General features: G+C 36.6%; 5 protein-coding genes across 5 annotated transcripts in view; 1 reads left to right on the top strand and 4 right to left on the bottom strand.

Annotated features, from left to right (window-relative positions):
- The window catches only part of LOC114542541, a 2745-nt gene extending 1002 nt beyond the window's left edge, over positions 1-1743 (bottom strand). The window contains exon 1 of the mRNA XM_028562062.1: positions 1-1743. This exon is cut by the window's left edge and continues 1002 nt beyond it. Coding sequence (XP_028417863.1) covers positions 1-1743 — 1743 coding nt within the window.
- Positions 1744-13268: 11525 nt separating this feature from the next.
- On the bottom strand, positions 13269-14462 carry LOC114542542 (ATP-dependent DNA helicase PIF1-like). Its single transcript, XM_028562063.1, has one exon. It carries the CDS (start codon positions 14460-14462, stop codon positions 13269-13271), a length of 1194 nt encoding a protein of 397 aa, XP_028417864.1.
- Positions 14463-14734: 272 nt separating this feature from the next.
- LOC114542543 lies at positions 14735-16900 on the bottom strand. The gene has a single exon (XM_028562064.1). The coding sequence runs from the start codon at positions 16898-16900 to the stop codon at positions 14735-14737; it is 2166 nt and encodes a 721-aa protein (XP_028417865.1).
- A 20711-nt stretch (positions 16901-37611) lies between these two features.
- On the bottom strand, positions 37612-39414 carry LOC114542544. Its single transcript, XM_028562065.1, has one exon. It carries the CDS (start codon positions 39412-39414, stop codon positions 37612-37614), a length of 1803 nt encoding a protein of 600 aa, XP_028417866.1.
- A 3863-nt stretch (positions 39415-43277) lies between these two features.
- On the top strand, positions 43278-50299 carry LOC114542545. Its single transcript, XM_028562066.1, has 16 exons — positions 43278-43805; positions 44109-44217; positions 44396-44610; positions 45553-45599; positions 45876-45957; positions 46041-46208; positions 46789-46925; positions 47540-47651; positions 47979-48062; positions 48279-48459; positions 48557-48646; positions 48942-49013; positions 49153-49234; positions 49314-49382; positions 49563-49750; positions 50076-50299. The coding sequence occupies exons 1-16, from the start codon at positions 43278-43280 to the stop codon at positions 50297-50299; spliced, it is 2388 nt and encodes a 795-aa protein (XP_028417867.1).
- The last annotated feature ends 17052 nt before the right edge of the window (positions 50300-67351 follow it).

The following is a 67351-nucleotide window of genomic DNA, read 5'->3' on the forward strand; positions in this document are numbered from 1 at the left end:
TAGGCATTCATTTAACAATTTATTGATAGTTTGTAGCTGATCATCAGGATTATCAAAAGATTCAGCCACGGAAAAAGGGATGGTGTGAAAGTCATTAATGAAAGCAGATCTGTCAAAGGATCTTGTGTTCCTGATGTATTTATATCTTGGTTTAAATTGTGGAACTCTAGTATTAATACAGGCATAGACCCCATCATGGTCACTAACAATAGAACAAGGGATTACACCAGATGCCGTAACACTTGATGGTGAGTTTACGACAATATGGTCAATAATTGTTTGTGACATACGGGTAGTTCTGGTTGGTTCTTTAATCATCTGGTGAAGATCAAACATGTCGAGGAGTGATTGATATTCTTTCGTAACAGCATTAGTTGGAGTTAGCATGTCTATGTTCATATCTCCGGTAATTAATAATAGGCCATTCCAAGTTGTATTTATGTAACCAAGCAGAGTTTCCATGCGGTCGAGCCATTCTCGGGTATTAAGCATACGAGTTGAACGGTAAAAAATACCAACAAGAGTTTTGCTGTGTCTGTTTCTTCCTGGAAACTCAAGCCAAAGATGTTCAAAATCAGGTTGCAACTTTTCAATGTCCTCTCTACGCTTAAAATGTAGTGACTCACGAATGTAGGCCCCTACACCGCCACCCTTTATAGCATCACGATTTCGAAAAACAGCCGAGTAACCGGGTATTGAAACATATTCCAATAGGTAGGGATTGTTTTTCAACCAGGTTTCACTTAAAGTAAATACATCAAATGAATACTGAGATACTGCAAGTAAAAATTCATTAAAAGTTGATACCATACTCTGAGTGTTTAAGTGCATAATTTTCAAGTGTTTAGGATGTCGATTTAAAATAGAACAGATATCAGAAGTGTTGAGGGTAGTAGAGGAATATTGTTCACCAGCTTCAGTTTCTGTATCGTTCAGATCATATGAGGAAAAAGGTAATGCATTAAATGTACACTTGAGGCAAGTCCAATCAACAGGTGCTATAGAAGAGACTGCTTTTGGATCTAAGAATCTTGTGCATTTTGCATGTCTTATATCAAAACATTCAGCACAGAGAGTTCGCTTATGGTTCTTGGCAACTGGTTTCTCACACTCGACGCAGCGGGGAGCCTTTTGTTTAGTGTTGCTTTGAGGGCCAGGATTCTCCTCTACATCACCGCTTCTTAATAATAGATGGAAAGTAGCTATCGAATTATTATAATAGGTAACTCTCGAATGAGACCATTTTCTGTTGCTACGAACTCCCACCATTATAGGGATGTTTTGTCGATAATAGTAATTGTAGATTTGCTTAGGTAGCTCAAGATAATTTGCAATGCAGATATCGCATATCCCTGAAGGATAAAACTTTTTAAATGCCGTTGAACCAAAACCACGAAGTCGATCCAAATACTTTTCTTTAGTTGACTGTATAGCATAAGAGAGAGCAAAACCAAATCTATAATTTCTGGTATACCTAGTATCAACTTCCCCAAGCGGCCAAACATAGCACCAAGCAAACACTTTTTGCAAAGAACAGTAATAATTTGCTTCGCTGATCACAGTTCTATCAGCGATATAGTCATTTTGCACATACAACGGCAAGTTCACTCTTCTTTCAAGTTCGCCAAAGTTATTTCTGTTTACTTCTTGGATCGCCTGGCAATAACACCAGGCCAAGGTGCTTACCTCCAAGCCGAAAATAAAGAGAAACACGAAGAGACTTAACACTCGATTAGTCGCCATTGTAACTATTTTTTAATTGAAAACATCGCCATTTCTGCATTTGACTTGAGCGATTCAGCCGATTTCAAGCTATGATATTTAAATAAAACCAACTTTTCAGATTGTTGAAAATCAAAGAATCTATGACTATAATTATGATCATTATATCCTTCCAATATAAATTGTTTTTTCCTAAATCATTCTAACAAAATTTTAAATAGTGTACTGACAAAAGTAACTATTAGTACCTCCACTGTGCCTTTAACAGTGAACATTTTAACAAAATTTAAACCAAATGTATTTCGTATCTACTCTATTTTCTACTACAGTCTGCAGTTCGCTTAATATTGAAATATTCAATTGAATTACAATCATTTCTTTGAATTATCGGCCAAAAAAGGACAGTGACCGACAAACGAATCTACACGATCCACCACTTTGGAAACGTTGTACTCTTTTGCACAAGCGGAAGTGAAAATGTTACTTCGGTGCCTCCCAACGACATCATCTCCCTCGATATACAACTTAACACTTTCGCGAATAATTTCATCACAAAATCGTAATGATGGCAAACACCACACGAGTTTCGTTCGTCTTGTTAACATTTCATTCAATTGACCTCCAGCTTGTTGTTGCGATCTCATCGTAGCATAAAAGCTTTCCACAATAGCTTCGGGGCCCCCCTTTGCCAATATAATATCAAGTAACGCGCAAGCAGGTGGTTTGGCAATTGAATATATCTCTGTGTCGGCATAAAAAGATCGATAAACTTTCTGTTCATGCAAACGGACGACATATTCTCGGCCATCTTCGAACTTTATGTTGAAATAAGCTTATTATAATATGCAATTCATAAAACGATGTGCTAGACGTGGGTCGAAGTTTATTCCTGATTGCTGAATGTGATGCATCTTTGAGGCGATCGCTAGAACACGCCGACACTGATCCACACCGAAACTTTCATAATAACCATCTTCAATTAAAAATTGGATGCCCTCGTCATCTCTTGACCCACATTGAGGATTAACTAGCGTGGCAGCATCAAATACCTCTAAGATGGAGTAAACCTCATCTGCCATTACAGTGTTGACTCTATTCTCAAGGGAATTCTTCAGATCCGATGCTAATTTTTCACAATCTCGTTTAACATCGTCGTTTACCCTAGCTCTCCAGGTAAATCGATTTTCTCCCATTTCGCCGCTATCATGCGTAACTAGCCAGCCTGGCAGGAGTTTAACGCCATTAAACTCTTCACCAGGGTTTAGATCTCCACCCACCTTCTGCAACGAGGATATGCATTTAGATCTCCACTTGCAGCTTTTGATAGCTTATTCCTGACCTTGGCCACCAAAGCTTCAATTTGCACACAGGAGCGACTGGGCACGCAGCATGAGATCAACAATAGGCTTCATCACACCCAGGAAAGCTAAGAGATCAGCAACGAAATCGCAACCACCAATCATATATTGCCATTGCTCTTCTTGCGAACGATTAGGGTGCAAAAGTTCAAATGCTTCCCAAAATGATTTGTAACCTTTCTTTATTTTGGTCCACTGTTCATTGGAAGAGCTGGCGAAGCGTTGTGCTGCATAGGACACTGGTCTCATTACAGACTTATCGAGCATTTGCAAGAACGCAAACCCCTTTCCGTTAGCAAGTAGGCTGTTAAAAATATTGCAACGTTTAAAAAATCTTCGGAAGTGAATTCCACTTGATCCTTCAGAGTCTTTAACATCAGTTAAGATGGGCATCATCGTCTTCGATATCTAACATTTCCAAAAGTTTTTCTCTGAAATTAGCAGCCTGATATGGACCGTCCGCTGCAACACCACAAATTCTTGAGAATAAGTCACGCGAAAGATTTTCTTCAACCGTTTTAAGTATCATCTCTGCAAGATTATCATATGACGCAGCAACAAAATCTGTGTACACTTTTGGCGCATCAATGGGGATTGGGCATGGAATACCGGCGTCATTGCGAGCAACAATTAGAGTTGCTTGGTTTGTAGTGCGAGACGGCGTAGCTTTGTCAACAGTAGCCCAAACGTGAGGGGGTAATTGCGTCGATGGAAGAGGTTTGCTGAGCCATGTTCTTGTTCTACCATTTATAGTTTTCTCCAAACAATAGAGAATGTCACTGAACAGATTTTCCGAGTTTCGCGTAAACTCATCTTCAAAAGCTAGGTAGGTCAGTGAGTGGTGTTGGTTGCCAATGCTGTCAACTCTCAATGTCAGATTGGTGATGGCATCCATTACATCTTTGAGGCTAGTTTCGTTAGGATGATTTGGCTTTTCGTGTTGTTTGAAAGAAAGCAATGTGCTCTGCCTTTTAATGCATTCCGAAACGCTTTTGTTGCGAGATTCGTGACTAGACTGAGAAACTGGCCCTGCTGAGGAAACGTTTTCTTTACAAATCAAATCCTTATTACTGGTGTCTAGAGACGCAATTGTTTGCTCAAGCTCCTTTTCTTCAGGGATGTCCTTAGGTGGCGAAGATAACACAAGCTGTGAAGTCGGAACTGTTGGCGATTTAGACTCATCTTTTGAGCTAGGAACTAGCTGACATTGATTACGAAATTTCTTTCGCAAAGTGTAGACTTCTGGGGCTGTTGATGGAACAATGGTAGATTTTTTACAGCTGGTGTTCTGATGCCTTCTTTCTTTGTGTCGCTTAACACTATAATCATCGCTCCTGCATATGCAGGAGAATCTCTCTGGCATTTTCCCCTGTAAAGCTAATTCCAAGCATTCCAAACAGTAAAACCTTTCTGATACTTTCTTTGCCTCTTCATCCATACTACCTTTTCGTTTCTTGTTTTGGCCCCCACTTTTCCAATCCCACATCATTTGGCGTTTTTGACCCTGGTTTTTTGCCTTCGTGTTTAAGTTGTTTCCTGAAACTGTGAAATAACAAGTGTGAATTTAACGGCTAAAGTGATATAATTAATCAATCTCATATCCCGACCCCACAATGATTTTAATACATGATTTTTATATAGTTCTTATCTTACCAGATCTCTTTTCTTCTTTTTGTTGCTGGGAACGTTTACAGATCGCTTGTTGCCCATAACCCTCTTCACCGACGACGGTGGCACAAAAAATATGCATATACTTACAGCATGATTTGCATTTGTGCGCCTTGCCAACAGGGCCCAAACATACATGGCAAACTATACTCGCAGGTGCTGTATAATAGCATAATGTCAATTATGTCATTAATGTGGCAAAGAGAACTTAGAGAAGTATGAATTTAACTTACCATTATTTTCCAAATTTATATCTTCATGATTCATCATGTTTCATGCATGATTGCACAAGCACGCTTCGCTGATGTCACTGCGCGATTTGTAATTTGTAAATAAACATTTAAATATCCTTGAACGCCTGATCGAATACAGGATGAAGCCCGCAGCGCGGGTCGATTAAACAAGTTTATTAAAATCCATACGCCAAAATAATGTGCATCGAAAATCGGAAATCTACGCCTAGCATAATTACCAGATCTTACGCCAAAACAAAACCTGCCATTTTCTGCGCCAATACGCCAAAAGATTTTAAAATGCACGCCGGATATATCCGGCATGGAGTGCATGGAATGCACCCTGGGGAAAACCAAAGCCCTGTAAAGATATCAAAGTATGAATACAACGAAAAATTGCGGAACATTGTTATAAAAAACAACACTTCTGTCACTGAGCCAGGTCATCCATTAAGTTTTGCCCGAGCAGAATCAACAATATCAGTGTACACTATATCTGATATTAAAACAACCTCAGCTAATGAGCTTGTTTCAGTGAAAGCGATGGTGAAACACCTTTCATGTATCAAAACCCAACCAATGGATCACGGGGCACTCAAAAAGCGTACTTGCACACTTCAAGATACAACTGGCACAATAGAGGCTGTTTTTTGGGAGGAGTGGGTGAACAGTGTGGAAGATGAGACAACGTACATGTTCACTAATTTTCGGGTAAAGAAAAATCATTACACAAATGAGGTATATGTCAACAGTGCTAAAGAGGGGTTTCAGCTCAGCATCTCTGCTCCCTTCGACAAAGCTCTACCTGAAGTTCAACCAAGCATCACTGATCTTGCAACAAAACAAGCAACTGTAGCTATGATTGGTGTGAAGAATGTCAGCAAATTCTACACTTGCAATGCTTGTGGCCGAAAGATGGAAGGCTGTGGCAAAACAGTCAAGTGCGAGTCCTGCAAACTAAAGCAAAGAGTGTCGGAAGAAAGCACAAATTGGTATGCTCGACTTTTTTTGCAAAATCGAGACACCAAAGAAAAGTTCTACCTTACTGCTTTTAACAAGGAATTGATCAAATTATTGGAGAAGAAAGACAAGGATCTTAAACTTGACCATGATGAAGAAAAACTGGCTGATATCCTCCTCAACATCAGCAATGTTGAAATTAAATATAGCATTGCAGATGGGAAACTTTTTGATGTACTGTAAGGATCAAGCTACTATTGAATGATTTATTATTGAAGACTTAAACTTGTTATTGTTGAAGTTGTTGTTTTGTTACCTCCTCAACATCAGCAATGTTGAAATTAAATATAGCATTGCAGATGGAGCCCTGTTTACAGTACACTCAATTTATCAACACGGCATGGCTAAAATGGGTACCTGTGCCTGGACACTAATAAAATTGGCTATGCGTACCCATTTTAGCTGTGCCGTGCCAATAAATTGACTGTAGTGTAAACAGGGCTTGGGAAACTTTTTGATGTACTGTAAGGATCAAGCTACTGTTAAATGATTTATTATTGAAGACCTAAACTTGTTATTGTTGAAGTTGTTGTTTTGTTACTACTTTAGTAAAAAATTACAATATTTTTTGTTATGTGTGTGATATTTTTAAGTGACAGGATGGACAAAGGTTCTCATAGCATTCACAATTTTGAGTGTCAAGGTTTATTTTATTTATTCCTTGGTTACAGTACATAAAGTCCATGCCCAAATTTATGAAGTACACTTTCCACATGTGTATTTGGGATTAGGGTGAGTAGTTCGCTGGGCTAGTTTAATTTTAGGAGTAGGCTTAGGGTCAGAAGAATTTGGGTTATGGATTGGAAATCAATATTAGCGAAATTTAAGGATTATCCTTAATTTTAGGGGTTTTGGCAAATAGTGATTATACTGAATTTAAGGTGCGAAAAATGGCACAGAAATCACAGTAAGAACTTTTTATCAGTACAAATGTGTAAGATAGTCGTAGACAAAGACATTTTAATATTACATATATACATCACAACACAATAAAGAATTCTATTCACATCAATTTATTCAACAAATAACACTGTATGTATGTATTTTGTTCAAAGTTCAAATTATGAATGTTTGACAATCATTTTCATTTTCCATTTATTTTCTTTAGAAAAGTAGCAATCAAGACTGAAAAATTGGGCGGTTTTCGACGAGATCTTGGGGGCGCAAAATCCATTGAATCCAAGGGCTGGGGCGCAAAACCTAGCCCAGGGGCGGACTCAATGGCGGCCTGAAGGGCGACCACGCCGGCCAGGGTTTCAAAATGTCCTTTAAAATATATTTTCCATGTGCTCGAGTTAAGACCTCACTCACCTCAGTAGAATAGTAAAAAGATATTGTAAAAACAATTTCTCGTCGATCCCTGATCGGTACTTCGCTCAGTTATTTCGATCTGGCCTAAGGCGGCAGAACCAGAAGGCCTGCGAACAGGCTTATGGTCACGTGCAAGGCAAAATTTTGAAATGGAGGCCTCAGATGACGAAGAAGGTAAATATTTAAATTATCTAATGATAAATAATGCATTATTTAAATTTTTGGACAACTCCATTTCTAAGTTAGCATTTATTTTATGCATAAACGTTGAGCATTCGAAATCCTTTCTTAATTTCTTATAAAAGCTCAAGAGTATGTTGTTTGTTGGGCATGCAAAGATCCAGATGGGAAAGTCGGTAAGGTGCATCAATGCTTGACGTGTTCACATTACGTACATGCTTTTTGTGGCATTCCAGCCCCAGGATTTGATGAAGGATATGGACAGAAGGTTACGTGTTTTCGTTGTTTGAATAAAGGTTAGTTTTAATCTCCATGAGACTTGAGAGTGATGAGACCATGAGAATAAGTATTATAGTGTGGGCATGGGTAAGACAGAGGGTGAGAGGGGGGAGGGTGAACATAAATTACATAATAAAGGCATGCAATTTTTAAATAACCAGTATAATCCGCAAGTCAGTGTAGGCGCGATTATTCAAAGATAAACTAATAAAGACAATTAAGTTGCATATTGGCCATTGAACCTTAATGATAACTGTTCTTGATTATCAAATATAGATAAAGAATGTTCATCAGCCTCATATTCAAGTACAACAAAAGTTGCAAAGCCAATCCATGGCTCCAAAGAAAAGACACCTGCACTTACACAAGCTACAAAATCAACCCCTTGGTCTGGTTTTAAAAGATTGTCTAAAAGTGAGCAAGGAATAAAAGTAAAAAAGCGGAAGGGAACAAACAATGAACCACATATATGCCTTAAATGTGGTGCAGAGTTGACACGTGGCCGAGAGTATTACAAGAAGCGACATTGGGAACAGGCACATAAAAATGAAAAGGAAGACATGTACTCCAAAATGATTGTGAGAAGAGACCATGAAAAAGCAAGAAATTTCCTATCACAGAAAAAGGAACAAAACAAAATGAAAGATGCCCCACGAAGTTTGATTGCTGGCAGAGAGAAAGGACATGTGCCTTACGAATTGTCAAAAAATATCAAACAGACAAGTACCACTTGTGACACAAATGATCAAACCTGTGACACATCAAGTCATGAAAAAAGGGGGCTTCAGGGCATTCATACTGCATCTTCTGAAATTTCGGTACAACAATCGTTGGAAAGTTTTTTTACAGTCGAAGAAAAAGAACAGCCAGATGCTTTGGAAAAGATTCAATCTGATATTAATCAAATTTTGGTTAAGCTTGGCTCATTAACAGTGAACGAGTCAAACAAAATATCATATGGGGTAAATTGCGATGTGACTACCCTGAAAACTGCATGTAACCTGATGGAAGTTAAGCATCCTGACATTTGCGTAGAAACGTTGGAAGACGGCTGCAAGATAACTTGTATGGCATGCAAAAATTACATGATATCCCAACCAAAAAACAGAGTGTATGTATTATTTTCTCATCACTTTATTTATTATTTAGTAGTAGTTGCAGGTGGTAGTGATTAGGAAATTGCTTAAAGATACCTTATATACCTACATAATACACTGTACATGAGTACATCTTATGTAGGTATATATCATTTTTGTTGCATTTAGCCGAAGTAATCAGTCCTGGGGGAATGGATTAGTGTATGAGAGGGAGAAAGCAGAGTGCCTGATGGCTGGAGCAAACCAACAATGGTACCATTTTAAGAATGTATTAATAGAGCACATTGGGTGCAGTTCTTCTCGAAGTAGTGGCCAGGAACACTTTAAGGCACAACAATATGCAATAAAAGAGAAGGAAACTAAAGCTCGCTGTCTTAATGTCAACACTAATTTAGTTAGTGCAGGCATTCACGTTTGCAAAATGAAGGCTGCAGCATTAGCGTATGAAACAATGGTAGGATTTCTATCATCTTGTGGAGCAGACGTTGGAAACATTGGACATGGACGGTAATATACTAGATAACTAAATATTGTAGTGCTGCAGATAAATTTTATTTTAAACAATCATGCATTCATGCAGACTACAAACTATCATCACCATAAAGTCTGAAGTTAATGCGCATAAAGTAAAAGGTTTTCTTTTCATCTACTGTAGCAAACAATTCACAGAGATCATTAAAGTGGCCTATGAATACATCATTCTACAAACCAAAAAATTCCTGCAGGAACCTCTTATCTCACATGTTTCATTGGCTGCTGACAAATCAACACCTCACCGAGAAACAAATCATGCTATAATGGTCATCCTGCCTGTTGACGGAAAGCGTGTTGCTCTGCCAATAGATGCTCCGATTGTTTATAATTATAGCAATACTGAAGAAGACTTTCATCTTCAAGGTGGGAGTGGCGAAGACCTTGCACAGCAAGTGGTGACGGTGATAAAGGACAAGCTAGGCTTTAATGATGATGATATGGAATATGTAAGAGGTATGTCAAAAATATTTGTCGTAATAGGAAGTGCAGGAGCGAATGAGTTTTGTGAAACATATTAACGTCGTATGGGATATTTTAAAGCGATATTGTAAAATCAAGAATGCTCAACATTTTAACATTTTTAGCGTTTCATGCAGACGGCCAGTACCAGGCTAACACCTTTCTGGATGCGCTGTATGAAAAAATGGGAAAGAATGATCATCCAGCTGATCCATTTTTTCTTACAACTTGGGATGTTTCTCACTGGGTAGATCTTGTTATGGGAAAACTAAGAGAAGAAGATGCGTCAGCTGTATTCTTAAAGAGGCTAATTAAAAGATCCAACAAACTTCACGTAATGTTTGGACGTGGACGTGGTCATGCGGAATACAAAGGTTTGGCTGCATCGCTAAATTTGAAGGCTTTACAAACCGTAAAATTCGCGACAACACAATTTTTTAGCTTGTCCTACGAGCAGTGGGACAAAATCTACTGTAGCTATAAAGCATTAATTGAAGCCTTTAGAAGATGTCGGGAAAATGAAGATGATGCGGAAGAAGAAACCAAATACCAGGTGAGCGCTATGTTAACGAGTTGTAAAGCTTATGCCATGATCCAATTTACATAACATGCGCCACGCGGTAAAATGACGGCAAAATTGAATCTCATTTCACTTTGCTGTGATTTAGGTTCGTGGACAGGACTACGCTATTGATCTTTGCGGAACATTGGATATTCTAGAGCCTGTGATATCACTGATGCTAAGAACTCAAGCTGTAAACCTTCCACCTTGGAAGATTGTCACGTGGTTTTCGAGACTGATCAAGATCCTGAAGGAGATGGAAACAAACCTTGAAGCGGTGGATGCAGGAGCAAAACCGTCTGAAGAGAAGTTGCCGAAGCTTTCTAAGCACTGGGAGGAATTGACTCCACCCACCGGTTTTGATGATGATGATGGAGATGGAGTGGATTATGGTACCTTTCAGGTAATTATACTATGAAAAAATATGAAAAACTAATTTACCGAAATTGGGAAATTTCATTTGCAATGGTTTTTTTTCATATGTGTAATGTATCATGCCTATATCATGCCTACTTCAGCTACAGTACAATTGCAGTTTTGATCATTCGCTTTAGGGTACCCCAGTTTTAGCTGGCTGGTTAGTCGTTAGCCAAACCACTGAGATGATAGACGGCAAGAAGCAGACCACTTATACCTGGAATGCTCGGTCTCCGCAAGACTGCATTAAAGATCTAATCACGCTTTGTAAAGATCTTCAGGTTGGTCTTCAAGATCGGTTCACAAACATTGTACCCACTTCAGTCAAGAAGCTGTGTAAGGTCTTTGATTTCGAGGAGATCGCAAAACAGATGTGCAATTACAAAGTTGAGGACGGAAAGCTAGTTATCGAGCGTGACGACCGAATCCAATGGGAAACAAGCGGTAACAGTGAGTTCCACGAGTTCTTCAAACGTGTCTGCGCTTTGCCACATGTCCAAGCTCTTGCCGACGCAAATCACGATTTGGATCTTTTGCCAACAGATAGCAATGCGGTACTGAAGAGATTCAAGACAACTTTACAGAAGATTTTTTGGACAGGGTTGGGCAACTGCATTGAAGAACTATTCGTTGGTCGTAACGGTAATCTTGTTAGCGAATTCCAAAATAGCAGAATGACAACGTTGTCTGAGTTGGATACTAACTGCTCATTGGATTTGTGGTTTAAAATTGACTTCGAATCTGGTGTTTTTGTTGAGGCACGGTTGTGTGAAGATAATTTGGTTGCATCATTTTACAGAAATGCATGCATTTACGAATCGCTTGGGCCTGAAGCGTGCATTGTGTTGGATGTTGCTTTGGCAGCTGGAGGTTGCGAAGCTGTAGTAGAGGGGTTTTACAGCTTGGTAAAGGCACATAAGAAGGCTGGCGGGCAAAGCAATGAGATGCTGGTGAAGAGGGCTGTCGTTGATTGGAGTTTGCCGGACCCTCTTACTTGTCCGAAGACTATGGAAGAAATAGGTCAGCTCTACACAGAGGGAAGCAAGAAACTTGGTCTTGCAAAACATCAGATGCCACTTTTTTCAGATGAGAGGAGAAGAGCAGCAAGGCGATACAATGTCAGTCAAGTGGTCGACAGGTTGAGGATGGAACCACCAAAATGCCCCCACATTGTTAAAGCGGACTGGTAATTGTTCATTTGTTCGTGATGAACTGATGATCAATTCAATAGAACTGTAGAGCAACAGAACTATATAACTATTAAAGTCCACCAGCAAGAAAGAACATTTGTTTCAATAACTACTGCAATTTTCAATGTTATGTTGTTAAAAATGTTTATACATTTATTGTTTAATTAAAAATCACAGCATTAAGCATTTGGGCTTTGTCCACACCGGCCCTTGCCCCTTGGGCCTTGGTGAGTTGGTGTTATACTGTTATTTATCCATTAATATTCTACATGCCACGGGCGCAAAAAAAACAATTTAGAAGACATCCAGGGGCGCAAAAAGTTGTCCCAAAAAAAAGATCGGGGGCGGGATTGCCCAATTTTCCAGTCTGGGTAGCAATAATATTGCATACGGCAACTCTCTTGCTGAATACATTTCTGTTAGAACACTGTCAATAACAAATTAAATGTTCTTTGAAACTACCATGATGCTGAGTGAATTTAGGATATCGAACATGTCTGCGATACGTCTCTTCCTGTACGATTAATATATACTTCTTTGCGGGAAATATTGTTTCTTCACTTTTCTGCACAAACAATTTTCGAAGGTCCAATGCACATCATACTTGTTTTGAAGATTCACATTGTTTAATTGTGTACTGTACATTAGCCTCTTTGAATGATATATTCTAATATTTTGGGGGGAAACCATTGTTGAGTAATGCCACAGCTGTGCCTTGTAATCCAGTTGCTTTTTCATATTTTTACTGACAAGAAGGAATCTATGTTTTTGGGAAAGTCAGAGTCCACTAATGCCGGTACAGCTGTGTTTCGTAATTCAGTAGGTTTCTTATATTTTTAGCCAGAAGTGTAGGAATCTACGAAAAAAAGAATATATTTCTTACGAATACATTACCATACCCCAAGCCCAATCATGAATAGTAAAGAGAGAGTTGAAGTAGAGAAGTTTCAAGTAGAGAAAAATAAAATAAGCTTACCATATAACGTTTTCATGTTCACATGCTCATACATACAGTGACAATAAATGTGATATTGTTTAAATAATACGTTAATAATGTAAGATACAAAATTATTAAGGTTAAATTAAAAATAAAGTGTAAGGGTTCTATATCAAAACCCCATGTGTAACTCTCTGGTTTGTCAATTTAAATTGCACGTGGTAGTCTGTGCTAAACGATGTAGGCGATTTTCTTCCTGAAGCCTGTATTGTAAATTGGCTGATGATTTTAAGCTTGTTAATCATTCATACGTCATGGGTTCAATGACGCAAGATGAAAGCGACTTAACTCTGCTTATGGCAACGTAGGAAACTCCAGCAGTTCTTTCTGATTTACCAATATCTATCCAAGCTTTTGGAAGAGTCAGTCCTTGGCTCTTGTGTATTGTTAGAGCCCAGGCGAGTCTTAGAGGCAACTGTTGCCGCTCATGAAAACCTGTTTCTGACTGTGATGAGACCGTGATTGGATATATTGGAATGCAAGATGGTTTGTCCACATTAAAAGCGGGACCTCTATAGTTCTCAAACTCAATGATGACGGCAATAGGCAAGTCAGGTGGTTGATGGTTATTCTGATAGACAATATCAACAACAATTCCAGTAGCGCGATTACAAAGGCCAACATTTGACCACAAATTCATGGTTAATATGACTCTGGCACCTTTTGCTAGAAATACAACAGGCTCTAACCCAGACATATCATCTGAGGATATCTTTTTGGCCAATGGAGAGGAATGGAGAGCATTAATATGAGCAATTGGATATTTGAGTTTTGTTATCTGTTCATTATTGTAATTTGCAACTTGTTCATTACTATAGAAGAGTCTAGTGGCATCTGCAAATTCGCATAAATTAATGACACTCGATGGTTGGCGTGTCAGAAGTAATTTCCAGTCATCGACTGTTGACTCGCCTTTGCGAAGTCGTAACAACAAATCTCTGAACTGTATTTGTTCTGATGTCATGCCTTGTACACGTTGATTTACAGTGAGCTTAACAACTTTGTCAAACATATGGTATGCTTGATAACCTTGTTCCCCAACAGCATTTGATGGTTTGGCATGATAAAGAGGTTTATCTGCTACTGGTGGCAATTGACCTGGATCACCAGTTAAAATCAAACACTTTGTCATTATAACCAGTTGCTTGTTTGCAACGCTTATCCAACCAAAAGTAACTTGGCCAAGCATGGAGTATTCATCAATAATCATATATTCAATGTTATTAACGCTCTCCTTTAATCTAGACAAGCTTTGTCCGGTTAGGTCTTTATTACCTCTTGACCCTATAGGTAACTTTAACAGGGAGTGCACAGTTACACCTTTAATGTTATAAGCTGCTTTACCAGTAGTAGCAGTTATAGAACACCTACTTTGCAAAAGATTCTTAAGAGCATTAATAAGGTAACACCTGCTACACCATTTATAATTAGACATAATGGCTCTTTTTCAGATGATGTATCATCAAAATGAGACTTAACAATGTCAAATGCAAGTTTTTGCATTTCACTAAAACTGTTTATGTCAACAACATCATATTGCTCATCAATATTGTATTCGTCTTTGTTTGTTTTTATCCATGTTGGCATTTCATGGATTTGTTGTTTGGAGTAATTGCTTCTATCAAGTTGCCAGTCACATGTTGACTCTGATGTTTGTTTAGTGTTGTCAAAAGGAATGTGAAGATCTGATAATATCATCCACTCTTCTCAAGTTGACTCCTGTTCTTCAGATGGTTCATCTTCTGATTCTTGACTTTGGATGACAGCTTGTAATTTGTCAAGCCAGTCTGGGACATTAGATTGTCCATAAGGTGTTTGCAAGAATTCTTGCCAAGAATTGATTAGAACTTCGTCAGTCGATTCTTGGTCACCCCACGCATTGTTTTGGGTTGTTCTCCAAGGTTTGTACCTTAGAAGTTGATATTTACAATATAGTCCAAAATTTGGACCTTTGGGATTAGGAGAATAAGTTGGAAAAATTCTCGGTATAACATTCTCTGGCAATTTCGAAAGTTCATTGTTAACAACTTTATACGTTGTAGCAAATTGAACAAAATTCATATCCATGAAATTTTGTGAACTGTCATATTGCTCACGATTAGCATACACATCGAGAAGTGAGTAATCAGTGCACGATTCACCCTCTTGAAGACTTGCAGTGTCACGTACTTTATGTGAACCATTTAAACTAACTTGTATCACTTTAAATGATGAGCTATGAAGTTTTAAAGACAACAAATGATGCATTGTCTCCTGAGCAGCATAATCTCGTTCACCAAGAGATTTCATAACTACTTTCTTAATAGCTCTGCGAGGGTCAGTCTTACTGTCAACATTTTGCACAATAGAGTTAAATGCCTGTTTCAATAAAGGTGACCTTGGTTCACCTTTAGCTGCATATTTTGTGAGATACTCAACGCAAGCATAGTGATCAATAACAACTTGAATATCACAGTTAGCTCTCCATCCTTGGAGTTGTAGATGTTGGTGGTTATTTAACCTAGAGTAATTTCGTTTAGTCACAATCTTAGCTCTATAATGCTCATTATCACCTGAACTGTGAATTTTTTCAAATTCTAATTTTGTCTTACGACAATTATCAAAAGGGAAATGAAATCTACATTTCAATTCTGTTTCATTTGACTTTTTTCTAAGACAGTAGCTTGTACTACAACGTGTGTGTCGTTGAGCCATATTTAACAGATCTACATAATCTGACTGTTTTTCATGTTCAGGAATATCTCGATGACTTCTTTGACATGGATGTACTTCAGGTCTTACCCACATGTCTTTATCTGGTGAATTAGGATTGACAGTTGACAACAACCAATCAACATACTGACATACAGTATCAGCTGCTTTCTGGCCAGCTTCAATATCCTGGTCTAATTCTGTTGTGTCAGGACACTCATTCTCATTTTTAAATTTTTGGGCAAGGAAACCTTTTAAGGCAGTCTCAGTTAGTTTACACAAATCTGGATCATTAGTCAGTTTAGCAGTGCCATGACAATGGATACTACCTCTACCTTGATATTCATATCCGAACCAGTGCCATTTTGCACCAAGTGTATCATAAAGCCAGTGTTTCACAAAGCTTTTTAATCTTTGCATAAAAAACCAGTCTACAATATGGGGGTTGTTAATAACATTTTGTCGTCTTTCTTGATTGGTAGAATTACTAATCTGACTATCAGCATCAGTTTTGAATAAATCATGTAGCTCTGGCGAATGCATATCTGCAGAAGAAAAAGTAAAAAACAATGTTGGAGTACCAACATTAGTTATAATAGCCTTGAGTTCCTCCCTTACTCTATTCCAGTAAGCATTTGTACCAGCAATATTGCCAACATATCTAGACACTTTAGACATAAACGCATTTGCATTGTTGGTGGTAGCCATTTCTTGTAGTTCATCAATGGTGAGATGTGCTTCACCTGGGTTTTGCTTAAGGAAAATTCCACTTTGCTGTAAGATTCGCTTTCTTTGAATCATGTTAAAAGCCCAATATGAAAATCTGGGGTGGTTTGCAAAACGATATACCCATTGGCCTTCAATAATTTCCGCAAATTTTAAAAGATGTTTTATTTGCTCTGGAAGAGGAACATCTCTTAAGAGTTCTTGATTGGTAGGGTCACCTTTCCCATCAGGAAATAAAGTGGGGAAAGCCATAGTGGCCAAATGTGATATGTTATACTCATTCAGTGGTTCATTTTCAATTGAAGGCCATTCAATCGGCTCATTATCAGACAGTTGATTTTTCATAGCTTCAATCTCCCGTTGCTGTTGTTCACCTAGAGGTAAGAAAGTGCTCCTTTCTGTACTGTTATTGTACACAATATCTTCTGGGTTATCAGTAGAAGGTCCTACTATCATCTGAGGCTATATTATCATCAGTCTCAACAGTCATAAGATCAGATGGCACACCATTCTCAGGTAATGAAGTTAATGCATCTTCATTAATTATTAAATTAGAATATTGAGGGTTATTATTAATAAGCCAAATCAAGGCATTGTGCACTTTTTGTTTTCGCACTCTCACATCTTTGAATGTGTTTTCTTTGCCTTTTACCTTGACAATAATGACAGCCAAATCTTTGGGGTATCTTGGTAACAATGATGCAAGCTCTGTGACATTTTGTGGTAAGTTAATACAATGCTCTGAAGTTTCCAGTGGCGTAGCCAGCCTGACGATTTAGTCATGCTATGCAAATTTTAGGTTATTATCATTATTCATTTCTTTAGAAATTCATTGTTTTCACAGTCAATAAACACCAAAATATTAGCATAGCATGACTAAATTGTCGGGCTGGCTACGCCACTGTCGACCACCAGTTTTAACATAAACTCGCATGATAGGCAGAGCACGAGCAATTAACATCTCCTCAACCTGAGTTAAACCTTTTAGTTCATTTGGAACACATGAAGGTATCATTAAGTTTTCAGATGAAAATTTTTTGAGCCACTTTTTATCTCTTGAGCATTGTGAACACACATAGGGTGCTCTTGGTTTAGTTTTAAGAGGCCAGGCTTCCTGGCACACTGTACATTGACTAACATGATATTGCAAAGACCTCTGAAACTTATCAATGTTAGACTTTGCCCAAGATTGCTCTTCAATACCACCATTATAGGTTATGTCAAAAGAATTTAAGTAATCCTTCTGGCTTATTTCCTGTAAAGCTTGTTTTGCCCGTTTTTGTTTTTTAGACAGCCTATCTTTGTCAAGCCTACTTTGTCTCTCACTGTCAGTTTCTTTTGACCGCTTTCTCTTTTTAGATTCATGTTCTTTTTGAAGTCTACTTTGTCGCTCACTTTCAGTTTCCTCTGAGCATTTTCTCTTTCTAGACTTACATTGCTTTTGAAGTCTACTTTGCCTCTCAATGTCACTTTCCTCTGAGCGTTTTTTTATTTTCTAGATTCGCATTCTTTTTGAAGTCTTCTTTTTTGTTCACTGTAACTTTCTTCTGACTGTTTTTTATTTTGAGACTCATGTTGTCTTTTATGTCTAACTTGTCTCTCACTATCGGTTTTCTCTGATTGCTTTCTCTTTTTATATTCACTAGCTTTATTAATTCTTGTTTGCTTATCACTTTCACTTTCTAATGAACGTCTTTGTCTTTGGTATATTTGATCTTTTATACATTTTTCTTGTCGGCTTGAAACTTTGCATTGATTTAGTTGCACAGGTACAATTTCAAATGTATTTGTATGTAGTTCTATTGACAAATAGTGCTCAAATAGTGCTCCAACTCTAAAATGTTGGTAAACGTCATGACAACAGCTGTGCCATTAGGATTAGGAATGCCACTTGAGTCTCTGGCATGTGAGTCAAAAAGATAGAAATCATTTGTGTGCTTTACTAAGGCCATCATATATCCTTCTAATATTAAAATAGCATAAGGGCTATTTAAAAAAGTATCCACAAGTGCTGTGTGAATATCATAGTAATGTGCCTCAATGTCCTGATCTGTTATAACAAGACCTTGAAGTTCTTGTCCATAATTTATATACCAAAAATGATTTATATTTTTTGTGTTATTTTTTGCCTTGGCCTTCAACACTATGGGCAAATCAATGATACTTTCTGCCTCTACAAGCTTCACCACAATGGGGAAATCAATGGTATCTTGTGTCTCAATGTGCTTCACCACAATGGGTGAATTAAGGGTATCATGTGCCTCAACAGGCTTCACCACAATAGGTGAATCAATGATACTTTCTGCCTCTACAGCCTTAACCTCAATAGGCAAATCAATGATACTTTCTGCCTCTACAGGCTTCACCACAATGGGCGAATCAATGGTATCTTGTGCCTCAACGGGCTTCACCACAAATAGGTGAATCAATGGTATTTTGTGCCTTAACGGGCTTCACCACAATGGGTGAATTAATGGTATTTTGTGCCTCAACGGGCTTCACCACAATGGGTGAATTAATGGTATTTTGTGCCTCAACGGGCTTCACCACAATGGGTGAATCAATGATTTCTTGTTCCTGTGCTTGTGTGTCAATATCAGCGATTGATTTACATATTTTGTGTGAAAAGTCATTTAACATGCCTGTATAAGATGTGGCACATATAACAGTAGGTAAATTCTCTACAGATAAAAAATCAACACCTGATCCTAAGACTACAAAGCCAGAATTTAGAGCTTTTGAATACAACCTGTCTCCTTCTAACAAGACATTATTGAACGTGGTCTTCGACCATGCAGAGATAGGAATATTTCGGGCTGTAAGAAGCGCCGTTAAACTCATAAAAGCACATTGCTTACCTCTTGAATGAACACTGAAACGTTCATTGCCTTGATCATAATCCGCAGACAAAAATAAAGACATTGCTTTCGATGAAAATCTACGCTTTAAAAGCTATCGTATATCAACCAGACAACCACATGGAAATTCGGAATTAATTATTAATATGCGCGCTGAGAAAAATATATTGTGTATGTTGTCATCCCCCCCTGAAATATTCTTACGGGCCCCCGTAAATACGACATCTTTGCGGACAACCGGACAGACAAAATTGAAATCTTGAACGATACATAACTTGGGCAAAAAACTGGGTCGAGAGAACTCTTGTGAAACTTCATGTTACGTCAAGAATAGTGTGCTGCTTCCCTAAGGGGAAGCAGCAATTAATTATTACTTAATCTTGTCTGTTACCAGTAATTATAGGCATGAAATCTATTTTTCATCATGATATAATTAGACTACCTTCTCACAATCGGTAAAACCACATACTCCTTATCATAATGTTCTTTTTTTAAAAAACCCTCAGCAGCTTTTAATTTGCTTGCTCTAAAAATGGTAACTGTTAAGCGAGCCTATTTAAACAATTTATGCATTGTTGAAAAAATTTGTGAATATTGCTGTATACTGTACCTAGATGAGGTCTATGTTCTATCTTGTTCACCAGACAGCACAGAGTAAAATAGACAATCAACTATTGGAAACTAAAATGGTTGTTCCCTAATTAATTAAAAAATGATAAATAAAAATATAGAAGTGGGCTTTTTTAATTATTATAAATTAACATAATTGTCATGTACCTCAAAAATACAGTAATCATGTTGTCATTTATCATTTTTCCTGAAGCTAATGATGCAATAACGTCAGCAGAAATACTAACATCATATGCTGTAAAACTTGGTATGTCATCAACAAGAGTAGTGGTTATTTCCTCAACTACAGTATACGGTTCACTGAGAATTGAGTTGTCTTTCACATGAGGATGTTCAATTTCCATCTCTGCAATATAAAAACATGCATGCTCATTGACATTGTAATTTTTTAAAAAACACAATGACTTCCTTGCACCTGTCAACACATTCACAGCTTCGTATATCATCCACACTTGCTCCCATGAATGGCTTGGTCTTTGAAATCACAAAACCTCTGCTGGTCAATTTAACTTTGTGATGCAAGTGATTTTGGGTACGAAGGTAAGACTCCCTTGCAGAACTCTCATTCTTCAGTCCCCAATCCCTTGGATTCTGTGGCTCCTTATTAAGTGGGCTCATTGACAAGTTTTCATCATAGTGACAGGTAGTAATCGACTTGGCCAGTCTAGTAACTGGTTTGTCAATGTTTTTGTCAAGTGTTTTTTGTCTGGTAACAACTTCTTTACATTTAGATGCAGAAATAAATCCAACTTTCTATTTATACCATTCTTGACATTTCCACTGTGACATGGTAGTTTTATCAATCTCCTCAATTTCACCATCTGTAAACAAAAGTGTTTCTCTAAATTTCTCTGTTGTTCTTTCTTTGTTTTTCTTGAAGAATTCATCAACCTTCTCTTGCATGATTCCTTGGTGTTTGCTTAATGTCACATTTTTGATATGTTGACACAAGGTTTCACTGGTTTGGTCTTGTAAGGTTACATCCGACATATGCAACTTTTGTAGAAGTGGTAAGATGACAGGAGTGCCTTTAGTCTCCGCCTTCTGCGAATCAACAGTGCTCAATGATTTTGTAAATGTCAAAATACTCTTCTTCGACTTGGTATTTCTGTCTTGTGCGTATCGTGGGTCAAAATCAATGTTCTGAAGCCACGTGTATTTTCTCTTTTTCTTCTTTTTTGAGGGAGGATTAATTTTTACAATTTTCACTTCCTAATTTCACAAGGTTCACTATTGGATTTTGGTTTGGGTTTCCACTGGCAACTACCGCTGGTTACACTTTCTTCACCTCTACTATTTAAAAGAGCTTCAAGGGAATACATCGCAGATGCGATGTGCTTACATCCTCCATCGCGTCCGCCTTTGCATTTGCAATAAGCATCGATTACACTGTCTTTGTTGGGGCCCGTCCTTCAAGAATAAACCATAGATCTTATAAGTCTTTACCGTCATTCGTTTTCCCTCGCATTGTTGGTTGAACTTTTCCAACCATTACATGAACTCCCGCTTCTTGTATTAATGTGGTTTCCAAAGAACGAACATAACCGTCCTCGTATAATCAATAGTCTTTGAACGACTTATGGGCAGCAAGGCCTTGTTTATTGTAGTCCGAAGAGTGGTATATTAGGTGATTAAATATGTCATAAAGTCCGAATGGTGGACAGTTAATAAAATCGTCTTGAGTCTTTACAGTAAATGAATCAGCAATCCTAACATCATGAATTATTAAACGATTTTGCACATTCTTGGCAATATCATCACGCTGAAAATTAGGGTCAATAGGCAACATAATTTTTTCTACTGCACAAGCGATCTCAACTAAAGCTGGTTTTAGATATCCATTTGCTGTAATCCCGCGTTCTTGTAGATATTTTTTTAAAGTAGTGACGTTCATGGTACAAAATTTTTTGTCTATTTTTTCAGCCATATTTACTGTACGCAGTTGAAACAAAGAGCTCCAATCATTGTCCGCATTTCGCGCTTTGTTTACAAATATAGTTACGTGATAGCTACACATGTTTCCGAGGGTTGAAGTCGCAAATTGCTTTATGGTTGCCATCACAATACACATGCTCTTTGCTTTCCATTGGCCCCTTTCAAATTCACAAGTTTCCTATGTTTCATAGCTTGATTTCAAAAGCATGACCAATCAAACAGAGAACCATTGAACTCTCCTACTTCAATCTTAGAAAGTTTTGCCTGCACAGATTCCGTCTGTGGTTTCACATTGTCTGCATTCATGTCATATTTTTACACTCCACTGCTGTAATTTCGCTTCAAATTGATACCTTTCTTCCTTTTCGGCAGCTTATTTCTCTCTCTCTCTCTCGTTTTTTTCCCAACCATCGTGTAATGCCTACAACCTTGGTGTCGGCATCCTCAAGCATTTTGCCAACCCTAAAGTTGCATGTCACTATCTTGTCAAGCTTGACTCCCTCTGTGATTTTAGCTGCTGCCACAGCGTGTTTGTTAATAATTAACATAGTTTTTTTTGGCATTAGAAATCTACAAACAATTGATGAATGTGATGTGACTACCTCCTCCAAAGCCCCTTTTGGGGCAAATATGGCAGGTGGTGATATTTTGCAGGTAGGAATTTAAAATTTGAAAGCGAGATACGAAGGGCCTGCTGAATAACATGTCGAAAATTGGGAATATGTGTTGAAAATCGGGAATCATGGGCACATGTTGTGCAGTTGTGGATGTAGTTCCACAGCATTGATGGAAGCTGCAATAAACATTGTTGATAGCGATATGCTGCAATAGCGATGCGCATATTCTCAATGTATCATAGATTTCTGTTTATATAATCACTTTAAACTCAATAAAGTCAAAAGACAACACAGAACAAACAAATAATAAGACGCTATAGTATTTCCCATTTAGTATAGTATAGTAATAGCTATTCCCCGAGCCGGCGTGAAGCGCCGTGCAAGGGTACTAATTCCGCCCGGAGATTATGAATTACACCCGGGTATTCTGACAGAACATAGGCGAATCCAAAGTTGCCCAAATGTCATAGACGTTCAATGGTCATGGTAGTTGTGCGCATGCGCAAAATTTGAACAAAGAAAGAACGATCGTCTACAACTTGCTGATTGGCTAAGACCAAAAGAGAGCATGCATGATAGTGTCAGCATTTTAACCGTCATTTTGCAAACTATTTTTTAAAAATATGAAATGAAATCATGGAGTCAAATATTAAAACAATAATAAAGGATTTAAAGATCATCACAGCACAGAAACAGTTGGTGAAATAGGAAGACTCTTAGTTTATAATATTTGAAGTGGTAGGTGTCTATATTTCGCTTATTCATGCAGTGTTTGCTGTAAGAATGCATTGTTATTTTGACTAGTACAAGCTTGGTATGTCGTTTTACAAGGAGCTAACCGACCGTTTAAGGCTTTACATCATTGCTTAAACTTTAAAAAGAGTTCTCAAAAGTGTACTTCAGAGTTGACAAAACAAATGACACTTTGCAGCTTATATAGTCGCTAAAATCATTGAATAAAATAAATAATCGAAAAACAGCATTCGACGTTTAGTGCTTGTATGGTTATTATAATTTGTGCTGTTTTGAAGGTTTAGCTATAGAAAAGTTTAACACTCACTTAAACTGCAACGTAATGCAGCAGGCAAACAGGTGATTTCTGTTCACCTTTACGACTGTCTTTGTTTCTGAAAAATTTGCACGAGTTATTTCATAATATTAGCGTAGAAAGTTAGGTCTGGGTAGCGCACGAAATATTTTGCTTCATTTAAAATGGCGAGGGGTTGCTGCATGCATGTATTTCTAGTTACATTGTAAATGGTCTTTGTAATAAAATGATGATGTCATATTTATCTTTCAAATTGTGCTTTGAATGTTTCATGCAGACTGATATTTGGAATAGCTTATCACAGCAAAATATGCAAAACGCAGATACTCTATAAATAATATTGTTGTATGCTTGCTTTGTAGCTAAGTAGCCTAGTTAAGTAAGACTACACTTGATGCTATATTTTTAAGTATTTAGAGATCATTGCTGCTATGCATATTGTATATTAAATCATAATATTAATAGCAAAGACAAAATTAAAATACATTATTAGCAATTTGGGTGTAGCTTCGTAATCATTGATGTCCCATATTAAATATAGCTGCTAATCTGCCATCTTGAAAACGTTAGTAGAAAGGCGCTCCTGCTTGTAACCGGCATTTCCCAAAATCGCCCGAAATGCTCCCTAGCACCTGCGGAGGATGTAGGTGATGTGGTTTTCTTGGCATGGAACAACTCAAGGAGGTGAGTACTGATCGAGTCAGAAAATATGCATGAATATTATGCAGCAATTCATTGTGCAGTTCTTGTGAATTTAAATTTTTTTGTGAAGCGGTTTTATCTTCAAACATTTCTAATTTTTTAACGTGCCCAACTGCACCCCCAATTGGGGGTAGGAAGACCAAGAATAATTTATGGCATCTGTGAGTAAACCTTCAACAGTTTTTTTGCTCCATCCATTTTTATTTTGATAATTTTCAGGAGTGTTGATCATTTCCGCCATATTATTTATTAAAATAAATTAAAATATCACACAAGCATATTTGAGTTTAGCAAAATTAAACACAGGTAATGCAAGAATAATTGATAGAATGACACTTATTAACAAGATGTTAATAAGCTGTTTTATTGCATGCTCTCGTTCGATATCTTTCCTCTTTAATGCCTTGTTCGTGTTGTTCATGTGTTTCCTTGTCATCGCCTACTTGTTCAATTTAAAATTCCGGAGTGTTTTGATTTTCCTCAACAATGTTTGGTATTTTGGCCTTGGGCTTATCAATATTTTCACCTTGTACTCTTTTAAAGATTAAAATAACATCATCTTGCTCGGCTTGGATATTGTTGAAGAATTTTACACATTGTACTTTTTCTACCTTGTTCGTTTCTGGATAAAATACTAAAAAGGCCGGACTTCCTTTGTCATATCCGACAAAAATGCCTTTTCGGCTACACACATCTAGCTTTTTCGCATCTTGTTTATACGCATAACATGTAGATCCGAATACATGCATATGACTTAAATTCCGTTTCTTACCAATTAATGCTTTGTAGGGTGTTTTCCCTAAACGTGGATTGAAACATCTGTTTCGGATATATGCTGAAGGCATTGCAGCGTACGTCCAAAGACGTTTTGGTAATTTTGCCTCTAACAGAAGACATCTCGCTATGCTAAACAAGCTTCTCCAAGTTCTCTCTACTGTACCATTCTGATGGGGTGAGAAAGGCACACTAGTCTCATGCTTGATTGAGCGTTTCCTCAAGAGACTTTAAATCCATAACTAATAAACTCACCTCCATTGTCGCAATGTAGTCGCTTGACGTTTCTGTAAGGGGCGATGTCAGCTAGGTATTTCTCAGTAGCTTCTATAGTGTAACTCTTCTGTTTCATGAAGTATATCATATTCATGCCTGTAAAATCATTTGCAAATGATAAAGCATATTTAAACCCGTCTTTTGCTGTGGGCTCTATCGGCCCCGCTAGATCACAATGTACAATTAAATTCCAAGGGTGCTTTTGCTCTCTGGTCTGGCTCTCTACTTCTTGTCTGGCACATTTTGCCCTGAGTACATACTTCACACTCAGGCTCCTTGTAGTCGGTAATCTTCATGCCTTTAAGTACCTTCTCTAGTTTTCTAATATCTCCGTAGTTACAGTGACCTAGAATCTTGTGCCATTCTCCTACTGAGCTAGCTTTATTATCTGACAATGATATGCTATTTTAATAATACAAACGCCCTTTCTTCCTGATGTCAAACATGTTGCCTTCCTGTGTGGTATATTTACTTACCTGTTTGTCAAGACTTATTGATCCTGCTCTACCTACTTCGGCTGAGACCGAAAATATATTTTGCTTATAGGACGGGATATAGAGCGTGTTATACAACATAACATCATGCATGTTTCTGTTTACATCATATAGCTTAACCTTAGCGTTCCCTTTTCCTAACACAACATTAGATTTATTACCATCAGCTAGTTCCATAAAATGCGAGCTGGAATTAACATTACTGTTAAAGTTCATAAATTTTGAACTGTCATTAATAATATGACTAGTTGCTCCAGTGTCCACTAGTAGGCTTTCGTTCTCTGTATCATTTCTTCTGTTGTTGGAGTCTTTTAATGTAAATGCAAATGAATGTTCATTGTTGTCTTCCTCCTTCTGCTCATTTGCTTTCTTGGCGGCGTCTTTGCTGTCCTCTCTTCAGCAGTCCTTCGTGTTGTGTGTCTTGCTTCTACAGCTACTACACCACTTCTCGTTCTTTGTCCAGCAATCCGAGCTCTTGTGACCCTGAACCTTTTGTCTTCGAATCTTTTCTGTGCTGGCTTTGCGTACAGGATGTTGTCTTGATCTTCCATTTTACAACTCTTTTCTTATTTTCTTCATAGTTGTGTAAAGCAGTCTTAAATTAACTGAAAGTCATTGGCTTTTCTCGTTGTATGACTACAGTTGAAAATGTTTTATAACTCCGCGGAAGCCCTTTTAATATCATAGTGATAAGTAGGCTGTTGCACAACTGAAGCATATAGTCAGTTGTATTCTTGTTCTCGCCCTTTTTCAACGAGGTCAACTCTGTGTACAAAGTGATGATTCTTGGTTTTCCTTTACCTTGGTAGTGATCACGCAACACCTCAAGGATTTTCTTCCACCATCTCTTGCTTCTTGTATGATCAGGGATAAACTACGATCATCCAAGCATTGGACTACCTCGGTGAAGGCATTTGCATTCTTTTCGCATCTAGCTCCCGTTTATCTTCGCTAGGAACAAACACATTGTATAATTTCTGGATCCTCATAAACATGATGAACTTAACTTCCCAGAGTTCATACTTACTTTCATCTTCGTTAAATACAAGTCCTCTCCTGGGCCCATAACCAGTTAGGTTTTGAGGTATAGCCATTTGCCACTGCCTCAACCAAGTACAACTTTACACAACAACTTTAGTGTATGACAGTTTTATTAACTCTGATATTACAGGACAGGATTACATCAATATATAAGGAGTTACAGGGTAATATGTTCAGGATGTATAACATTTCACTTTACATTTATATAGCCATATTTGGTCTTTCGTTCAGTTAACTTTGCTTACATATATATCTATGGAATTTTTAGAATTAAAGATATTTGCAATCAATCGATCATCAGAAATGATAGAGCATAGTTTAACAATGGAGACTTACATTTACTCAATAGTGACCGAGTTTCCTCTCTAAATATGTCCTCAGAATGCTGGAAATGCCATTTCAGAGACCCAAATTTCAAAAATTTTCAGGGGGATCATGCCCTCGGACCCCTCTAGAATTGCTGAATTATATAAATTAAGATCTGTTGCATCTGTTTCGGATACAAAAGCAAGCTATGACAAAGTACATGCCATGCTTTTTCATGTTCCAAATTCTCCTCAGATGGTCATTATTGATGGTAATCATTTGTAAAATTGGAATTTGACTGTCAAAAATAACTTGTAGTTTATTTACGAGTTATATTTGAAATACTATATCTTTTAGATGACTATTGTAGATGACAGCTCTTTAGTTCCAGATCAACTTAAGGATTTTCTGGACAATCAAGTCGCCGAAATAACTCTGATAGCTGGAAACACCTGAAAGAAAGTATGTGCTATTACTGGATGTAATGCTAATTGTTCAAAGCAGGCGTGGATCTAGGGGTAGGTAACATAGTAAAGTGACTATGGTAAATTATCCCAGATAATCATTATTCGATTTCCATGATTAGAAATGGTATTCATAAGTTGAAACACGTCAGTTAATTTTTCATATTTTTATATCACAGTCCAGTTATGTATAGGTATATAGCTCATTGGTATTTAGGCAAACAAATGAGAGGCAGCTATTTTGCCTGTCTGGCAGCCAATACAGCTTTTTGATTGGCTAATAGCTTTTTTGCCTAACCAAGACAAATTTATGATGTAATCTGTAAGCCTTCTGATTTGATAATTCTTTAAAATTATATTCTTTCATTGGCTTTGCATTTTTGGGCAAGTTGAACCAATCACTCTGCTTGCCTGTGTTAGTCATTTTAGGCAAAAAGTGGAGACCTGCCTCTTTTGATCTCCTCTGGGCATCGAAGGAGTAAATTTCGAGGTTAGCTTCTGCTTTTTCACATTTGCTTTGTTGTATTGTGATATTTCACAATGTCTTCATTGTCTTGTAGTGATTTGTACAAGACAGTCCGGTCTGTGTTTGCTAAGAACGATTTAGAGTGTTGGAATGACCTTTCCGTTTTTTGTGTGAGGTTCAACCTTTGTATTATAGCCAACAGCTGTTGGATAATATTTATGACAGCAACCACACTCTGAGCCAAAATTTCTGCATCGCCAGTTATTTAATATTTATGTATTCAAATTGTAAATTTACATATTTCTGCGCTGGCTGGTGTCAAAAAATTGCTATGCATATATAAGTGTAGATCACTTAAATATCCCACTTTAGTTGTTATTATTCCTAAGGAATGTACATGAGTACATCACACATAAATATGTTCATATGAATTAATATTTATAGCATATCAACATATTAATAATTATACACATCATAATATCCACATTCAACATTCACATATATAAATCACACATATAAATATGTTCATATGAATGAATATTTATATCATATGAACATATTTATAATTATACACATCATAATATCCACATTCAACATTCCGCCATCAGTAATCTAGCGTGATTTTGATTTCCTGTTTTGACTTTTGAATATTTTCTTTTTCTGATAGATCTGATGCCTCTGGTAATTGTCTTTATAGTTCAGCTACCCTGGTACTAGTAGGTAACAATACCTTTGTTCCAACTTTGAGAATATTAACATCACTTGAGCTATTCATTCATGCCAGTTTTTATGCTCAACACCCATGTTTTTTGTCTGTTTTAACTGAGCATAGTGATTACTTTGACAAAAGTTCTAAAAATCTTTTACCATTGTCTGTGTCAAAGGAATGTTTCGATACTGGTTGTACTTCTGAAGAACTGGTAAAACAGGAGGGTATTTTAAATTGTAATGACGAGAAGTGGTCATCCTTTTTTTGTATTTTGGGCCTATCTTCTGTTGTGGGTAGAAATATATTCTTACTTATTATCCTGATTGCGGTGAGCAAAGATATAAATTACTATTTAATTGTCTGGTTGAACCTCGTATTTTTAGCAAGGAAGGTTTGGAAGATATCAATATTTTATTTTATCTTGGAAACTGGCTGATATCACTCCGCTTATTAAAACTAAACCTGTAACAAACGCGAGTAAGCACCTTAGGCCAATATCACTTACCTCAGCATTATCCAAGGTTGCCGAAGACTTCATTGTCACAACGTATATTGCCCCAGCCATCCTCTTGATTATTGACCCAGACCAGTTTGGAGCATTCCGAAGTCCTTAACCACACAAGCACTTATCTCAATGGTACATAATGGTCAGAAGCTACCAATGCCACTGGTGCAGCGGTGAGGATTATGTTGCTAGACTACAGGAAAGCGTTTGATCTAATCGATCATTGGATTCTGACTGAAAATTTTTTTCTCAATACCCCTTGGGATTGCACGCTGGGTATGTGACTTTTTGAAGGACCGACAACAACGTGTGAAGCTTGCCAATGATTGTTACTTGGAATGCGGCTGCATACCCTCAGGTGTTCCCCACGGTACTTAACTTGGCCCGTGGTTATTCCTGTTGATGATCAATGATTTGAGATGCCCCAATGCAAATAAGTGGAAATATGTTGACAAAACGACTGTTTCCGAATTCATTAAAAGAGGAAATCGCAGCACTATCCAAAGCGATGCCGTCATTGTGCAGGACTGGTCACATAAAAACAAATTACAGTTAAACGCAAACAAGTGCAAGGAGATGATCATTGATTTTAAGAAGCAAAAATATTTTTTGATCCGATTAAAGTAGAAGGAAAGGAACTCGAGGTTGTTAGGCATGCCAAGATTCTTGGAGTGACTATTTCTAACACTTTACTGTGGAACGATCATATCAACGATGTCATAAGGAAGTCTAACAAACATTTATATTTTATAGTTTTGCTAAAACGCGCATGCGTACCAATAGAATATATCATTATGTTCTATTGCACCTGCATCAGACCTGTGCTTGAATATTGTGCACCTGTATTCCACCATTCTCTGTCGAACTACCTAAGTGAGGACTTAGAAGAAGTTCAAAAACATGTGCTGTTGATATTATCTCCAGGAGAGTTGTACCAGCAAAATTTAAAGAAATTTAATGTACCAACATTTCAAAGTCGGAAACATGACTTGTGTGAAAAACTTTGTGTGATCCAACTTTGTGTGATACAAATTATACGGTTTACTTCCACAAAGACACCAACCACAGTACAATCTTAGGAAAAATAAAACATTCAATATTCCCCAAATCAAGACAAAGCATTACCAGAACACTCTTATTCCATTGATGTGCAGCTCCTATTAATAACATATCTTAGAGTTTTGAATATTTCACATTATTTAGTTCAATTGTACATGTATGCTTTATTTATACATACTTAGATAGTCTTATATTGTACTTTTTTTTAAGTGTACTTTTTTTTAAGTGTAAATTAATTACGCAATTCAGCTCCAGGGCTGCGATGTAATTTTTTGAATAAACTAACATCTATCTATCTATCTATCTATCTATCTATCTATCTATCTATCTATCTATCTATCTAATGAGAAAGTTAAAGATATAGATGTTTCTGAGATATGTAATTTGATTAAAAATGTATTTAAACTAAATAAAGAATTCTTTTTTCCTAAATCTAATGGCAGATCCTTCAGATACAATTGACTAGAATTGCATCAATGATGGCTTTGCTATTCACCATTACAGAATGGAGCATATTGTCATGTGTATTGTTTGGAGATAAATTTCCAGAAAAAGCCAGTAAAGTGAGAAGATTATTTTCAAGACCTCTTCAGATCAGAATTAGAAATATGCTACTTACTCTTTCAATCAACATGCTGGTCAGGGTAAAGGGAGGGAGATAGCATTGCATGCATCTACATTTCCAATTTTAACTGCTTTACTTTTCCAAATATCAGGTACCCTGGAGCAAATTGAAATTACCTTGGTTACTGGTATTAAAAAAGAACAAGTGCAAAATAGACAAATACTCTCTTCCATTGCTGATTCTGTCATTTTTTGTGTGGTTCTCTAGGTTTTACCTCTTTGTGGCCATCGTGATGACTCTAAGCATCACCCATCGGTTGGTTGTTATTCTTCTGGGGAGTTGGTAATTTTATTGAAACTCTTAATTATGGAGTACGGAGAAGGGATAAAGTAAAACCATTTGAGAAACTGTGGTAAGAACAGAAGTTATATGTCTAAAACTAGCCAGAACAAAATCATTAAATGCTGTAGCCAGGTAATCAGCAATCAGATTGTTAATGATGTAAAAGAAAGTAAGTTTTTTTCTATGATTGCAGACAAAGTTTTTCACACAAAGAGCAAATGTCTCTTGTTGTGCATTTTATTGATACTAATATGAACATTCGAGAAGAATTCTTTTTTTTTATTGTAAGTGGAGATTGAGTGGTTCTGAACTTGCCAAATTACTTTTAGAGGCCTTGAAGGAATTAACTTTACCGATTGATGGCCGAGGAATGATGGGGCTGGTGCTGTGGCAGGTTGTACCAATGGCTTAGCTGCTCAGATTTTAAGCCTTAACCCCAAGCCTCTTTATACACACTGCTATTGCCATAGATTGAATTTATCTATTTGTGATTCTTTGAGCATACGTGTAGTCAATGATATGTTAAAGCATGTTAAGAATGCTACTAACATTATTAAAATTTCACAAACTCGCAATATTCCATTTGAAGAACGTATACCAAGTTCAGAAACTGACTCAAAGAAGACAAGGATAGTGGACATTTGCCAAACACAATAACCAGAACGTATTGAGGGTTTAAATACGTTTCAAGAGCTCTTTGTTCCTGTATACACCACAATTAATGATATGGCTGAAAACGTAGATAATTTAAACCTTCCCTTCAGTCTGATGCCTCATCTTTGTTTCAACTCATTGATAGATTCGATTTTGGTGTTGCCTTAGTTATTACAAGGAATATTCTTGATGCAACTCTTCCAGTAACAAAGTAGAAAGGAGGGTAATAATTTTGTTACATTTATCAGATGGAGAATGTTTTTTGGGAAGTAAGCACTATTTACTGTATATAATGCAAGGCTACACCTTGATACAATTCCTAAAAACTGACCTTTTCTTGTAATAAATTATATTTAGCCTTTAAAGCATTGATAGCAGCATCACTTGGGGTCTCCTTGGATGGAACCGTAACTTGCTTTTGTCGTTTAGAAGGCTGAAAAACATATATAAACATTTAAGTGGGTTGTAAAAATGCTAACCAATAAAACATAATGGCATTATCAAGTGTTATACCCCAATTAATTAAATCATCACAATTTAATGACAGCTAAACAGTTAAAAGTTGTCATACAGTTGTCACAATATATTAATACCTAAAATGCTTATCACATTCAAACCAAATTTGATGAAAATATTTTCTTAAGGGTTTCATCAATTCACATTATACCTTATCTTTTAGCTCTGACTCCTCCTCATCATCATCAACAGAATATACCATTTTTTTGGACGTTTGCAGTATCCACTAAACTAGTGTCAACATATCTTGCATGAATCTCACAAATGTTTCCATAGTCATGTATTGCAATACATAAAAATATTAAAATATAAATTAACATTGATGGCTTAGCTTCTGTCATTAACCCATTTCAAGCAGTTGTCATAAATACTAATACTTGGCGGGTTAAACTTTGCCCAAATATTTACCCATTTAAAAATTTTTACTCCTTTTATAAAGTTATAAAAAGAAATTTGATTGCATGTAAAACGCTAGAATAATATAAGAAGCTATGAGAAAAATATATGATTTTGCATCACTTCTTGATCAGCGTGTAGTCTTACTCTGGGTTGCAGAGCTTGATTGATTTTGTGGCTTTGGCTAATTATTTATCTTATAAAATAAGAACACAGGCAAATTTTGTGACAACGAGACCAAGGCCATTTCGACGTAGCAAATGTAATATTATTAAAGAAATAGAATTGAAAACCTTGAAAGCAATGTCTACAGGACCTTATAAGCGCTATAAACATGACCCTACTGTCCCTGTTCCAAGAACTACTTAATTTAACAAAAGAAAACGTAAACACAAGGAGGCAGAACCGATCGGAAATATTTCCTTAACACATGGCATCTATAGTGATGATATGGTATGCAATATATTTATACTACATTATCTGCATGGCTTGGTATATGTTGTCTTTCTTAGTTTACCTTTTAAATTATTGAAAATATTAACTTACATATTCAATGTTAGAGCATGTAAAAAATGAATTCACATATTTTTTAAGGAACTTGTCATTGGAAACACAACCCTCCCTGGTAACACTAGGAAAATGTATAATTCCACACCTCATAGGTTAATATGAGTATTGTTTCTACACCTGAAAACATCACACAATATTAATCACTGTTAAGGGTAAAATTATTTCATTTTGTAGACATAAATAATATAGAGAACATTAAAATTACAGATAGATTTGTGCATCCAATAATTGGCAAGATTCTGACCTTGACCAGTGACTAGTCATTGGGTAGGCTAGGCTACAATGGATATAGAATATGCCATTTGTTCAGCACTTCGATGTTCAAAAATTGTTGAAAATGTTTCAACATACGAATGCAGAAAGCTCAATATTGGCGGTGATAAATATAAGCGCAAAATGTCCGCCAATATTAATTATGATCAAGAGTACATCAAGAGGGGCTAACCCCCCCTGCTATGTTATTTCGTGCCCAGACATTATTGGACTCTTACTACCATGTGACATGCGCAAAAGCCGCACACTTGCGCATGATGTAATGCATTCTTGTTTGTTTTCTCTGCGATCAGTGCTGCAACAAAGCGAGTGTTTCGTAAATATAGATCTTAGCCGTTTTTTATGGCATAGCATTGTTAATTTTTCTTTCGGGATGAATGCAGATGACATAAGCTCTGCTAGAGCGGTTCTGTTAAAAGTTGCGGAGCGATTAAGACAGTCTCGACAGCAACACTCAGGTGAGTAGACGAATTTATACACATGTCTGTATGTACTCTATACATTTTGTATGTACTATATACATATGTACTATATACAAATAATGTATGTACTATACATTTTTATTGTTTAAATAAAATAATAATTTCTTAAGGGCTGTTTACATGCGCCCGGTTACCCGAGATTCAAGAAGCGTGAGATGATTTTGAGGTATTAAAATGAGCAGATAAAATTATCCTGGAAGTTATATTACTTGTATAATCACCACAACAATTGCATGTCCTTGTTGGTGTCATAGAGACTTATTTCAATAGCTCAAAGTCCTCTCACTCTTCAGTGAATCTCCGGTAACCGGGCTCATGTAAAGGTTATCCTGTTTTATGATTGTCTGGGAATACACCATTCATAATTAATAGATATAATAGGAAAGTGCAAAAGTTTTGTTGTTTGCATTCAATTTGAAAAAACACTAACATTTTGACAACAGCAAACGTCTTTCGAAAGGATTTTTAGGGTATAACTTTCCTGCTTCGAGTTAATCTGGAAAGGTATAAAAAGTATAGAAGTTCTTTCATACTTTAAAAAGTATAGAAGTTCAATTGTTCAAAAATGTAAATAAACCGCATGATATATTCGCTTTGTCTTACACTTTGCCTTTGGAATTCACGGTTATATAGTTATATTACTCTTCAATACTGTGCAAACTACGACGTGTCAACGCGCCTATACACAACCACATCATCTTGTTAAACGGCAAAATAGCAGCAATATTATTAAAATAGGACCAGAATCTACATGTATTAAATATATTCTTACCTCAATTCAATCTAAACTTAATCGAACAGCATGAAAAGAACTGTTTATTTGTTTCTGTTAGAGGAATTGCCATATGCAAGCGAAATCGAATTGCGCATCGGAAAATTAGCCAAAGCTGTGCACCACAATTCTTGGGAGACAAGACTGGGATATAGATAAATACGGTCACATACACATTTTATATACTAGTATATTTCGCGCCATTACAGACTTGCGACGACGAAAAAAAAACTCGAGGCGAATTTTAAACTCCGTCGCAGAAGCCAGAGTAATAAATACCAGAAAGAACCTCCTGATAGTGGTAGAAAGTCCCAAACCTGTTTTCCACACAAAAGCGGAATTGAGTCGTGCCCAGCTCGAGGGAAACCTTGCCACAACTGCAAGAAAATGGGTCATTTTGCAAAATACTGCAGATCTCAATCCAAACCCAAGGACAGTGGAAATGTCAGACATGTCGACCAAGAGAAAAGTTCGAATTATCTCCAAGATTCAGATGATGAATTCCTTTTTACTGTGAACACAAGCTTGGGTAAATATACAGAAACACAAGTACAGATTGGACACACAAAAGTAAATATTCTGATTCATTCCGGAGCCTCCGTCAACCTTCTCAATTACCCAATCTTTCAACAAATTCAGAAAGATGACAATCATGTTAAAAAAGACCAATGCCAGAATATTTGCATATGGAACATCAACAACATTTGGCTTTGGTCCAATAACAGGGAAACAAACCTCAAGCAACTAGACCAGCTCCTCATAATCCTGAAAACCAATAGAATCACACTGAAGCTATCAAAGTGTTCGTTTGCAGTGCCGCAGATAAATGTGTTTGGTCATATCGTGTCCGAGAAGGGAATCAGACCAGATAGCACCAAAGTCCAAGCCATAGTAAATGCCCCACATCCTACCAGGGCATCAGAAGTCAGATCGTTCCTAGGGCTCGCCAATTTATTTATTTATAAACTTGGTCGCAAGCGACAGGCATCCCCACAGAGTACTTACTCCAATTATGGTATGCCTTATAAATTACAAACATAGTTATTACAGTACTACATAACTCATAGGCAAGAAATTGAGTAGAATACAGACGATACAAGTAACTACAACAATTATTAAAATTAAACTATACAAATAGTGACTTAACAACACAGTTTAACACTAAGACTTAATAATGAACGACACAGATGACATTTAATACATACTGTTTTAAAAGTTTGAGGAGTGTCTACGTCATATATATGTTCGGTTAGGTGCCTATAATGTGACAGAAGTCCAGTTTTGAATTGGTGAACAGATAGTTGGGAGTTACGAAGGTGGGTTGGTAGAGAGTTGAATATTCTTGGAGTTCTGCAGTGGTAGCTGTTTTGGAATGTTAGAGTGTTCGCTTTAGGGATGTTCAAGGTGATAAGGTTAGGGTTTTCAGCTGGATTGTTTCTCGTAGCACGACCAGGTTGTTTGACAGAGATATTGGGATCAGTGGAGTTTTGAAGGTGTTTGAATAGGTGAAGGAGGTCCAGATATTCGTGCCAGTATGTTAGTGGTAGGAGTCCGGTTTTTAAGAGGCGGTCTTTGTAGCTGATTGGGGTTCTAAACGGGAGAGATAAAATAAACTTGGTCGCTCGACGTTGAACTCGTTCGATATTTTTTATGAGCATGACTGTTTGTGGAGCCCAGACTTGCGATGCGTAACAGAAGTGACTTCGTACCATGGTGGTGTAGAGGACAGAACGAACTTCTATGTCACGAACGTGGCATGACCTCCTCACGAGTCCCAACATCTTGTTGGCCTTGGTGGATATTGAAGTGACATGGTGGTTCCATTTCAAGTTGGGCGTAACTAAGACACCAAGATCTTTGTGCACAGTAACCGAGTTTACGGGGTTACCCATGATATGGTAGCCGGATTCGATGGGCTTCAGGTTCCTCGTTGTTCTGAGGTGGACACACTTGGACTGGTTAAGGTCCATTCTCCACGTATCACACCAATCGCAGATGTTGTCCAGATCACGCTGCAGTTCTTCCACATCACCACGATTGTTGATGGGATGAGAACACTTGGTGTCATCAGCGAACAACGCAGTGGAAGACGAGGTGGTGGCCGTCAACGGGAGATCATTGACGTAGATCAGGAAGAGCAGTGGTCCGAGAATTGAACCCTGTGGCACTCCAGATAGTACACGCACTGGTGCAGATGTTGCACCAAGTACAGTGACTCTCTGGTGGCGATCCGACAAGTAACTCTCGAACCACTGCAACAAACTACCAGAGACACCATATTGGCGAAGTTTCTTAACTAAGAGGCGATGGTCAACCCTGTCGAACGCTTTTGCAAAATCCAGGTAGATGGAGTCTGTCTGCACACGGTTGTCAAGAGCCTCGCCAATTTCGTATAGGACATGTAGCAGTTGCATGGTTGTTGATTTCCCTTTCAGAAAACCAAATTGAAGATGGTGGAGGTGATCAGAGACATGTTCAATCAATCTGTTGTAAACGCAACGCTCTAGGACTTTGGACACAATGGGTAGTAATGAGATTGGGCGGTAGTTGGTGGCTGATTTCATCGCTCCACCTTTAGGAACGGGGACAACGTTAGATAATTTCCAGTCAGTTGGAAATTGACCGAGTGCCATTGATTTGTTGAACAGGCTAGAGAGGCTTGTGGAGATGTGTGGAGCACAAATTTGCAGTAGTAATGCTGGGATCTTTCAGGTCAGGCTTTCTCCGTGTCTAATGATTGCAGTACTGCTTCGACTTCATCTGGCGAAATCAATATTTCGTCTAATGCCTCACATAACTCTACATCAACGGTATAATGTTCGTATTGTTCATTTGTCAATGGAGATTTAAACATGGAGTTGAAGTAAGTGTTCAGCAAGTTGGCGATATCAGTAGGGGTTTCTGCTGTGGACGTAATGTCATCATGTGACCAGTAGAGTTTATTTGGAACACTGGATGAGTTGGACACCGTCTTAAACACAGACCAGAATCTCTTAGGGTTGCGTTTTAAAACATTAGGTAAAGTTTGATAAAAGTCGTAACGTTTTTTTGAGATTAATTTTTTTGTCAAACGACGTAGCAGACGATATTTTTCGACATGTTGAGTTTTCCCGGTTATTTTAGCTTTCCTTCTAGCCGTCTCTTTCTTATTTATAAGGTGTTTTAGTTCACTATCGAACCACGGAGGTGTATTGCGCCTGCGTATAGTTTTGGTTGGGATATATTGAGTTACTGCTTTTAAAAAAAGCTCATTCCAGCAGCGCCATATCTCATCGATGTTCTCAGTCGTGACGTTGTAAGCACTTGCGTGGTTACGCGCGTCGCCATCACTTGCGCCACTGTCGCCAGTCAAAACAACGTTTGAAGTTATGTCGATTTGCGAGAGTTTTTCAAACAAACCTTCCCAATCTGCCAATCGATAATTGAAAACTTTACGTGAATCCAAACATGTTGCTTTAGTATGCAAACAAAAATCAAAGAACAGTAGTTTGTGATCGCTAAACATGTCCATATCAATTGGCGATATACACGATATGTCAGAAATGGTTTCAGGACAATTTGTGATGATTAAATCAAGAATATTAGCCAGTCGCATTGGATGTGTGTTAGTTTGTTGTAGGTAGAAATCATAAATAAGTTCACGAAACTCTACGGCCGAAGCAGACGTTAGTTCAGTTGAGTTTGATACCAAATTTGACTCCCATGTTAACTCCGGAAAGTTAAAATCACCAGTAATAAGTACTTTATCATAACACTCCGTCAGCTGTAGAAATTTTGTAAACAGATCCAGCCACGCCGCAAGATTACAGTTCGGTGGACGGTAGCATATTGAAACAAGGCATTTAGTGCCAGCGTTGTCTAAAAACTCAGCGGCAACGATTTCAAGTTCCGACCAATGTTCAGATGTTATTTGGTTGTATTCAATGTCGTTACGCAGCGCTAACAACACTCCCCCTCCACGCATGTTAGTCGCACGATCTTTTCGTAAAATATGATAACCATATGGTAGAATTTCCTTGTCGCTAATGGAATCTTTCAGCCAGGTCTCCGTGACTGCTACAAGGTCTAAGTTCTCTGCGTATACCATGTTTTGAAATGAACGTAAGTTGTTTATGATCGTACCGTCAGAGAGTTTATTTGTGCTGCATAGGCTCCTTGCGTTAAAAGACAGACATCGTTTGTTGCTCTTTGTCATATCTATAGGTCCAGGATTACAGTGTATATCTCCAGACAATTGTAGCAATAAGGTCGCGATGGAGGCCTGAACAAGTATTTGTGTTCCAACAGCCACTTTGCGTCTGATGGATAACGGTTGCGTTTTGACCGTTGATCGTCGGCATCTTGAAACACACGGAATTTTCACGACAGGAGCTTCCATTGAGCATGTCAACACTGCGCCGTTCTTCAGCGATAGCTTACAAGTGCTTTTAGTACAAGTTAGGTCTCCAAGAATAAGATAGAGATACAAAATAAGGCAAATTGCCCGAGAGCTGAAAATCAAGCTACCAACCGCCATGATGATGACGTTTTGAAGACATATATACCTGACTACAGTACCCTAACCTTTCCACTCCGACAGCTTACAAAGAAGAATGTCACTTTTCACTGGGATCGCAGTTATGAGAAAGCATTTCAGTCACTTAAGAACGTTATTACCACTTCACCGGTATTGGCTCATTACAAGCTTACTGCGGAAACGAAAGTCGTAGTTGATGCTTCGCCATTGTTCTTCCTAATAATCTGAGACAACAAGCAATTAGCCTTGCACACGAAGACCATACAGGTATGGTCCGCTGCAAACAACACCCGCGCTCTAAGCTTTGGTGGCCAGAGATGGATAAGCAGGTCAAAGAACCAATTCATTGCTGTCATCCGTGTCAACTTGTCAGCAAGAGCCTACCACCAGAGGCAATGGAACCAACAAAACTTCCTGAGAAACCATGGTCCAAGCTAGCCATAGATGTATGTGGACCCTTTCCCACCAGAGAACAAGTGGTTATCCTTACCGACTATTATTCATGTTGACCAGAAGTTAAAATCTTAAAATCGGTTACATCCAAAACCATTCTCAACTGGTTGTTATCAGTAATTGCAACACACAGATTTCCAGATGAAATCAAGTCTGACAATGCATCCTACTTTGTTTCTACTGAGTTAAAAAATGCATTAACCTCCTGAGAAATAGAACATAAGACCATGACAGAGTATTGGCCCCAAGCCAACGCCCAAGTCAAGAGATTTAATCAAGTCCTCGAGAAACACATTGTAACCGCACGGGCAGAAGCCAAAGATTGGAAACCCACCATCCCAATAATGTTATTCCACTACCGTAACACTCCTCATAGGATGATTGGAGGAACACCTTCATTGTTGTTAATGAACAGAGAAGTCAAGATGAAACTCCCCAGCATTGATCAACAGGCAAAAGATAAAACTGAAACTCAAAAGAAATATGAACACAAGAAACAGAAATCAAATAAATATACTGACAAGAAACGAAAGGCAAAACCAAGAAATTGTGAAGTCAGAAATAAAGTGCTAGTTATCAAAAACATCAAAACAAATTTTCAACAAAGTTTCACCCTGATCCAATGGTAATCACCAAAATAAACGGCACGCAGATAGTATTAAAAGACAAGAACAACAAGGAACATCATAGACACTCCAAGGCACTAAGTCTTAGCATGAAACTATATAAGGTAAAGTAATAAAGAACTACATAGATTTAGAACTTTCAAACATTGATATTATTTAAACTATGGTTAAGGAAGGAATATGTACAAATCAATTACTTTGGATGCTGATAAAATACTCGCTGTGGAGGATCTTTTTAACATTAATCTTTATAATCAAATTGGAAATGTTTTCGAAAGATTTGTTTATAATCACCAGATATTTTCTAGTGTGACCTATGTTAGATCAAAACACCACACAAACCACAATGTGTTGTTTAACCATTCGGCTTTTACTTATGCAGTAATCTTAGGTCTCTTGAGTATCAAGCCATCTTGCAATTGCTCTGTACTTAACTCCCAGTACTGTCAGTGCCCTTCATACAGCATAGTTCTGGTAAAACCAATGGAAGCTAGTCAAAGAATGTTGCACAGAGATGTGGATTTTAATATCTGTAGTACTTTTCTCACAGAAGTTCGAGAAACTAATTCTATTATTGCTTTACATCCTTCACAAATAGAATAGAAATGCATAAGTTTAAGTGCTGAGAACAAGACATATTTTTGCCCATTGCCCTACCGTATTTGTGGTAGTAAAAAACCAGTAAAACCAGTCTGCTTGACAGTCTTACATAAGGACTGTTTATGTTGGATCACAAGGTTACCATGTGGTATGTGTTTCCTAGGCATGTTGATGAGCCCTGACATTGGGCGAAACACTCATCTTTGTTTGTGCCATGTTTTCTCAAAACCCTTTTCAAAAAAAACTAGGTGTCAGTACAATTGTAAGGAATCACACCTCGAAAAACGTTTTTATCAATTTTTTTGCTAAAAAACCCAGCTGGCAGTTTGATACTATATTGCTGTTGAATATTCTAATATTGAATATGCAACAGATGTTATTTGGAAGATAAAGGTACTATATAGGATATTCTATAGGATATTCTATTCGATGAAAAGTGCTTAAAAACAAGAATATGGTGCTATTCAATTTTTGTGTTTCTTGTAAGATGAAAACACATTTCTCGACCAATCAATATTGTGTACTAAAAATGTTATATTTTAATTGGCATACTACATGAAGGTCACATTCCGTATAACATTCTGTAGGACACTGTGTACAGCATATTCTGTAGAATATATTATTGGATATTTAATGTTAATTTACAATGCAATGATCCATAGGTTATTTAGATTCTATAGAATATAGCAATGGTGAATGCTATAGGATAAGAAGTCCTATAGAATATTCTATAAGATCTGTAGATTCCATGGAATATGGCAATGAAATATGCTATAGGATAAAAAGTTGTATAGAATATTCTATAGGATTTAGAATATGTTATAGCATATTCTATAGGATTCTATAGAACATTTTCGTAAGGGTATTGCAATGTAAAAGCATTGACATCGTGGATGGTATTCATTAATTGCAACTTTGAAAGCAGATGTGGTAAATATGAGAAATTCTTATGACACCTGGTATAAGGAAGCCTTAGCATTAGCCATGAAAGTTGGCATTGAAGAGTGGAAATCACAAACTGTTGGTAAACAAACTATCAGAGAAAATATTCCTTATACTACCATCTCAGACTACTATAAACGTACCATTACCCTTCCTTTAATTGATCCTTTGCATTCTTCTTTAGAAACAAGATTTGACATTGAGAGTGTTAATGTATATAAAGGCCTTAGCATTGTACCAACAAAAATTATGTCTCTTGTCAAGAATGGTTTAGCAATGAAGATGCATTTTAAAACTGTTTCTGACTTTTATCACGATGATTTGCCAAATTCTTTAGCTTTAGATGCCGAACTCAGGCACTGTTGTATACTTATTGGGAGACCCATAATGGCCCCCCCCTGATAATATCACTACAACTTTGAAAGCAGTAAATTTTGCATGTTTTGAAAACATTAAAGTCATTCTTTGCATTTTAGGAACGTTGCCTATCACGCCATGCGAATGTGAACAATCCATTTCTTCTCTTAGAACTCTTAAGAACTATCAGCGGAGTACAATGGTCAGGGAATGTCTGAATGGTTTGGCCTTGATGCAGATTCATCAGGAAATTATCCCCACTATTGATAAAGTTATTGATAACCTTGCGATTGGAAACACAAGGTTAAAATTCAACTGAATTTATACTGGTTTTTGTTACATTGTTATATTTCTAAAACAGTGTATTGGTATGCTTTTTAAAAATGACCGCTGCATACGTATGTGTGTAGATACTGCTGTCACAAACCTATTATTTTAAACTTTGAAACTTACGCATTAAAGTACTATTAAGTACAGTATTTGTTAAAGAAACCAATACAGTAGTGAAATAATATACAAATAATTAGCTATAACCCTTAAACAAAAGTTAGCTGCCTTTGCAGAAATTATTCACGCAGCACAGTGAGTAGTGTATTCCACATGGAATAACAGGGATAATTGCATATCATTGATCACCCGTTTCGCTGGAATCTAGCTTAGTATAATAACTACCAGATTGGTTGGCAGGCGCAGTATTTATACTAGCCAGCTTAGCCAATCTCGCCAATCTGACGTAAAACAGTTCTAAATTAGTGCCAGTCTGTGAAGATTGCTTTTTGTCGCGCGTACAAAATGGTGTCCACTACAATTACTTGTTGAGCTGTTTTGCTGTATCGAAGAATACGAAGCTGGTTTTTCGGCTTTATTTTCAATTTACTGTGGGCTATGCGTCGTAATATTAAACGCAGTTTAACTGGACTGGACATATTCTCATTTTGTGATTCTTCGCCATCCCCTGTGAGACGAAAATTAGAGTTACAAACTGCAGAATCAAATACTTGTACGCCATCCCATATCCAACAAGAATCAATTTCTTTGTACGAGAAAAAAACCAACTACGATCATGCTAGCAGTTTAAATACGTTTGTGTTTGATGAAAGGGATCTCATAGAGAGTGATAGTGATAGTGGCAGCGACAATGATGAGGAAGAGACACAACAGAAATCGACTAGCAGTTCATATGCTAAACGACAAGAAAGCTCGTCACTAAACTGGTTAAAGATTAGGTCCTACCTGCGTGATGCTGTAATTGAGTCAGAATGCATTCCAGTTGGCCAAATATGTAATAACTGTAATGTTGAAAGTGCAAATTTCAGATGTTTAAGATGTGGAATTGGAAATTTCTTTTGTGAGACTTGTGTTGCGTCAATCCATAGCAATGTATGTATCTTCCACGTTATTGAGCAGTGGAAGGTTAGTATTTTAGTACTTCAATATTACTTTTTTCATGTTCAATTTTATAAATTTATTAATATATTTGACTTTAAAAACTACACATTATTGTTATATAAATTAATAGTCAAAAATGCTATTGTAATGGCAGGAGACCAATGAACATTTACAGGACAGAAGTTTTGTATTGGTTTCTTTTAAGGGATATTTTATAATAACTGGAAAACAATGATGTGTCTTACTGTTTTAGGTACAGATGTTAATTAATTGTTCAATAATTATTCCATAATTATAATTATTCCATAATTATAATTATTTTTTCAGGATGGAATGTTTTTGCCCAGCCCGATTATTGATAGAGTTATTAATCCTCGTCCTTGGCACCAATGTCCATGCATGGAAACAAAGCTGATCACTGCAATCTGTGACAATGGTATAAAATAACATTTCAAAATTTTGGTATTAGAAGTAAAATTCCAAAGTAGGATAATCTAGTTATATTGTGGCTTTTGCCTCGTTAGATAAGAGACTTTGGTAGATATTGTCTAGTATATTTTATGCATTATTGTAATAAGATATTTTCAGTGCTGTATATCTAATATTTTGATCAGGTCGAAGGCATGAGCTTCATGTCACAACCTGTCCATGTGAGGCCTTTCCTGTTTCATTGGCAAGGATTAGACTTTGGCCTACAAGCTCCAAACAGCCAAGATTTGCAGTATCCTTCGATCTTCTAGACTGGATGGAGGCCTTGCTTTTGGAATGCCAGGTCTCAGTTAGTGACTTCTGCAAAGCACTAGATGTTAAAATGCCAAAATACGTAATTGTGAGTTTTTTATTTTGCTGTTTCATTCATTTGCAATCATGCATTCGTTCTCATTGTTTTGCAATGCATTAATTAAGCGTACTGTAAAACAAGTTTGTATTTGCTGGACATATGTTTTCTCCATGTTGTATGTTATTTAAATACTAAAATCATGATCTTTCTTACTGCTGTGCATAATAAAACAATTACCTATTTTCCAACTGCAATGCATCTATGGATTTTTGGAGGAACAAACGTCTAGCTTGTCCCTCTAAGTTCACACCATAGATGTTTTGCAATTTGCAACTGAACCTTTTACTCTGCTTCAATGGAAAAAATCTAATTACTCTCGATTTCAGCTTGCTTTTGGAAAAGCACTTTGAATATTGGTTCGAATATTCGAATATTCAATCCCAATTTGCGAACTTCGTTTGGAATTTCGCTTGAAAGTTCGTCGCAAAGTTCAGATTTGTTTACATCTTCAAACTTGCAATTTCATTGGTCAGCATGAATACATTAGCCAATGAAGAGGGACTTTGAAATCTGAACTTTGAAATGAACTTTGAAAGGAAGTTCTACGAACGAAGTTCGCTATTTGGGATTGAATACTCGAATATTCGAATGAATATTCAAAATACTTTGCAAGCTGAAATCGAGAGTAATAATGTTTACATTGTAATTTACGCACAATAGTCTAGCTTGCTAAATTGGATTGGGTTTTTTAAACAGGACTTTTACTGTAGTTGTTGAATTCATTAAAAATTTATGAATAAATAATTGCCCTAAGTTACAATTGCAGTGCAGCATTTTGGTATACATTAAATCTTCCACAATGTTTAAATTTCTCGTGCTGTAATCTTGGGGAGGGATATTAAATCCATAAATTAACTAAATTAACTAAATCAATAAATGCATTTCTTTTCTATAGATGGTTTAACCTGTATTATTTTCTTTTTATTTCAGAAAAAAGATCTATATCCTGTTATCATTGACTGTTTTGAAGAATATCGGTAAGCACATCTTCATTAAACTTGCTTAACTTTTTGCTAGTTGCTTCCACGAATGGCTAGGACCCATTTTGGAACATTTTGTTATATTCACCTGTTGTAGGTGAGTATTACAGCTTAATATTAACCTCAAATTTGACCAATCAACTTGCAGGATTTGTTATGTTCACTTATTCAAAAATAATAATAAAACTGTTCACTTGTTCGAAAATAATAATAAAAATAGTCACTCAGACTCAAAAGTAAACTGCATGTTATACCATTAAGTATTTTTCTTAGCTTTATGAAACATGAGTTACGGACACTTCAGCATATTTGTCCAGACAGAGACTATGGAAATGTTTGCCCAGCTTGTCCTGTGGTAGGTCATTGCTAGTTTAATGTTTAGTCAAGAAATGAAATTACCAGACAGTGCATTAATTGTTAATTCAAAACATATTTTAGGATGATGGTGTTATCATTGAATCATTTGATGCTTCTTTTGGACTTCCTCGGAAAAAGGCGTCTGGTTCGAGCACTCGAAAACCTTTGCACGGAAATTTTATATTTTCATCGCAGGAAGATATTGACAAATTTGTTGAGGAATATCCAACGCAACCAATATCACAGAAGGTTAGCTAGTGCATCATTTGTTAAAATACAAAGAATATTTTTGGCTGTACTGAACAAAAGGACTTTTTAAAAACAATAGTTGACAATGTGTGACTAATTACTGGAAAGGTCTATTGATAAATATGTTTGATGTCATATACAACTTGTGTGTGGAGAACCACGTAGGTTGTGGTCTTCTATGAAGCAGCAAAGTTTTGTGGAATTTATACTTTTGTCAGTTTACTCATCTGATACATGTAGCTAGAGCATATCTAAATCACTTTAATTTATTATAAGGCAAACACAAACCTCAAAGTGCTAAAGATACTTCGGGCCTATAGTATATGTTACAGTACTGTTGTGTGCATGAAACATGTAAATTGTGACAAGTAAGTGCTAAGAGTAGGAACCAATGGAAATGACAATGTACAAGAATTTATTATACAGGAACGATACACTGTTGATACAGTACAGTAACTCATATGTACAATTCAAATGCTCATGATTTAGAAAAAGTGCATTAATAACAGTATTTACAACACTGTGCTTTATGTTGTGCGCGTAAATACCCGTAGACTATTTTTGTCTTTACTGTATATAGGATTGCAGTGATTTTAACGCGGGTGATGCACTACGATCAAAATCGAAATTTAAAGCACTTGACGAGACAGGTGTTTTTGGACGAGCTTGTAGGCATGGCTTTCCTAAACAGTTTATAAATCTAAAACATGGTGAAAGGTAAATAGAAATGTATACTGTGCTGTATGTTAAATTGTGTAATATATGATGCACATGAGAATAACTGAACACTCAGTCTGCATTTTGAGATTTTAATTTGCAAACATTTAATCGATTTATTTGTACAATTTTATTTATTTATTTACTAATATTCTATGCATCTCGACCATAGTCGTAAAATTCCTAATATATTTATAAAATACAGTAGAAATTTAAATAAAAAGGTTGATTTTTCAAATCGCTGCATGTGTCTACAGGTATAGGGTTTTCGAAATGCTTTTTTATTGCATTTGCTTTTGGTTCTTTATTTTTTATATTATGAAAAGCTCCACTGCGTTCATATGAGACAAAACGTTTGCCTGGTCACTGAGGTCTCACTTGTTGACAAGCAAGATTTCGGTGACCCGGAAATTGTTTTCCCTATATGAACAGAGGTTTCTGTTGTGCCAGTCATGTTCAGTGCTACGTCACACCCGGAAACGTCCTGGTAAACGGGATAACCTTTCTCCATAATTATTTGGCTGGTCGAAATGTTCTCTCACTAACCGGGAAAACTTTTGCCCATATGAACAGGCCCTTAATCCTGTAGGTGTACTCTATTTTTCGGCTTTTAGGATAGCTTATTCTGTTTGGATGTTGAAGGACATGCTCGAAAAAGCACCAGATGGGAATTTCGACATCAAAGTGATGTACGATATTGGATGTGTGCTGGCCAAACATTTACGGGTAAATATGTAATTTTATAAATTTCATGTGATTTTATGAATAACTGCAGTTTTAATTAACTGAATGTACAGTTTGTCAATATTAGTTTCTGTCGTGTTGTGTCGTGTCGGTTCTGTCTGTCTGTGCTCAGACAATATGGACATTGTATACCAATAAAAACTACACGCTTTCAAATAATCTGATAGGATAAAGAACGAATTGGTACAGTAGGTTGTGGTTCATTTGAATTGGGTGTCCGTTTTACTAGTTCGCACTATATTTATAGGTGTCAAATAATTATACTTGTACATACAGTATGCGCTAATATATTGTCTGCCAATTTTGCAGGCGTCGGGTCAAACGGACTTGCTTTCAAAGGTTTCGTTAGCTGTACCCGCTTTTCATGTATATGGGCACAAGGCTACTTGTCAGGTAATATTCAAAGATGCTGTAGCTAAGTAATTTCGAAGTTGCTCCAACACGTGAGAGATTTTGGGAACGTGATTGGTTGGCGAGAATGTCCTTCTCAACAAATTGTTTCATAGGCAATCACGTGGCCAAAATTTATTTTTCGCTTTACGTAACGATAACGTAAAAATAACGATAATTAAATATTATTTTTTTATTTCTCAATTCTATATATTATAGCTTGAATACAGCCCTAGAAGAGCCAATGGTTTTGGACTTTCGGACGGAGAGCAATTGGAAAGGTTATGGTCGTATTTACGTCGCTTTGGCAAAATGACTAAGGAAATGCGCCCTTCCCATCGTATTGACGTGCTTAGCGATGCAATATTGTACTATGGTCGTTCTTGTAAAGATAAATTAGGTAACATTTCGAAATAATTTTTAGACTGTATAGTCCTAACTATTTTTATCACATTTGGTGAAGAGAAATCATGGAAGAATTTAATATGAAAATACAGTTTCAGGTTTGCTAAGAAATTGGAAAAGGTGCGCAGATTGCATTGAAGCAAGCAAGAAGAACATAGACGAGCTATCGGTGAAATCAAATGGTACTAATATTAATTATTATGCATTACGTGTACAATCTCGGTTTTGATTTGCTGCTGGCAGATAATTTTTGATATCAAGTAATCATGATTCATGAGTTCACACTTGCACATGATACATGTGTTTTCTGCAAGTGTACATGTATTTTCTTTGTTTTTCCTTAGCTTCACGTCGGCAGAGAACGGAAACTTCGGCTTGTTATTATAGTGTATTAATCTTCATCTGAATGCACTCTACAGTACATGTAATAATTTTATACTTATGGTAGATCTACGATTTCGTTGTATTTATCTGTAGTGCCCTTGTCAGAAGCTGTAATAGAGGAGTTCACTCAGCAGGAACGTCTTCGGATTTGTGGAAATGAACCAAGTAATATACATGTATTTGCTAACAACAAAAACTTTATTAAATGTGTTTTACGTACATCAGTACATGTACATGTACATATATGATAAAATAGAAACACGGAAGATGTTTTCTATTTCTTAAGTAGAATCATCTATTTCAGCAACAAATGAAGAAACTGATCATGGTTCTGATAGCCCAGTAGAGTCTTATGTTGATAAATTAAGAATTTTTTATACATTGAGGTTTGTATATTCTTCGTGTTTTTACGAACTAACATTTCGATTTAATTTGAATATACTTGTAACCTGTCCCTTTTTTTAGAAACCATATGTGTGCAGATGCATCTCTGACAGCAGACGAATTATCGGCCATCACCAAGAAAATTACGAGGTATTGCAGTTAAATTTTTATTGCAATGTATTGTTATTATATATGTATCCGTGATGAGAGTAATATGACAAGCAAACATTGCAAACAATTAGGGTTCGTTCAAATATCTATAATGAAAACCAGAAAGAATAATTGCATCGTCAATGCGTAATATTGGAGAATATCTCTATTCCTTTATAGACTAGATAAGGAACTCACTGTCGTAGAAAAAAAAATGAACATTTTATCGCGGTGGTCACCGAATCACGAAGAATACCAGAAAGAACTCGAATCGAAGAATCGGAGAAAGTGTGGTGAAGGTTTTCAAAAAATAAAATCTGTGTGCGAAGAGCGTCTTTTTCTTTTGAGTTTGAAAGAAAAATATTCAGGTACTGTAATTACAATCGTAGACTATATAATGGTATATATTATAATAAGTATCTTTAATCAAATTCGAAAAAAAATTAGTTCATTCACAAGTTATTAGAACATAGGCTAAATACACACAACAAAAAGCGACTAGATTAGGGATATGTAAACAGACTCTGTCCATAGCTTGTGAGAACCTTAAAAACCTTAAAAAGAAAAACGAAAAAGTATATAAAAAGGTCTAGCTAGTTTTAGGAATGTTTTCAGTTTAAAGCCAACGTAACCCAAATACTGCTTTTTTTAATTATTGCTTTTAACGTTTAAAACTTTTTCTTTTTATTTCAGACGGTCACGCATTGTCAAAACGGTTGGCAAATCAAATTAAAAAAACAGAAAAAGTGATGAAGCAACTCCTGCTGGAGTATAAGTCATCCCGGGAACAGTTAAGTGACGAAATGAAAGCCTCCTTCAAGGAGTTAACCCTTGACAGCGCAAAACGCCAGGAAACGTTTAGCATGAATGAGTGTGCTAATGGACCTAATGCCATACCATCGTGTATGAAATGGTAAACCTTCTTAAAAGAAGTAGAGAAGAGAGGGAATTGTTGAAACAGGAAATGAAAGCTGTTTTTCACTACTATCTGAAAGACGAAGAAACCGTCTCAAAAACCATCGACAGGTTGTTGTCGAACGGAGAAGATAACAGGCTAAAAGAAGGGTCATTGGCAATGTAAACGCTGAACAAAAGCTTTTGCGAATAAGAATTGCCGGCATGTACAATTCGTTAAAAGATTACGTGAAATTGCCTGATATTACCTTTCCGGAAATCTCATGCAGCGACATCGAAATGGGCTACGAATCAACATCTATCATTGCAGAGCTTAATGAACTAACGGACTCTCTGACTGCCTCATAAGTTGGTTCAGAAAATGAGGATGACATTTACAAAAATATTTACAGCTAATAATGTAATATATACAGTAGTTAGATTCATGAAAAATACGTTTAAATTTCTCCCTGCACTTTTAACCTAGCTACATATTTTACGGTATAAACTGATCACATCATATTCTTTTGTTTTATTCCTTTTTTAACTTAATTGCAATGATATTCATTCCAAAAGCAGGCCGCGGTACTTTATATTATTCCTCCGGGTACTAGGTTTACCCGCGGGTTATTACTGGTACTGTAATAATAAATAATAATAATACGTTGTAGTTATAACCAACGAAAAAGAAAGCCATGATGTGTCTAAGGCCAGGTTCAAACGTCGAACTTTACATGCGCCGAACCTAATGCAAATGAAGTGAAACAAAGAACTTAGCTCATTAACATTAGGTTCGGCGCATGTAAAGTTCGACGTTTGAACCTGGCCTAATTCTCACAAATGCATTGCAAGTCCGCACAAGACGTACAGGGAACATTAGTTCAAACTTTAAATCCAAAACCAATAACATTATTCCACTCAATCTACATACAGTATTGTACATCCCATAAAATTTATTTTTTTGCTCTTTTTGCCCTCCTGTTTTCTACTGGTTTTTCTACAGAAAGTCCCGCCACATTCGAGGAACCTTCTTCGTGTTTTGATCTTTTCTTGTTCGCTGGCAGCTTATTTCTGGACCGATATTGCAATAACATATTGGGAACCTGCATTGTCCAGTTGTGCATGGTAAGTTCGGCAACATGCCTTGGGATCTGCTCCACCTCCATGACAAAGCGAACATATGCCTGCAGAAAATTTTAAACGTATTTAGGTAATATCACCAAGTCCTAGTTCATGGTGAACGTCGAACTTTGGTCGCGTCAAATGCAATTCAAACAATAAGTAATGAGGTGAGTTGTCTCATAGCTTTCTTTGAATTACATTGACGCGACCAGAGTTCTACTATATACTAGGGCTAGAAGAGAAATGTCACTTGATCATGAAAAACAATTTTCATTACCTCGGGTATAAGTACATCCGTGACGTAATGTGTTTTTGATATCGTGTTGTCATCCCACTTACGTTCAGGTGGCATGAACAACCCCATCACAATATCCTGAAAGTCGTCGTCCTATATATGAATAAATGTTAATTCACGATTTGTCTTACAATGTTCAGTAGAGAAAATAGACAATGTCTGCAAAGCGTATCGTACGTAGTGGTCCAAATTACGGATTGACACCCCATGCAATTCATAGACATAGTTACGTAAGCTATTTACAACTACAATAGCTGAATCAGCCTGAATCAACAGATATTTATTTCATTTATACGGGCTGTTAAAATATGGACTTCAGAGATTACTCCCAAATACTAGAATCATGCGGCATTTCATTGCATGCAAATAATCACTGCCACAACTCGTATTCAAATGAATTGCCTAGTGGTTTTTTTTCAAACTTTGAAAACGCGCGTGAAGTACACCTTATTTTTTTGTTCCATGCGATTACCTACGGTATATTGATTTAAAAAGACTCGTACTTTTCCGTGAGGTTATAACAGATACACAGGTCGCAAATTTTTCAGTGTCAATAACCTACGTACGCAAAACAACAAGTGAAACGCCCTCTGTGATAATCCGGGACCAAACGTAATGAAGTTAAATAGTGATTAACTTTCAAATCCGCGATTCTTAGTGAATGACGATCCCTCTTAACTATACTTAACTTTAATCACTTTTTTATACAACCGGCCCCTGTATATTATCGTTCTGAAACAGGACCTACCCGGTGTTTTCTATTTACTTTTTCCTATACAAATGTTTGACGTGTAAGACAATATGAACACCAAGCTTTAACTTAATGCCCTACTTACTAATTCATCGGAAAACGGAGTCTCGAAGCCAGCAATCAATCGGTTTAGGACGTTATCCTTTTCCTTCCTATCGTGCTTCACAAATAGGAGATGCCGCGCACTTGCTATCTTATTTGTTACCACCATCTTTAAATGACGCTATATAAATGATATACGATATAATAGTAAATAAAAGTCCAAAAGGGGTTATTTTGTATTGTATGTGCATGAAATGTCTACAATGTGAAAGTTTATAGAAAAAAAACTCATTCAACTGGAAGCACATTAATAGGGGCCTTGCACTAAAGCCTTGACAGTTCTTAAAGGCCTGGGGCCGGTTGTTCGAAGCCCGTTTAGCTTAAACGGTGGATAAATCAAAATTAAAGAACGATCTTATATCTCTCGTGAATCAGTTAACTTAAATGTTATGCACTGAATATGTAGTTGTTGCCAACATTAAAGTGCAGAACTTTTAGTTTAGTTGCTCAACGAATCTATAGACTTGCTTTTTATTTTGAGCTTAACCACCGTTTAAGCTAAACGGGCTTCGAACAACCGGCCCCTGTAAACCCGGACATTAACCTACAAATACGAACTTGTTTATTAATAGCAAACTTAAGGTTCGCCAAATCTACGACACGGACGTGAAGAAAAAATGTTAAACTATTCCCACAGACAGAACGGTTTGGTTGCATGGAGAAAATTATGGTCTCCAGTTGGTAAACAAAGTCAGAGACAGAAGTGAAGCAAGACAAAACTGGATTTCAAACGTTATCACGAATTTTTATGTCACGTCCGCGTCCCAGATTTGGTCCATCTTAAGCTCGCTATCATACTTCGTATACATAGAGAGAAGATCTGAAATAAAAAAGTCTACGTAAAACTGAATCTTACTAACCTCGACTACAGGGAAAACGTCCAGCATGGCATGCAACTGTTCGTATTGTTCTTTCTTGCTACATATAATAAAACAAGCAGTGCTATTGAGTTATAATTCAGTTGGGATTGCCCTTCCAAAACTACAAATATACAGTTTTTACTGGCAAATGACAAACGAAAGGTATATGAACATTGTGGCATACTATTGATATAATAATACCTCAATTTCTAAACACGAGTCGAGTCATCACAGAATAGCATATAATAAACCCACCTGAGCGTGACGTAATTTTGTTCTGTCAATCTTTCGCATTCGCAATTCCAGTTTACAGGTTCTTCGGCCAGTCCAACACAGTGCAAATGATACCATTTGCGGCAGTCCGGTGTGCTGCACTGTACCCAATCGACAGGATCTGATGTTGGACATTGGCATGATAACGCCTCGCATAGCTCTTCCTTTTCCGAATCACATTTTATGCTTCTGGCACTTTTTGACAATGGCGTGTCCACTAACCCAGCAATGCCTAGTTTGTAACCTGGTAGTCGTGGAACCGTCAGGTAGAGTGGGAGGATGATGTACTGACCAGGGACTATTCCTACATCGTCGTTGCAATCTAAATAGACGTACAATTGTTCATGAGTACTTAACTGGGCCGACATACCTGTTGTTCAACTCTAAATATACTGTACAGTATAACTTGTACATGTATATAGTCTGCATAACTTGTACATGTGTATAGTCTTTTGATTTACGAAACAAAATCAGTACTCAATACTGTACAGAAAGAGCAAATATAGTTTTACCTGAAAAAAACAAAACAACTTCAGCCTGTTTCACCCATATGAGAATCGTCAGGTGGGCTAGAGAATCTGAAGATACTGTACATGCAAAAACACATAGACATATTGTGGAGCATACCGTGCACGTCGGTTACGAAAATCTTCCTCTGGATTCCACTGGGTGATACTACACTATCTTCAGTGTTAAATCCCGGAACAATTACCCCTTCACCTACAATTGGGATATCTTTGCTCTTTATAAACACCTCCGTCCAAAACGGAAAAACTAAGTTAAAAAAAAGCACATTAATACCATAAACCTAAAGTAATATTATGTACTAAACTGAACTGAGCCCCTAAATTATTTAAAACAAATATTTTCTATGACAAATTTTAATTATTTGCGCATCGCACGACTGGCTTTCCAACAAATGCATTGTCACAGTAAAATTTGACAAATGATTGTACGCAGACGAGCAAATAAAATTTGTAATGAAAAAGTCGTCTGTAAGAGTATTTTTGTGTTGTAAAAATATTTGGTGTAAAAAATTCAAAATTAAAAACATTACTATCAATAGCTCGCGGTTTTCCTTGACGTTTAAAACGCCATTTTCTTCCACTTGTCGTTGGTTCGGTTTGAGGATGATTTCGGGTGGTGTTGGGATGTGGTTCGGTCTCAGGGTTTGGGGTGGTGTTGGGATGTGGTTCGGTATCAGGATTTGGGGTGGTGTTGGTATGTGGTTCAGTCTCAAGATTTGGGGTGGCATTGAGATGTGGTACAGTTTCAGGGTTTGGGGTGGTGTTGGGATGTGGTTCGGTCTCAGGATTTGGGGTGGTGTTGGTATGTGGTTCAGTCTCGGGATTTGGGGTGGTGTTGGTATGTGGTTCGGTCTCAGGATTTGGGTGGTGTTGGTATGTGGTTCGGTCTCAGGATTTGGGGTGGTGTTGGTATGTGGTTCGGTCTCGGGATTTGGGGTGGTGTTGGTATGTGGTTCAGTCTCGGGATTTGGGGTGGTGTTGGTATGTGGTTCGGTCTCAGGATTTGGGGTGGTGTTGGGATGTGGTTCGGTCTCAGGATTTGGGGTGGTGTTGGTATGTGGTTCAGTCTCGGGATTTGGGGTGGTGTTGGTATGTGGTACGGTCTCAGGATTTGGGGTGGTGTTGGTATGTGGTTCGGTCTCAGGATTTGGGGTGGTGTTGGTATGTGGTTCGGTCTCAGGATTTGGGGTGGTGTTGGGATGTGGTTCAGTCTCGGGATTTGGGGTGGTGTTGGTATGTGGTTCGGTCTCAGGATTTGGGGTGGTGTTAGGGTTGGTTTCTTTTTCTGTAATTCTTATTCTATCCTTTTTCTCCAAAATTTGTTTTAGCTGAGACTCTCCATATCCACTAGGTTTTTTAAATGGAATCCCTGGCAAACCTACAATATTGAAGTTTTCACTTCTTTTGTATGGAAACGGACCACTTTTGTTTGTTCCTTCTTCTGTTAAAAAAATAGATTTCTGTGTTGCTTTAATGTGATAATTTAATCTCAGTTGGTTTAACCATGCAAATGTAGCAATTATGTGCCTGCTAGAATTGAACAATGTTATTCGGCAGAAATTGTTTACACTTGTCAACAATATTAAATAATACTTGTTCCTGAATCAAGGGTGTACGGTAATAACATTGTTAAACATTGTTCAATTCTGTCTTCATTGTACCAATGTCACTGTCATGTAGTAATGTGTGTTTTTGATATAACAAATGTCGTAAAACTCACGGTATTTGGAATTAAATAAACACTGGACTTGTTTTCGCAACATCTCTTCTTCGTGTTTTGCAACTAAAATATTACATATAGCAAAATATATAAATTCTTGTATGATTTCAAATGCTGAATCATTACAATAAAAAACATCATTATAGTACATTGGATATTGAAGTAAAATGCCCAATTGTTCAACTGCAAGACTTAAATATTTTTTTTTCGCTTCAAATTGCTGAAAAAAAAATTCACTTAGTGCAGCTTACAAAACTCGAGTTAAACAAAGTGTATGTTACTGCATTTACTTACCAGATGAGCTTGAACTTTCATTTGAAATTAGGGATTTTCGAATAGCCCTTAGAATTTCGTCCCCAATACCATTTGCGCTGTTTCCTGTACCTGCTAGAAAAACATTGCTTTGGCGGAATCCAATGACAACAGCTTGACATCCATAGCTTTCAAGTCTTCGGCACTATATGCATGTGTATATATATATATATATAAATAAAATACAAAATGCAGTATAGCCTATACTGTATTTAGGTGATTTACTAACAGTTTGTATAGGAGTAAAATCAGAGAAGGGGTGTAATTTTCAACAATTTCTGGATCAATGGAATTACCCTATTGTAAGAACTCACTGTATGTACTGTATGTTCTGGATATTTTGCTTTCTGTGGATAAAAAATCCTGAGCATTATAGTAATACATGATCAAGATATATTTTAGTATAGGCATTATTAGAAATTTAACCCATTAAGCTGCAGGGCTTCCCTATTGATGAGTAAAATAGTCTGGCATTAAACAAGGAAGAAAGTAGGGAACACTGGGGTGCATTGAGGCTCTATGGGTTAATCACAAAGACTGAAATCTAAAATGTTGCAATTTTGTTAGAATAGTTCAAATTGTGCACCAGATAATTTTTCAATCTTAACAATTTCTTACTGTGTTGTCTCTGAGTTGTGCAAAAATATCAGAAATATTTCTGTGAATTTGTTTTTCTGATAACACGGCATCATTGCTTTCAGTTGCTGCAATATCAGCATATCTCCGTTTGGCCACTTCATCTAGCTCTCCAAACTTTTCAGATGCCACCTTATTAAAGTTACTTAACCCAGAACTCATAATCTCTTTTCCTTCTATAAATAAACATAGAATAAACTTGATGCGTCCTGAACGCCATAATAAAAATGAATTGCACGGAAGCCATAAGTGCTATTTGCTTCCCTTCAAAGGTAGCCAGACACAGCAATATAGCTGACTTTTTCATGTAAACACGAGGTAAAAATCTGCCCTACTGCTAGGGCCCAATATTATAAAGCTCATGTAAACAGCCCCTAACTCGTTATTCTCAGTTTAATTGTTTATAGTACCTTCGGTAGAGGCATACTCTTTCTGGAAAGCATTCCATGGACTCTTAGCTCTCGTTTTCCTTGGCAAATTGCTCAGGGATCTAGGCTTCTCGGCTCCCTTGCGATATAACCTTTTGGTTATCCAATTCTGAATGAAAAATATTGAAATAAAAGAAAAACTGTCCTTAACGTTTTTTTTTACATTACCCAATTCGGAGTTTTTGCAGTATTTTACGAGAAATCATCGCTATTATTCTTACATGTCACATTTGTGTGGAAGTATTGAAATTTAAATGAGTATGCATTATATCCGCTTCTTATGTAAATTGCTATTTTAATTTATATGTCCCTCACCTTTACTTGATTCTTTGTAAGCCCCGTCTCAGCTGCAGCAACATTTATTTGAGATGCAAACTTGCTACCGACTCCGACCATACCATTAGCAAAATGCGTTAACAAATGGGCCTTCTGTGCATCGCTGAAATTAGACATCTCCCTTCTTGTGATCGAATCCCAACCAAAAACACTAAAAATCACCAAATATGATACTTGAACCGACACGTAAAAATAAACGACACACACATGGACAAGCAAACAGCTTTGATCACCTTTCGATTATAGTTCAAAACACCGTATAAACAAAAGCAACCGAAATATCGCACTGGCCGACAAACGAAGACAACGCAAAGATCTAGTAGCTGATCTACCTCTCTTAATTATTAATTTGGCGGGAAACAAAGGCGGGAAAATTGTTGTCGCTGATTAGTAAATTACGGGCGCAGGTAAAAAAATTTTAAAATTTAAAGCCTATTTTGTGTTAAAGTTGCGACTTCTATGTAAATAAAATAAGCTACAAAAATAGATAAATAATAATCTAGACAGCACTTGACAGCACTACCTAATAGTTTCTAATCTCATTAGCATATAAAAAATACACCCCAATTACTGAATCTCATCATCTGGATATTACTAACTAAAAGGTCGACTATTAGTAAAACCGGCAGGAACACCTAACCAGCGGAACACCGGAACACAAAACACCGGAACAGCATCATTCCGGAACATGGAACACTGGAACACTAAAAATTCTTAATTTGTTAAAAATTCGAAAGAAAATTATCGGGGGGAGGGAAAACTTTTTCCGTTTAAACTTTTTCTAACTACAATCTTGGACAAAACCTGTTGACAATATGTAACATAATAGGTAAAAAATATGACTGTCATTTCATACATTATCGTTTCCTACGTATTTTTTAACAAACCCCCCTCTCCCCCCAGTACAATGTTGGGGTATTCGAAAGCCACGTATTCAACATGCGTATTAAATCCAGACAACATATATATCTATAGTATAAATAAAGCGAGATTGGAATTAAAGTTAATCTCATGATCTAGTTCTCACTAACTAGTAGATTCCAATCTCTGTAGTATAAGTAAAGCGAGATTAGAATTAAAGTCAATCTCATTGTCTACTTCTCACTAACAGATTCCAATCTCTATAGTATAAATAAAGCGAGATTGGAATTAAAGTCAATCTCATTGTCTACTTCTCACTAACAGATTCCAATCTCTATAGTATAAATAAAGCGAGATTGGAATTAAAGTTAATCTCATGAGCTAGTTCTCACTAACTAATAGATTAGGACGTGATTTAATATTGGGAATTCTAGTATTGTTTCATTCATTTCCAGTAAAACTGGTATGTTTAAACACAATGGGGGCTCAGATTGGAATCTTACACTCCAATCTCATAGTAATTATACTAGCATGGATTGGAGCCTAATTCTTTTCTTTAGTGTAGGACGTGATTTAATATTGGGAATTCTAGTATTGTTTCATTCATTTCCAGTTACACTGGTATGTTTAAATTCCATCGGGGATCCGATTGGAATCTTACACTCCAATCTCATAGTAATTATACTAGCATGGATTGGAGCCTAATTCTTTTCTTTAGTGTAGGACGTGATTTAATATTGGGAATTCTAGTATTGTTTCATTCATTTCCAGTTACACTGGTATGTTTAAACACAATCGGGGCTCAGATTGGAATCTTACACTCCAATCTCATAGTAATTAACTAGCATGGATTGGAGCCTAATTCTTTTCTTTAGTGTAGGACGTGATTTAATATTGGGAATTCTAGTATTGTTTCATTCATTTCCAGTAACACTGGTATGTTTAAACACAATGGGGGCTCAGATTGGAATCTTACACTCCAATCTAATTCTTTTCTTTAGTGTAGGACGTGATTTAATATTGGGAATTCTAGTATTGTTTCATTCATTTCCAGTTACACTGGTATTTTTTTAAATTCCATCGGGGATCCGATTGGAATCTTACACTCCAATCTCATAGTAATTATACTAGCATAGATTGGAGCCTAATTCTTTTCTTTAGTGTAGGACGTGATTTAATATTGGGAATTCTAGTATTGTTTCATTCATTTCCAGTTACACTGGTATGTTTAAACACAATCGGGGCTCAGATTGGAATCTTACACTCCAATCTCATAGTAATTATACTAGCATGGATTGGAGCCTAATTCTTTTCTTTAGTGTAGGACGTGATTTAATATGGAAATTCAGTATTTTTCATTCATTTCCAGTTACACTGGTATGTTTAAATTCACGGGGATCCGATTGGAATCTTACACTCCAATCTCATAGTAATTATACTAGCATAGATTGGAGCCTAATTCTTTTCTTTAGTGTAGGACGTGATTTAATATTGGGAATTCTAGTATTGTTTCATTCATTTCCAGTTACACTGGTATGTTTAAATTCCATCGGGGATCCGATTGGAATCTTACACTCCAATCTCATAGTAATTATACTAGCATGATTGGAGCCTAATTCTTTTCTTTAGTGTAGGACGTGATTTAATATTGGGAATTCTAGTATTGTTTCATTCATTTCCAGTACACTGGTATGTTTAAACACAATCGGGGCTCAGATTGGAATCTTACACTCCAATCTCATAGTAATTATACTAGCATGGATTGGAGCCTAATTCTTTCTTTAGTGTAGGACGTGATTTAATATTGGGAATTCTAGTATTGTTTCATTCATTTCCAGTAACACTGGTATGTTTAAACACAATGGGGGCTCAGATTGGAATCTTACACTCCAATCTAATTCTTTTCTTTAGTGTAGGACGTGATTTAATATTGGGAATTCTAGTATTGTTTCATTCATTTCCAGTTACACTGGTATGTTTAAATTCCATCGGGGATCCGATTGGAATCTTACACTCCAATCTCATAGTAATTATACTAGCATAGATTGGAGCCTAATTCTTTTCTTTAGTGTAGGACGTGATTTAATATTGGGAATTCTAGTATTGTTTCATTCATTTCCAGTTACACTGGTATGTTTAAACACAATCGGGGCTCAGATTGGAATCTTACACTCCAATCTCATAGTAATTATACTAGCATGGATTGGAGCCTAATTCTTTTCTTTAGTGTAGGACGTGATTTAATATTGGGAATTCTAGTATTGTTTCATTCATTTCCAGTTACACTGGTATGTTTAAATTCATCGGGGATCCGATTGGAATCTTACACTCCAATCTCATAGTAATTATACTAGCATAGATTGGAGCCTAATTCTTTTCTTTAGTGTAGGACGTGATTTAATATTGGGAATTCTAGTATTGTTTCATTCATTTCCAGTTACACTGGTATGTTTAAATTCCATCGGGGATCCGATTGGAATCTTACACTCCAATCTCATAGTAATTATACTAGCATGGATTGGAGCCTAATTCTTTTCTTTAGTGTAGGACGTGATTTAATATTGGGAATTCTAGTATTGTTTCATTCATTTCCAGTTACACTGGTATGTTTAAACACAATGGGGGCTCAGATTGGAATCTTACACTCCAATCTAATTCTTTTCTTTAGTGTAGGACGTGATTTAATATTGGGAATTCTAGTATTGTTTCATTCATTTCCAGTTACACTGGTATGTTTAAATTCCATCGGGGATCCGATTGGAATCTTACACTCCAATCTCATAGTAATTATACTAGCATAGATTGGAGCCTAATTCTTTTCTTTAGTGTAGGACGTGATTTAATATTGGGAATTCTAGTATTGTTTCATTCATTTCCAGTTACACTGGTATGTTTAAACACAATCGGGGCTCAGATTGGAATCTTACACTCCAATCTCATAGTAATTATACTAGCATGGATTGGAGCCTAATTCTTTTCTTTAGTGTAGGACGTGATTTAATATTGGGAATTCTAGTATTGTTTCATTCATTTCCAGTTACACTGGTATGTTTAAACCATCGGGGATCCGATTGGAATCTTACACTCCAATCTCATAGTAATTATACTAGCATAGATTGGAGCCTAATTCTTTTCTTTAGTGTAGGACGTGATTTAATATTGGGAATTCTAGTATTGTTTCATTCATTTCCAGTTACACTGGTATGTTTAAACACATCGGGGTCATTGGAATCTTACACTCCAATCTCATAGTAATTATACTAGCATGGATTGGAGCCTAATTCTTTCTTTAGTGTAGGACGTGATTTAATATTGGGAATTCTAGTATTGTTTCATTCATTTCCAGTACACTGGTATGTTTAAACACAATGGGGGCTCAGATTGGAATCTTACACTCCAATCTAATTCTTTTCTTTAGTGTAGGACGTGATTTAATATTGGGAATTCTAGTATTGTTTCATTCATTCCAGTTACACTGGTATGTTTAAATTCCATCGGGGATCCGATTGGAATCTTACACTCCAATCTCATAGTAATTATACTAGCATAGATTGGAGCCTAATTCTTTTCTTTAGTGTAGGACGTGATTTAATATTGGGAATTCTAGTATTGTTTCATTCATTTCCAGTTACACTGGTATGTTTAAAACGCGGGGCTCAGATTGGAATCTTACACTCCAATCTCATAGTAATTATACTAGCATGGATTGGAGCCTAATTCTTTTCTTTAGTGTAAACGTGATTTAATATTGGGAATTCTAGTATTGTTTCATTCATTTCCAGTTACACTGGTATGAAATTCCATCGGGGATCCGATTGGAATCTTACACTCCAATCTCATAGTAATTATACTAGCATAATTGGAGCCTAATTCTTTTCTTTCAGTGTAGGACGTGAATTTAATATTGGGAATTCTAGTATTGTTTCATTCATTTCCAGTTACACTGGTATGTTTAAATTCCATCGGGATCCGATTGGAATCTTACAGACTCCAATCTCATAGTAATTATACTAGCATGGATTGGCAGCCTAATTCTTTTTCTTTAGTGTAGGACGTGATTTAATATTGGGAATTCTAGTATTGTTTCATTCATTTCCAGTAACACTGGTATGTTTAAACACATGGGGGCCGATTGGAATCTTACACTCCAATCTAATTCTTTTCTTTAGTGTAGGACGTGATTTAATATTGGGAATTCTAGTATTGTTTCATTCATTTCCAGTTACACTGGTATGTTTAAATTCCATCGGGGATCCGATTGGAATCTTACACTCCAATCTCATAGTAATTATACTAGCATAGATTGGAGCCTAATTCTTTTCTTTAGTGTAGGACGTGATTTAATATTGGGAATTCTAGTATTGTTTCATTCATTTCCAGTTACACTGGTATGTTTAAACACAATCGGGGCTCAGATTGGAATCTTACACTCCAATCTCATAGTAATTATACTAGCATGGATTGGAGCCTAATTCTTTTCTTTAGTGTAGGACGTGATTTAATATTGGAATTCTAGTATTGTTTCATTCATTTCCAGTTACACTGGTATGTTTAAATTCCATCGGGGATCCGATTGGAATCTTACACTCCAATCTCATAGTAATTATACTAGCATAGATTGGAGCCTAATTCTTTTCTTTAGTGTAGGACGTGATTTAATATTGGGAATTCTAGTATTGTTTCATTCATTTCCAGTTACACTGGTATGTTTAAACACATCGGGGCTCAGATTGGAATCTTACACTCCAATCTCATAGTAATTATACTAGCATAGATTGGAGCCTAATTCTTTTCTTTAGTGTAGGACGTGATTTAATATTGGGAATTCTAGTATTGTTTCATTCATTTCCAGTTACACTGGTATGTTTAAATTCCATCGGGGATCCGATTGGAATCTTACACTCCAATCTCATAGTAATTATACTAGCATAGATTGGAGCCTAATTCTTTTCTTTAGTGTAGGACGTGATTTAATATTGGGAATTCTAGTATTGTTTCATTCATTTCCAGTTACACTGGTATGTTTAAACACATCGGGGCTCAGATTGGAATCTTACACTCCAATCTCATAGTAATTATACTAGCATGATTGGAGCCTAATTCTTTTCTTTAGTGTAGGACGTGATTTAATATTGGGAATTCTAGTATTGTTTCATTCATTTCCAGTTACACTGGTATGTTTAAATTCCATCGGGGATCCGATTGGAATCTTACACTCCAATCTCATAGTAATTACTAGCATAGATTGGAGCCTAATTCTTTTCTTTAGTGTAGGACGTGATTTAATATTGGGAATTCTAGTATTGTTTCATTCATTTCCAGTTACACTGGTATGTTTAAATTCCATCGGGGATCCGATTGGAATCTTACACTCCAATCTCATAGTAATTATACTAGCATGGATTGGAGCCTAATTCTTTTCTTTAGTGTAGGACGTGATTTAATATTGGGAATTCTAGTATTGTTTCATTCATTTCCAGTTACACTGGTATGTTTAAACACAATGGGGCTCAGATTGGAATCTTACACTCCAATCTAATTCTTTTCTTTAGTGTAGGACGTGATTTAATATTGGGAATTCTAGTATTGTTTCATTCATTTCCAGTTACACTGGTATGTTTAAATTCCATCGGGGATCCGATTGGAATCTTACACTCCAATCTCATAGTAATTATACTAGCATAGATTGGAGCCTAATTCTTTTCTTTAGTGTAGGACGTGATTTAATATTGGGAATTCTAGTATTGTTTCATTCATTTCCAGTTACACTGGTATGTTTAAACACAATCGGGGCTCAGATTGGAATCTTACACTCCAATCTCATAGTAATTATACTAGCATGGATTGGAGCCTAATTCTTTTCTTTAGTGTAGGACGTGATTTAATATTGGGAATTCTAGTATTGTTTCATTCATTTCCAGTTACACTGGTATGTTTAAACATCGGGGATCCGATTGGAATCTTACACTCCAATCTCATAGTAATTATACTAGCATAGATTGGAGCCTAATTCTTTTCTTTAGTGTAGGACGTGATTTAATATTGGGAATTCTAGTATTGTTTCATTCATTTCCAGTTACACTGGTATGTTTAAACATCGGGGCTCAGATTGGAATCTTACACTCCAATCTCATAGTAATTATACTAGCATAGATTGGAGCCTAATTCTTTTTTAGTGTAGGACGTGATTTAATATTGGGAATTCTAGTATTGTTTCATTCATTTCCAGTTACACTGGTATGTTTAAACCATCGGGGATCGATTGGAATCTTACACTCCAATCTCATAGTAATATACTAGCATGGATTGGAGCCTAATTCTTTTCTTTAGTGTAGGACGTGATTTAATATTGGGAATTCTAGTATTGTTTCATTCATTTCCAGTTACACTGGTATGTTTAAACATCGGGGCTCAGATTGGAATCTTACACTCTAATCTAATTCTTTTCTTTAGTGTAGGACGTGATTTAATATTGGGAATTCTAGTATTGTTTCATTCATTTCCAGTTACACTGGTATGTTTAAATTCCATCGGGGATCCGATTGGAATCTTACACTCCAATCTCATAGTAATTATACTAGCATAGATTGGAGCCTAATTCTTTTCTTTAGTGTAGGACGTGATTTAATATTGGGAATTCTAGTATTGTTTCATTCATTTCCAGTTACACTGGTATGTTTAAACACAATCGGGGCTCAGATTGGAATCTTACACTCCAATCTCATAGTAATTATACTAGCATGGATTGGAGCCTAATTCTTTTCTTTAGTGTAGGACGTGATTTAATATTGGGAATTCTAGTATTGTTTCATTCATTTCCAGTTACACTGGTATGTTTAAATTCCATCGGGGATCCGATTGGAATCTTACACTCCAATCTCATAGTAATTATACTAGCATAGATTGGAGCCTAATTCTTTTCTTTAGTGTAGGACGTGATTTAATATTGGGAATTCTAGTATTGTTTCATTCATTTCCAGTTACACTGGTATGTTTAAATTCCATCGGGGATCCGATTGGAATCTTACACTCCAATCTCATAGTAATTATACTAGCATGATTGGAGCCTAATTCTTTTCTTTAGTGTAGGACGTGATTTAATATTGGGAATTCTAGTATTGTTTCATTCATTTCCAGTACACTGGTATGTTTAAACACAATCGGGGGCTCAGATTGGAATCTTACACTCCAATCTATTCTTTTTCTTTAGTGTAGGACGTGATTTAATATTGGGAATTCTAGTATTGTTTCATTCATTTCCAGTTACACTGGTATGTTTAAATTCCATCGGGGATCCGATTGGAATCTTACACTCCAATCTCATAGTAATTATACTAGCATAGATTGGAGCCTAATTCTTTTCTTTAGTGTAGGACGTGATTTAATATTGGGAATTCTAGTATTGTTTCATTCATTTCCAGTTACACTGGTATGTTTAAACACAATCGGGGCTCAGATTGGAATCTTACACTCCAATCTCATAGTAATTATACTAGCATGGATTGGAGCCTAATTCTTTTCTTTAGTGTAGGACGTGATTTAATATTGGAATTCTAGTATTGTTTCATTCATTTCCAGTTACACTGGTATGTTTAAACACAATCGGGGCTCAGATTGGAATCTTACACTCCAATCTCATAGTAATTATACTAGCATAGATTGGAGCCTAATTCTTTTCTTTAGTGTAGGACGTGATTTAATATTGGGAATTCTAGTATTGTTTCATTCATTTCCAGTTACACTGGTATGTTTAAACCATCGGGGATCCGATTGGAATCTTACACTCCAATCTCATAGTAATTATACTAGCATAGATTGGAGCCTAATTCTTTTCTTTAGTGTAGGACGTGATTTAATATTGGGAATTCTAGTATTGTTTCATTCATTTCCAGTTACACTGGTATGTTTAAACACAATCGGGGCTCAGATTGGAATCTTACACTCCAATCTCATAGTAATTATACTAGCATAGATTGGAGCCTAATTCTTTTCTTTAGTGTAGGACGTGATTTAATATTGGGAATTCTAGTATTGTTTCATTCATTTCCAGTTACACTGGTATGTTTAAATTCCATCGGGGATCCGATTGGAATCTTACACTCCAATCTCATAGTAATTATACTAGCATGGATTGGAGCCTAATTCTTTCTTTAGTGTAGGACGTGATTTAATATTGGGAATTCTAGTATTGTTTCATTCATTTCCAGTAACACTGGTATGTTTAAACACAATGGGGCTCAGATTGGAATCTTACACTCTAATCTAATTCTTTTCTTTAGTGTAGGACGTGATTTAATATTGGGAATTCTAGTATTGTTTCATTCATTTCCAGTTACACTGGTATGTTTAAATTCCATCGGGGATCCGATTGGAATCTTACACTCCAATCTCATAGTAATTATCTAGCATAGATTGGAGCCTAATTCTTTTCTTTAGTGTAGGACGTGATTTAATATTGGGAATTCTAGTATTGTTTCATTCATTTCCAGTTACACTGGTATGTTTAAACACAATCGGGGCTCAGATTGGAATCTTACACTCCAATCTCATAGTAATTATACTAGCATGGATTGGAGCCTAATTCTTTTCTTTAGTGTAGGACGTGATTTAATATTGGAAATTCTAGTATTGTTTCATTCATTTCCAGTTACACTGGTATGTTTAAATTCCATCGGGGATCCGATTGGAATCTTACACTCCAATCTCATAGTAATTATACTAGCATGATTGGAGCCTAATTCTTTTCTTTAGTGTAGGACGTGATTTAATATTGGAATTCTAGTATTGTTTCATTCATTTCCAGTTACACTGGTATGTTTAAATTCCATCGGGGATCCGATTGGAATCTTACA

Source organism: Dendronephthya gigantea, unplaced genomic scaffold (assembly GCF_004324835.1).
Source record: "Dendronephthya gigantea isolate DGI-Jeju-01 unplaced genomic scaffold, DenGig_1.0 000360F, whole genome shotgun sequence".
NCBI classification, from domain to species: Eukaryota; Metazoa; Cnidaria; class Anthozoa; order Malacalcyonacea; family Nephtheidae; genus Dendronephthya; species Dendronephthya gigantea.

Bases quoted from the DNA above. Each gene is read 5' to 3' on its own strand.
- LOC114542543 (XM_028562064.1), bottom strand. From the start codon at position 16,900: ATGATAGTAGGACCTTCTACTGATAACCCAGAAGATATTGTGTACAAT.
- LOC114542542 (XM_028562063.1), bottom strand. From the start codon at position 14,462: ATGTCTAATTATAAATGGTGTAGCAGGTGTTACCTTATTAATGCTCTT.
- LOC114542544 (XM_028562065.1), bottom strand. From the start codon at position 39,414: ATGGCGGTTGGTAGCTTGATTTTCAGCTCTCGGGCAATTTGCCTTATT.
- LOC114542545 (XM_028562066.1), top strand. From the start codon at position 43,278: ATGCGTCGTAATATTAAACGCAGTTTAACTGGACTGGACATATTCTCA. The intron at 45,600-45,875 runs GTAAGCACATCT...TATTTTTCTTAG, and splicing joins GACTGTTTTGAAGAATATCG to CTTTATGAAACATGAGTTAC. The intron at 49,751-50,075 runs GTACTGTAATTA...TTTTTATTTCAG, and splicing joins TTTGAAAGAAAAATATTCAG to ACGGTCACGCATTGTCAAAA.